We start from the raw sequence: 72,089 nt of genomic DNA on the forward strand, positions 1-72,089 counted from the left end.
GAGCCGCCGCTGGTTATTTCTCATTGTGAATGCAGATGTTGAAGGAACCAATGACAAGAGTACATCCACCAAGGCTGCAGAAAAATGTCCTGGTTATCACATTTTACCCACTAAGTTTGGAAAGTGTCCCACTCCTGTGCAAAGCTTCATGGGAATCCAAAATAAATCTTCAACAAACCAGAACAAACCTGTACAGGAGGTCAAATAAAGATAGAGTACATGAATAAAAAATCCAATTCAACTTTCCGTAGATGTCAGACCTGGGCTTGAAAGAGGACTCAGATGCAGAGAATCCAATCAGGCAGATTTTATTAGATAATTCCAACCAATACGACATGATGAAATAATCGGCTATGAAAATTAAATTCTATAAAACTTAATAAATGAAAGAGGAGAAAACAACCAAAACTCACTCTGCTAAGAGGAGGGAAATTAACTAAGAACTATAAACCAAAAATCACTCCCTAAGGAGGAAAGACAAATTCGTACTAGAAACAAAAACAACTAAATCCACTCTTAAAAACCGGAGGCTCTACAAAATCTTTGAAATGTTATGAAATATCACTCCTAACGGAGGCTATCAAAAATGGCTATGAAAACTTAAGACTAGAGTACAAAATTTACAAACAAAAAAAAAAAATCACTCACAAGGAGGCAACGAATTGTGGCAAAGCTTCATGGGAAAATAAATCTTCAACAAACCAGAACAAACCTGTAGAGGAGGTCAAGTAAAGATCGTATAAAGATCGAGTCCATGAATAAAAAAAATCCAATGAGTTAACTTTCCGTAGAAAAACAAAGCAGACTGCCAACAAACATTTAAAAAAAAAAAATCAGCCAAAACATTAAAACTACTGACAGTTTAAACTTTACTGATGTACAGAATTACAGAAATGTTTGGAGATGAGATCAAACATCAACCGAACAGTTATAAATGGGTTTTCATATATGATTGAGGGTTATTCCTGACCAGCCGCGGCTATTCAGAGACAACACAGGAAGCCGGACAGCCTCTCCCATTCTCTGGCAAAATTGCTACATCTTCAATGTTAAATTGACGATAAAACAGTTATTCACATAACACAAGATATGCCCAATACTGCATTTACTTTCATAACTACAACATGTTGTCCTGTAGCTTAATGAAGTGATTTGTTCTGAAATGGCCGCCGTTCACTGAGGAAATCATGTTATGAAGCCGCCACTATCAGCCGGGCTTCCGAGTCGAGGGCTGCCCGGCTTCAGGAGTGGGCGGGAGAGTCAAGTTTTTTCTACAATTCTAGGTCATCACTGGCTAAATCGACAAAAACTCCTCACTTCCGGAAGCCCGGCGTCTCTGGGGGTAGATTAGACGTGGGCTCAAAGTGCTTTACATCTGGGACATTTAATACAATAATAGATGAAAATAACAATAGTAGACGAATATAAAACTACTAATAATAATAACAATATATATAGATATATTTGGAGGATAACACAGCAAGTTAGCCTAAGTAATAGCATGTTTAGTCTAGGCTACTAGTCTGTTAGCCTACTGCTAATTCTTTAAAATAGTCAAATATACAAAAAGGTATCCTTACTCCAGTGTTTCCCAACCCTGGTCGTCAAGGCACACTGCCCTGCATGTTTTCCATGTTTCCCTGCTCCAGCACACCCGATTCAAATGAATGGGTCATCCTCAGCCTTCTGGAGAGCTTTAAGACCTGGGGTTGGGAAACACTGCCTTACTCAACTTCAACTTACTCATAAAGGACTCAATAAACTCAATCAACATGGACCTATTAAAAATATTTTGCATTGTTGCTATCAATAGATTCAAATGTGTAAGATAGAGGGAAACAAAGACAAGGAAAACAGATTATATTATTGGCTAAGTTAGCCAACCATAAGCTAAGCTAACACATATTAGCATAAAAGGTTTTCTTTTCATGTTCATTGAGGACACAGTATCTCAGTCTAAATTCTGCTTAGTTTGTAGTACAATAATAAAAAAAAAAAATCATAGATAATAATTAGGGCTGGGACTTTAGCGCTTTAATTTTGATTAATTAACTACACACATATTAGCGCGTTAAAAAAAATAACGCATTTTAATCGCACACTATAATATAGATAAGTAGTTCTGCATTAGAGCATTGGAGAGTGGCATTACGCCTGACGGTGTACACAGCCTGCTGGAAACTCAGATTTCACCTGTGGGGGCAGCACTAATCCCTGAATGAATACAGCCGGACAGAAACAGAAGAAGAAGGACGTCTGAAAGACAAACATGGTGGAAGAAGCTAATGAGAATGCTTTAGTTGGCCCTGTGCAGGGGAAATTTAGTTTTAAAATACAGACGGATGGAAGCGTCGACAAGAGCGTGGTTGTGTGCAGATTATGCAACAAGGAATTCGCGTATCACCGCAGCGTATCAAGCCTCAAATATCACCTCAACGCTAAACATGTAGCAGCTAGCACGGAAGCTAATGGGGGCCCAACGCTGAGTTAAAAGACCCGCAGCCAACCCACACTCTACCAACTGACTGGTTTCAAGGGCAGGGTAAGCAAGACAACGGCTGAGAAAATGACCAACGCTCTGGCTTACTGGGCTGCTCTCGACTACAGACCCATTGCAGTGGTACAAGGGGCTGGAAAGGGTACTTCAGATAGCGTTGTCTGGCACTTTGCTGAAAACGTGGCAGAAGATTTTGAGTCTGTGGCAGAGGCCTGGGGAATCACACAGAAAGTCACCACAATCGGAACAGACAGTGCCCGTACCATGATCGCTGCAATGAGACAGCTCACATTCCAGCACATGCCGTGTGTTGCTCACCTGTTACAGAGAACGAACAAACACAACTAGGACTAGACAAAGAGCCACTGATACAGGACGTTTCCACAAGGTGGAATTCCACCCTGTTCAAAGAACCAAGAGGCTGTGAAGGCTACGCTCGCCAAACAGAAGCACAAGCTCACCATGTTGACTGCAGCAGAGTGGGAAAGACTGCAGAGGCTCGAGACCCTTCTTACACCATGCAGGTAAACACTCACCAACTGTTTCATTAATGGGATTCAAAACGTTGTGATTTGACTAAGAGTCCAGCATAACTTAAATTGACTTTCCAAAATGTACTGTACTGAATATTAATATTACTATGACTATAGTATTTGTTGAAAATGTTAATTTTCTAAAGGATAAAGTATATGCGATTAAAGTGCGATTAATTTCGATTAATTAATTTCAAAGTCTGTAGTTAACACGATTAAAAATTTTAATCAAGTCACAGCCCTTATAATTTTGCCCTTTTTTACTTCATTCTTAATCTCCCTTTTAAGCAGGTTCACCTCTATAAAAAGGTCACCATCTCGGAATGCCTTCCTCTTTTTGTTTCACAGGTTTTTCAAAGATTTTGACCTTTATTTTGACCGTCTCCGCAGGCGTTGGAGTGACCCGCCATGTCTGCCCCGCTTCCTAGTTTTTCGTAGCGGAGCATTAAAGTCTTTCTGATCGCCTTCCCTATGATCAGTAAAGGAATCCAGGCTTGGAAAGATTAGATCCAGAGGAGGAACTGACAGGGGGTCGCTCCACTGCAGAAGTAACTCCCTGCTACATTGAGTCCAAGCCGGCTGATTTTGTGACCAGAGGCCAGAGGAAAGGCAGAAGGCCAGCCACAGTAGGAGAAAACGCGCTTTAGACTCCATTGCTCATTAAGATATACACCTTCCAGTCAGATTTTTTAGTCCAGGATCATATCCACCTTTAGGCTAAATTTTTTTCCTCAAATATCACAGCCAAATGGTTTTTCCCCAGTGTGGACCCTCATGTGTTGCTGAAAAATTGCTTTTTGATTAAATGTTTTACTACACACCTCACAGCTAAATGGCGTCTCTCCTGTGTGATCAGTCATGTGTCTTGAAAGATTTCTTCGCTGACTAAATCTTTTCCCACAAACATCACAGCTAAATGGCTTCTCTCCTGAGTGAACAGTCATGTGTCTTGAAAGAGTTCCTTGCAGACTAAATCTTTTCCCACAAACATCACAGCTAAATGGCTTCTCTCCTGTGTGGACTTTCATGTGACTTGAAAGAGTTCCTCGCTGACTAAATCTTTTCCCACAAACATCACAGCTAAATGGCTTCTCTCCAGTGTGAACAGTCATGTGTTGTGATAGATTTCCTTGCAGACTAAATCTTTTCCCACAAACATCACAGCTAAATGGCTTCTCTCCAGTGTGGACTTTCATGTGAGTTGAAAGAGTTCCTTTGTCACGAAATCTTTTCCCACAAACATCACAGCTAAATGGCTTCTCTCCTGTGTGGACCTTCATGTGAATTGAAAGACTTCCTCTGTCACGAAATTTTTTCCCACAAACATCACAGCTAAATGGCATCTCTCCAGTGTGGAGTTTAATGTGATTTGCAAGAGTTCTTCTGTCACGAATTTTTTTACCACAAACATCACAGCTAAATGGCTTCTCTCGTGTGTGAACTCTCAAGTGTTTTGAAAGATATCTTCGGTCACGAAATCTTTTATCACAAACATCACAGCTGAATGGCTTCTCTCCAGTGTGGATTCTAATGTGACTTGAAAGAGTTTCTCTGTCACGAAATCTTTTATCACAAACATCACAGCTAAATCGCTTCTCTCCTGTGTGAACAGTCATGTGTCTTGAAAGATTTCCTTGCTGACTAAATCTTATTCCACAAACATCACAGCTAAATATTTTCTCTCCTGTGTGAACATTCATGTGTTTTGTAAGAATTCCTCGCTCACAAAATCTTTTCCCACAAACATCACAGCTAAATGGCTTCTCTCCTGTGTGAGCAGTCATGTGTTTTGTAAGAATTCCTCGCTCACAAAATCTTTTCCCACAAACATCACAGCCAAATGGCTTCTCTCCTGTGTGAACAGTCATGTGTCTTGAAAGTTTTCCTCGCTGACGAAATCTTTTCCCACAAACATCACAGCTAAATGGCTTCTCTCCAGTGTGGACTTTCATGTGACTTGAAAAACTTCCTCGCTCACAAAATCTTTTCCCACAAACATCACAGCTAAATGATTTCTCTCCTGTGTGAACAGCCATGTGTGCTAAAAGAGTTCCTTTCCTACTATATCTTTTATCACAAACAGTGCAACAAAACGCTCCTGTGTGCACTCTTGTGTGTGTCTTGGAGGAGCTGAAGCATATTTTGGCAGCGTCAGAAACGACATCATGTTTTATACTTGACTCAAGTACCATCATCTGTCCCGAATGTTTGTAACTGTCCTCTGTTTCAGGTCCAGATTTCTGCCAATAATCATCATCACTGACTTCAGTCTCAGAAGAGTCTGACGCCTTGTCATCAATATTTGGTTGTAAATGACCGTGTGGATCTGGGTTTCTGGCTGGTTCTGGTCCTTCATATTCCTCTTCATCAGTTTCTGTTTTCACCTGTTCAGCTGAGCTGGTCGGAGTCTCGATTTTATGAAACTGTGAGGGCTGAGGTTTCTCTTCATCTTCACTCTTTACAGTAACATCAGTGAGCGAGAGCCTGGTGATATCAGTCTCTTCCTGCCCATGAAGCTGCTCTTCCTCCTGATTGGTCCAGGGGTCCTCCTCTTCCTCCTTAATTTGGACGAGTGCTGGGTCCTGCTGGTCCACACCGGAGCTCCAGGGGTCCTCCTCTTCCTCCTTAATTTGGACGAGTGCTGGGTCCTGCTGGTCCACACCGGAGCTCCAGGGAGCCTCCTCTTTAATCACCAACAGCTGCTGAACATCTGCAGGAAACACAAATATACATTATATTACAACACACAACTTAGCTTAAATGCATGCATCCTGCTCCTCAACAGCTTGAGTATTATTCAAAATGTTGCTGGTCCGTTTCAACAAAAAAAGCAAAAAATTAGAAATTAAATATACAAATTTTATAAGGATGCACCGATACTGGTATCGGGTAGATACTATTCTAACATACTCGTACTCGTTAAAGTTAGCCGATACCATGAAGACCGCGATCAGAGGGTGTCCAAGTCCTGGTGTGCAATATACAACTACACAAAAAAATATATATTTTATTTACTATATCAGTACTTTGTATGTACTCGTTTCATAATACAGAGGAAAACTCTATTCCTAAAAAGAATTAAAAAAAAAAAATCCTCAGAGAACCCCATATTTCGCTGTTAACGCAGTTGCGCAGGTGGGAATTATGAGACTGTGAAACATCAAAGGCTGAAGGACAACATGAAAACAGAGAAAGAGGGAAAATGGAGCGCTTTGTGGTGCGGCGCAAACTACCAACCACCAGAGCAGAGACTGCCGACAACCCACCACCGATAGAAAAGAGTAAAAAAAAAAAAAACTGTCGACAGTATCATGAAAGTTACCGTCTTATGGCTTCAGTTGGACCGGGGGTGTCAGCAATCCTCAGCCCGAGTGCTTCCTGTCGGGAGAAGTTAGCCAATGCTAACTTAACTGCTAGTTAAATAATGCTTCTGCATCGTAGTACCTAAGCATCTCCCACCATGCGATTGAGCAGCTTCTTCCTTTCCCCGCTACCTGCCTGTGTGAGTTGACGCTCTCTGCTCTGGTTAAACATGAAGAAGAACAGGAGGGCACGGCTCTCTGTTGAACAGGACTTTTGAGTGGCTCTCTGCTCAGTGCCACCATGATTAAAGAAATCTGGCACATGTACTCACTAATTTGTAAGTAGGCAAAATATTTACAATAGCACGTTTCACTGATAGCTGAAATGTTGCAATGATAAATTGTAGTTTAGGACCATGGGCAATGCAGCTTCCTTGCAGTTCTCTGTGCTGAGTTTCCTTTGCCTCATTTTTAATTTTGTGACCCGTCTGGTTTAAATGAATGTTGCCGTTTCAAATTAATTTTTGAAATATTTCGTTAATAAATATTTCATGAGTAATAGTTGTCTTGTCACATTGTATTTGGCATCAGTAAATAATGATGTCCTGACGTCCTGGCCGTGGAACAGTGGACCAGCTCTATACCCTCCGCAGGATCCTGGAGGGTGCATGGGAGTTCGCCCAACCGGTCTACATGTGTTTTGTGGACTTGGAGAAGGCGTTCGACCGTGTCCCTCGGGGACTCTTGTGGGGGGTGCTCCGGGAGTATGGAGTGCCAGACTCCTTGATATGGGCTGTTCGGTCTCTGTATGACCGGTGTCAGAGTTTGGTCCGCATTGCCGGCAGTAAGTCGGACATGTTTCCTGTGAGGGTTGGACTCCGTCAGGGCTGCCCTTTGTCACCGATTCTGTTCATAATTTTTATGGACAGAATTTCTAGGGCGTTGAGGGGGTCCGTTTTGGTGACCTCTGAATCGGGTCTCTGCTTTTTGCGGACGATTTGGTTCTGTTAGCGTCGACGGGCCGTGACCTTCAGCTCTCACTGGAGCGGTTTGCAGCCGAGTGTGAAGCGGCTAGGATGAGAATCAGCACCTCCAAATCCGAGACCATGGTCCTCAGCCGGAAAAGGGTGGAATGCTCTTTCCGGGTCGGGAATGAGATCCTTCCCCAAGTGGAGGAGTTCAAGTATCTCGGGGTCTTGTTCACGAGTGAGGGACGAATGGAGCAGGAGGTTGACAGACGGATCGGTGCGGCGTCTGCAGTGATGCGGGCTCTGCACCGGCCCGTCGTGGTGAAGGAGCTGAGCCAGAAGGCCAAGCTCTCGATTTACCGGTCAATCTATGTTCCTACCCTCACCTATGGTCACGAGCTGTGGGTAGTGACCGAAAGAACGAGATCCTACCCTCACCTATGGTCACGAGCTGTGGGTAGTGACAGAAAGAATGAGATCCTACCCTCACCTATGGTCACGAGCTGTGGGTAGGGACCGAAAGAACGAGATCCTACCCTCACCTATGGTCACGAGCTGTGGGTAGTGACCGAAAGAACGAGATCCTACCCTCACCTGTGGTCACGAGCTGTGGGCAGTGACCGAAAGAACGAGATCCTACCCTCACCTATGCTCACGAGCTGTGGGTAGTGACCGAAAGAACAAGATCCTACCCTCACCTATGGTCACGAGCTGTGGGTAGTGACCGAAAGAACGAGATCCTACCCTCACCTGTGGTCACGAGCTGTGGGTAGTGACCGAAAGAACGAGATCCTACCCTCACCTATGGGCACGAGCTGTGGGTAGTGACCTAAAGAACGAGATCGCGAATACAAGCGGCCGAAATGAGTTTCCTCCGCAGGGTGTCTGGGCTCTCCCTTAGAGATAGGGTGAGAAGCTCGGTCATCCGGGAGGGGCTCGGAGTAGAACCGCTGCTCCTCCGCATCCAGAGGAGTCAGATGAGGTGGCTCGGGCATCTGGTTAGGATGCCTCCTGGGGCATCTGGTTAGGATGCCTCCTGGACGCCTCCCCGGTGAGGTGTTCCGGGCCCGTCCCACTGGGAGGAGGCCCCGGGGAAGACCCAGGACACGTTGGAGAGACTATGTTTCTCGGCTGGCCTAGGAACGCCTCGGGGTCCCCCCAGAAGAGCTGGAGGAAGTGGCCGGGGACAGGGACGTCTGGGTCTCTTTGCTCAAGCTGCGACCCGCGACCCGATCCCCGGACCAGCGGAAGATGATGGATGGATGGATGGATGAATAATGATGCACATTTACAGATATTTTACATGATATGAATGATAACACGTGTTATAAGGACTATTTTGCACAATAGGTGTGCCTTGGGCACAACAAGTTTGGGAACCACTGGGCTAGTGAGACCAAAACCTGTCTTCCAATTCATTAAATTTTTTTGTGGTAGAAGTATCGGCACTCGGTATCGGCAAGTACTCAGATCCAAGTATCCGTATCGTTTTGAAAAAAAGTGGTATCGGGGCATCCCGAAAATTTTACAACATGAGTGATTTATGCTGCATGTGTGTGAGCAGCTGTGGTTCAGCAGGTAGAAAGTCTGTCCTCCAACTTGGAGACTGGCAGGGAGCTTTGCATTCATAAAGCTTCCCTTGGGATGGCAAATGTGTTTGGCATGAACGGTATTCAGATTACAATTCTGCTGCCATAATGCTGGACAGGACAAGGAAAAAAAAAAAAAAAAAGAAGAGTCTCTATTAGTCTGGAAAGATAGTTTAATAACGTATAAGAAAGCCCTTCGTAAAGCTAGAACTGCTTATTATTCATCATTGATAGAAGAGAATAAGAATAATCCCAGGTTTCTCTTCAGCACTGTAGCCAGTCTGACAAAGAGTCCGAGCTCTGCTGAGCCAGGTATTCCTTTAACTCTGAGCAGTGATGATTTCATGAGATTCTTTATTAATAAAATTGTTTCAATCAGAGAGAAGATTGATGGAGTCCTTCCCACTATTATCACTGATGTATCATCAAGTACAGCAGCTTTAGAAGTATCTTTAGAACCTGATTTATATTTAGATGGCTTCTGCCCAGTTGATCTCTCTGAGCTAACAACAGCAATAGTCTCTTCTAAACCATCAACTTGTGTTTTAGACCCAATCCCAACCAGACTGTTCAAGGAGGTTTTCCCATTGTGATGGCCAAACCCATGGCCACACTCTAGTCAGCAACTCTCTTATGTAGTATTCTTTTACACATCACTTTCATCACTTTAGTTCCAATAAAATGTTTATTGTTTGGGTTAAATACATTTGTTCTATTTGTAAGCGCGCACATTTAGTTACTTATGTATTCTTTCTCAACCTGTGGTTTCTGTTTGTTTAATTCTGTTTCTTTTACTGGTATTTACCTGTTCTGTGGGAGTTGCCTGACGAGCTGAGCAAACACTGATTGGACTGAACCACCAGTTCCTGCTGGAGGGTGGAGGAGATTTTGAGTTCTTCAGTTAAATAAGTTTCCTATTTAAGTGATTTTTGTATTTAAATTGCAAGACTTTGTTCTTATTTTTGGGTGCTTAGTTTATTTATTAATGTGGCTGTAATGTGGTATTTGTTGCAGTTAGCGATTGTATTTTGTTTAGTTACCCCTAATGTGTGTGTTACTGGTCTGATCAGCCAGCATTTACCCTTGTGTGTCATTTCTTTGTTCAGGTCAGTTATGTTTTGTTTGTACAGCTACTTTGTTCACATTTTTGCCTGAGTTCAGTTTTGTTTCTTTGACCTCTTTTATGGGCTCAGTATTTTTGGGTTAAATAAAGAAACCCTATTTTCTAATAATTTTCCTGTCTCCTCTCTTGGTTTGATGTGGTCCCTCACATATGGTGTCAGAAGTGGGATTCTTGAGTTGAGGAGACAGGATTTTTTTTTTCTTTTTGTTACTCCCCCAACAAATCTTTTGAGCCATGCAGAATGGTGTGCGACCCAGGAAAGGAAATAGAGTGGAGACCAAAGAGGCCTTGCAGCAGCCAGAGACGGAGGGAGGAGCTTCAGTCATGCCAGAAGAAACTGAGGGTGAAGATATCAGGGAGCCAACTTTGCTTGATATTGCAGGAATCCTTCAGACCTTCATGGGACAGCAGGAAGTTCAGGATAAAAAGCAGAGAGAGGAATCTGCACAACAAGAACAGCGCTTCAAGAGTTTACAACACCAGTTTCGGCTTTTGCAGACGGAAGTACATGCCAGGACAGCTCCTGTCCATGAAGCTACATCAAATGATTCAGGGCTGGTTGGAAATTCAACTGATTACCAGACTCAAGTAACTTCTCAACCTGGGGTTGACTCAGCTTCCAGTCTAACAGGTCAGTCTGGGCATATTCATCATCCTAGATTGGAAAAATTAACTGTTGAAGATGATATTGAACATTTCCTGACCACCTTTGAGAGAATTGCAGCTGCTTGTCACTGGTCCAAGTCAGACTGGATTTTTCATCTAATACCTCTTCTGACTGGTAAGGCCCGAAGTGCTTATGTGAATATGGATGTGGATGATTCCCTGGATTATGTGAAGGTAAAAGCTGCCATTTTGCAAAAATATGATGTAAACCCAGAAACTTATAGGCAAAGATTCCGCTCTCTTGATGCTACTGATGAGAGTCCAAAGGAATTATATGTAAGGCTGAAAGAACTTTATGAGAAATGGATTCAACCTAAAAATAAAACTGTGAGGGAAGTTGGTGAGCTGATCATTTTGGAACAATTTTTGAGACTGCTGTGTCCTGAGCTTCAGGTCTGGATCAAGGAGCACAATCCAAAGACTGCTGCAGAAGCTGCCACACTGGCAGATGTATTTGTCGCTGCCCGAAATAGGAGTCAGCCATGGAGCAACAGTGCATGGAAGGCTGCTAGAGACTCACGTCGACCACAGGCCTCTCCACATCATCAGAGGTCAGCAATAAGTGTGGGCAAGCTCTTTTCAAGGGAAAACCAGTCTGCAAACACCTTCAAGTCAGGTAAAAGACCACCTGTGTGTTACCTCTGTGGACAGGAAGGCCACACTAAGCCTGTGTGTCCCAGGAATCAAAGCAAGTACTCTCAGATGTGTTCAGTGCCTCATCAGAATGTGGATATTAAATCTGAGATGAAGCAGTCAAATAAAGTCACCCAGGTGAAGATTTATGAACAAGAATTGGATGCTTTAATAGACACTGGTAGTACACAAACTCTGGTGCACAGGAAATATGTACCAACTGGCTATGTATGTCCCTCTGAAACAATATCTGTTTGCTGTGTACATGGGGATGAAAGATTGTACCCCACTGCTGATCTGTTTATTGAGGTGCAGGGGTCTTCCTATTTGTTAAAGGTTGGGTTAGCTGATAACCTACCCTATCCGGTTGTTCTTGGGGATGATCTGCCAGTTCTCTATGATTTATTAACGGAAGTGCAGAGCTGCAATGTGGCTGTAACAAGGGCTCAAGCTAAAAATCAGGATGAACATTATGCAACACTTAGTGCTTTACCCTTCTTTGAGGCTGAGCTAGAGACAGAACCTGGAAAGTCTCGGAAGCCACGCAGTCAAAGAAGGCGTGAAAAATTTCAACATGCAACTAGCAAGCCCTCAAGTGAGGGTGCTCCAGATTTGCCTTTGGGTTTTCAAATACCCATGAACATTAGACAACAGCAGCAGGATGATCCAACTTTGTCTGCCATACTTTTGAGGGCTAAGGAGAAACCTTTTGTAGAATCTGACACAAATAAAGAGCAGTATATTCTGCAGGATGGCATTTTATACCACCAACATGGCCAGGTTAAGCAGTTAATGGTCCCTAAAGTGGCTCGTGAAGCAGTGCTTACTTTGGGACACTCTATTCCCTGGGCTGGCCACCTTGGGAAGTATAAGACCACTGCTCGCATTAAGCGATATTTTTTCTGGCCTGGTCTATGTTCAGATGTTGCTCTGTTTTGCAGAAGCTGCCCTCAGTGTCAGAAAACTTCAATTAGAGTGCCAATTAAAGCACCACTTCACCCTCTCCCAATCATTGGCACACCATTCCAACATCTTGGCATGGACATAGTTGGCCCTGTGGAAAAGAGTAAAGCTGGAAATCGCTTTATGTTGGTCATTACAGACTATGCCACAAGGTATCCTGAAGTCTTTCCATTAAAAACTGTTAAGGCAAAACCTGTGGCTTCTTCACTGATTCAATTTTTTTCAAGGATTGGATTTCCACAAGAAATTTTGACTGACCAGGGTACTAACTTTATGTCAAAGTTGTTGAAACAGGTTTACAAGCTGTTGGGCATCAGGAGCATGCGGACAACTCCCTATCATCCCCAGACAGATGGACTGACGGAGCGTTTTAATCAAACTCTGAAACAAATGCTCCGTAAGTTTGTTAATGATACAGGATCTGATTGGGATCAGTGGCTGCCATACCTACTTTTTGCCTATAGAGAAGTTCCTCAGGCTTCGACTGGGTTCTCGCCATTCGAGCTCCTTTACGGCCATGAGGTGAGGGGTCCTCTGACCTTGTTGAGGAACTCATGGGAAGGAGAGCCACGTGAGGAGGGAGATGTTAATGTTGTCTCATATGTTGTGCAAATGAGGGATAAATTACAGCAGATGAGTGAACTGGCTCAGAGTCATATGGCAGCTGCACAGCAAAATCAAAAGGCTTGGTTTGACAAAAAAGCTCGCCATAGAAGTTTTGTCCCTGGCCAGAAGGTTTTGGTTATGTTGCCAACTTCTGACAGCAAGTTGCTTGCAAAGTGGCAGGGGCCTTTTGAAGTTTTAAAGAAACTTGGACCTACTACGTACCAAGTTTCTACACCAGGTCTCCAGCGTGGGAGCCGAGTGCTCCATGTTAACCTCCTTAAGGAGTGGGTTCCACGTACTGGAAATGACTCGGAGGTGTTGCTTATTCACAGGGTGGATGAGGAGGAGGAAGTTAATGATTATATTCCTTCAGTAACAGCCTCTGTCCTGGATTTAAGTCATCTTACCAGTGAACAACAGTCTCAGATAAGGCCTCTGATTAATACAAATTTATTTCAAGAGTGTCCAGGTCGTACCACTCTGGTAGAGCACAACATTGTTTTAAAGCCTGATGCTGTTGCAAAGCGTATGAGTTACAGGATACCAGAACGATTCCGGGAGAAGCTAAAGAAAGAGGTTGACCTCATGCTGTCCTTAGGAATTGTTCAACCTTCAACAAGTGAGTGGTGTAATCCTGTTGTGTTGGTTCCAAAAAAGAATGGCACAATACGATTTTGCATTGATTTCAGGTACCTCAATGCTATTTCAAAGTTTGACTCTTACCCGATGCCACGTATAGAGGATCTCATTGAGAACCTGGGGAAAGCAAAATATTTGACAACTATTGATTTGTCTAAGGGCTACTGGCAGGTGCCCCTCACTAAACAGGCCCAGGACCTGACGGCATTCCGTACTCCTTGGGGATTATTTGAGTTCACTGTCCTGCCATTTGGTCTGCATGGGGCCCCAGCAACATTTCAAAGACTAATGGATCAGGTTCTCCGTGGGCTCTCGGCATTCACCTGTGCATACCTTGATGATATTGTTATTTTCAGTGAAACTTGGGAGGAGCATGTAGATCATCTAAGGGAGGTCCTGGATCGGTTGCATTCCGTGGGCCTTACTATCAATCCAGCAAAATGTGCTCTTGCCAGGACAGAAATACAGTATCTTGGGTTTACCATTGGAGGGGGCACAATTAAACCACAAGTTGGTAAAATTGATGCAATAGTGTCATGTCCTCTTCCACAAACCAGGAAACAGCTGCGATCCTTTCTCGGCATGGCTGCATTCTATCATAGATTTATCCCCAACTTTTCAGCTAGAGCAGCACCCCTAAGAGATATGACAGGCTCAAGATGTCCCAACAAACTCCAGTGGACAGCAAATGCCATTGCAGCTGTCAAGGATATTAGACAATCCCTGAGTAAGAATCCAGTGTTGCACTCACCAGATTTTACAAAGGATTTTCTGTTGCAAACTGATGCTTCAGATAGGGGTCTGGGTGCAGTGCTTCTGCAGGGACCACCAGAGAACCGACATCCAGTCGCCTATATCAGCCGAAAGCTGTTACCAAGGGAGAGGCGTTATGCAACTGTAGAGAAGGAAGCCTTGGCCATTAAGTGGGCCCTTGACTCATTCAAGTATTATTTGCTTGGGAGAGAGTTTATTCTTCAAACTGATCATAGAGCCCTGCAGTGGCTAGAAAGAATGAGGGACACTAACGGTAGGATTACTAGATGGTATCTCGCACTGCAGCCATATCGGTTCAAGGTTCAGTACATCCCTGGTAAAGACAACGCCACTGCTGATTACCTTTCTCGATACTAGAGTGAAGACAAAGAAGTGGGGGGGTGTGTGATGGCCAAACCCATGGCCACACTCTAGTCAGCAACTCTCTTATGTAGTATTCTTTTACACATCACTTTCATCACTTTAGTTCCAATAAAATGTTTATTGTTTGGGTTAAATACATTTGTTCTATTTGTAAGCGCGCACATTTAGTTACTTATGTATTCTTTCTCAACCTGTGGTTTCTGTTTGTTTAATTCTGTTTCTTTTACTGGTATTTACCTGTTCTGTGGGAGTTGCCTGACGAGCTGAGCAAACACTGATTGGACTGAACCACCAGTTCCTGCTGGAGGGTGGAGGAGATTTTGAGTTCTTTAGTTAAATAAGTTTCCTATTTAAGTGATTTTTGTATTTAAATTGCAAGACTTTGTTCTTATTTTTGGGTGCTTAGTTTATTTATTAATGTGGCTGTAATGTGGTATTTGTTGCAGTTAGCGATTGTATTTTGTTTAGTTACCCCTAATGTGTGTGTTACTGGTCTGATCAGCCAGCATTTACCCTTGTGTGTCATTTCTTTGTTCAGGTCAGTTATGTTTTGTTTGTACAGCTACTTTGTTCACATTTTTGCCTGAGTTCAGTTTTGTTTCTTTGACCTCTTTTATGGGCTCAGTATTTTTGGGTTAAATAAAGACACCCTATTTTCTAATAATTTTCCTGTCTCCTCTCTTGGTTTGATGTGGTCCCTCACACCATTAATTGACACTTCCATATTGGATTTGATCAATCTGTCTTTGTTGACAGGATATGTACCTCAGACTTTTAAGGTTGCTGTAATTAAACCTTTACTTAAAAAACCTACTCTTGATTCAGAAGTGTTGGCTCATTATAGACCTATATCCAATCTCCCTTTTATGTCTAAAGTTCTTGAAAAAATAGTTGCAGCTCAGCTTTGTGATCATGTCCACAGAAATAATCTGTTTGAAGAGTTTCAGTCAGGATTCAGAGTGCATCATAGCACAGAAACAGCACTGCTGAAAGTTACCAATGATCTCCTCTTAGCCTCTGATAGCGGACTTGTGTCTGTGCTTGTCCTGTTGGATCTCAGAGCTGCATTTGATACGGTCGATCACAGTATCTTATTACAGAGACTTGAACATGTTCCAAGTCCCTAAGTCGACAAAGCGACACCCATCCATTGTTATCTGCGCAATTCTGCTTTTGTGTGGAGATGTCCATTTAAATCCTGGACCTATACCTCTGGATATCTGCCAATCAGCTGATCCCGAACTTTCCAAGCCAGCTGTTGCTTCTACCGGCGCGGGTTCTCGAGGTAATGCTCCAAAAAACACCAAGTCTATCTGTGAAATGCTGAAAACTTCAGCCCCGGGCAGATCCATGTTAACTAATCCTACACAAGTCACCTGCCTCAAACGGCAGCAGATGAAATTGTTTCAGACTGTTAACCATGCAAGCGTGTTGTGGGACGTCAAAACGAAACCGAAAGGCATTTTTGGCGGGCATTTAAATATACGAGCATCATTTGTCTACTTTTTTGTAGACAAAATAAAAAATATCAGGGATAGCATTATACCCTCCTCCGATCCCCTCTCCAGCCATCAATTTGGGCCATCGATTTTGGATGCCTTCACCCCGATAGGAATTTCTCTGTATCTGTTGGGCCATTCACGTCAGAAAATACTCCTCTTTCCTGTGGCGTACCCCAAGGGTCTGTCTTGGGTCCATTGTTATTTGCTCTATACATGCTTCCATTAGGGCACATTATAAATAAATTCAGTGGTGTATCTTATCATTGCTATGCTGATGACATTCAGTTATACATCTCCTGCAAACCAGAAAACCAATCCAACTTTGCTGTTTTACAAGACTGTTTGGGTGCCATTAGTGAGTGGTTGGCAAATAACTTCCTCCAGCTGAACACTGAAAAAACAGAGGTTCTAATTATTGCACCTGAGAATTCAGCCCCCAAAACTGCCCAGAGTATTGGGTTTGTTTCATCAGCTGCTCAGTCAAAGCTAAAAAACCTTGGGGTTACCTTCGACCGAAGCATGCGCTTTGAGGAGCACATAAAATCATTAGCACGAAATTGTTCCTTCCAGCTCAGAAACATAGCAAAACTCAGGTCCATTGTGTCCCGGCCTGAGCTGGAGATGATTTGTGCATTTGTGTCTTCCCGGTTAGATTATTGTAATTCACTTTTCACATGTCTCAACATATCATCTCTGAACCGTCTACAAATTATTCAAAACACTGCAGCCAGGTTACTGACGAGATCCAACAGGATGACTCACATCACACCCATTCTACTTTCCTTACACTGGCTGCCTATAAGGTTCAGGATCCAGTTCAAAATTCTTCTCATCACATACCAAGCCCTTAATCATCAGGCACCCGGTTACATCTGTGACCTGATCCACCCCTACTACACAACCAGGTCTCTTAGGTCCTCTGACCAGAGCTTATTGACTGTCCCATGTTCAAGTGAATTATACAACATTACACACACACAAAAATAAATAGTAAAAGGAACGAATGTATACAAAACAAAAATTAACAAATAAAAAAATATATGTATAAATATAATCATACACATCAGTATTAGTATATTAGTAAAAATAAAATAAAGAATACTAATAATAAAATAGATAAATACAAAATAAATACAAACAAAAGTGATGCCAAATGAAATCTGGACATGAAGTTTCAAGAGTTCAGCTGTATAAGCCTATTCAGATGCCTAAGTACTTGAGCTGGAGAGGGTCGCTAATTGAATATAAGCCAGGTAGGGGCCCCATTTTCGATCATAATAGAATGACTTCTTTGATTGTTTAAGTGTCGTCCTCAAACAACATGAAAAATCAGAAGTTATTCTTATGGGTGATTTCAATTTAAATTTGCAAGACACAAAACGTAGAAAAAAGCTTAAAGATATTGTCAAAACGTTTCAGATGACCCAGATGATTTGTAAACCTACAAGAATAACAAATTCTTCTCAAACACTTAGACTTAATTTTTACAAACAAACCAGATAGGATTAAAAAGACTTATGACCTCATTACGGGGCTATCAGATCATAACCTTATCCTGGCCTCTAGAAAGCTGAAAAAAGAACGTTATAGAAATCAAAGTTCAATGAAGGAGAAATCAAGCATACCTGTTATCTCACTAAAAGACGTGGCCCTCATTGAAAATGAAATAAAGCAATTCAATTTGAGTGGCACCATTGGTAGCATGCCCTGTGAACCAGCTTGTATTGATCTCATGTCAACTGTTAAAGATATTTTTCTGAAATACACAAAAATAAGGGGCAAAAAAACTAATGCAAAACGAAATTTACCTTGGTTTAACAGTAATCTCTGGGAGTCAATGAAAAAAAGAGATGCCTCACTTAAAAAGTTCCTGATATCAAAATTAAGTACCGATCACCTGATTTTTAAAGATCTTAGAAATAAAGTCACAACAAATCAGAAAGGCAAGAGCAATTTTTTTCTCAATATTATTAGTGATGCTAAAGGAAATTGTAAGAAATTGTGGAAAAGCATTGACAAGTTACTCAGGAAAAATCTACAAATAAAAGTATTAAGCTAATGATGAATGGCTCTATCCTGAATGATGACCATATTGTTGGTAAATGTTTTAATGATTATTTTATAAACTCAGTACAAGAACTGAGTTTGACCTTTCCAAAGTCCTTAGCCTGTGACGACTCTGCTTTTAACTTATCCCCTACAAATGCGGCGAAGGTTGAAAAAATCATCTCAACCCCGACAAATAGTAAAGCCAAAGACATACATGGTCTTCATACAGTATTTTTAAAACAACACAAGGCATCCATTACGCTCTACTTCCTAAACTCCTCCCATCGATGCTTTCCACTTCCGTTCTGGCGGGCTCCGGTTTGTTTTGCTAGCTAGCTCCGATATCGACGCAGTGAGAAAAAGGATAGAAAACCTTAAGAGGAAAAGTGGTTTGGGAACGACATGTGCAGTAGTTGGCTGTACAAACTCAAGAAAGCACTTGAACGAGTGGTTAGATAGAGAGTGCTTTGACAAATGTCCGCATACATGTGGAAAGAGCAATCCAGAGACTGAAGATCTATAAGATTTGATCCCAGACCGTTCCCATCATGGCACGTAAACTGGACAAGATCAGAATGCCTCATGAGGTTTAGAATCTTGCCTTGTGTCCCTGTGTGCATAGTATATGTTTAACAGTTAATATTGTAAATTATTATTATAGTGATGTAATTGTGTGGGGTCATTTTGTATTTCACTTTTTAATCCCTGTTAGGATTAAATACATGATCTTTCTAGTTGAAGCCATTTGTTTCATTTCCTCAAAACAATGAATGAATCCAGTGTTAATGTAAAGTATGAGTTTACTATGAATGAACTGTGTTAAAAGAAATTGTAACACTCTAAGGAAGATAGGGCCCTCATGATCGTAGTTCAGTGCAATAATGAAATGAAATTACATCAACCTTTATTTTCAATTTTGTACAACAATATATTCGACATTATATTACATTCTGTAAACAACAGACAGCTGTTGGCACGCTTGGGCACCTACATAGGGCAGTTTATTTTGGTTTTAAAATGCATCAACGATTTTCGGGAGCATGTGGGAAAAGTAAAATGTACGCAGCCTTGTGATATGCTCCTGAACAAAGCCTTGGTCGTAGGGTACTTCCACTTGGTGCTCAGTTTTGTATGTTATGTTGGGCCACGTCGTCACGTTATCCTCCCAGTCCTGCACCGAATTCGGGTGGGGGATAGTAACTCCATCTCCAGTTAACGTATTTAAACTATGTTCCCATTGTAAGGACATTATTAGCTATACGATCTGCGAGTGGGCTGTCAAAGCTAGCATCATCTGTTTACATTGGCAAACGCTGCGTAAACTACTTCCGGCAGAAATTAAGCGCATTTGTGGAGGGTAATGGCGCCGCCCAGGGTTTGTCGCTTTAAATTGCCTATAAAGTTAACTAGTCGCAAGTTTGCTAGTTTTTTTTAAACTCTTACACTGAATGTTTGCTGCTTCAATCCAGATGAGTATTGAAAAATATTTTCCGCGGCTGAAAAAGAGACGTGTTGAGGATGAGGACCAGCCCGAACCGCATTTTGCTTTAATCTTCAGGTGAAAACAGACCTCAGGAACAGACTTCCAGGAGAACACCTGGCAGCTTGCCTGAGGATCTCCATCAATGGACCCCGACCTGATGATAAGGCATTAGAATCTTTTTTTTTTAGCAAGCCCCGCAAAATCAGGTGCTCTGACAAAACATGCAGACTTTGCAGCAAGTAGTCTGTTGATACAAAATGTACTATAGTATTTGGTAGAGGTAAAGACATTTGAAGATGTGAATATTAATACAATAAAGTTCTGTGTGACCAATTATTAACGAAGGAATTATTTTGAAGAATTTTTATTTTTTAACCCCCCCCACCGGTGGCCCACCACCACACATTGCCTTCAGATCTTTGGGAAACACTAGCCCCTTTCACACTGAGCTAGAACCAGTGTTTAATTCGCGAATTTAGTGTGTCCGCTGTTCCATTCACACTGACGATCCGGGCTCGGGTGTCAACTCAATTCGCCATTCGACCCGTGTCGGACCATAGTCTTTTTGCCGAGCCGAATTTGATGTGAAAGCAATTGACGCGGGATGGACGTGGGCGTGGCGTGACGAGGTTTGCTGCGACATCCGAAAATGCTTTCTCCACTCGTCGTCATCAAAACTGTTCAGAGCATTGGACCAAAACACCAACCCTTGTGGTCTTGCCATCGTCCACACTCCTTGCAGACACATGTGTGTTCAGAGCCACGACAGCTAAACGTCTTCGTCGATTGCGTCGACGCTGTTCGCGTTCTTCTACTTCAAATTGTGAATGGATTTCCTCAGCCGCGGCCGCTGTATTTGGGCAGGATGGGCAGAGCCCCGCCCGCCACACCCCCAACCTTTCCGAAAAAAAAAAAAAAAAAAAAATTTATTTCAACTTCAATCACAGTGGGAATCGTATTACACCATATTGTGGAATCTGTTTTTATTTTCGCTGAAATATAGCCTACCTCCAGTGTGGCTGCTTAACGTTAGATCTGTGGCCACTGGCCAGGGCAGATGCCCCTACGTAGCATAATATCATGAAACATTTAGCGCGCCTGTATAGATGCTATTGGGGCAGGTGTATGATCTGCCCTGGACATGAAAAGGACTCAAAGGGTTTAAGAAATATATTACTCCGCCCATCTAGCCAGTGGAACTTCAGTGCCGCCAAACTCCCCTACAAACTTGTTGGATAAAACAGATAACTATGTCGGATTTGATGAAGGATATTGGCTGTTTAATCCGGATTCACGTTTGTGGTAGGTAAAGATTTTACTTTATAGTTCCTATCTTACAAAGTTTAAGTGATTGTGAACGAAGTCTTTGCAAAATGGGAAACTGGGAGTGATTTAATGACATATCTTAGCCTGATGAGCAAAGCAATGTTGAGACAGTAAACAATGTGTTGACAGCTTCGTACATGTACAGTAGGTTACTTGTCTGCTAGCTTAGGTTTCCCCAAGACTAGCTAAAAACGTTGTAAGGATCTCCTCCGAGAATCTTTGCTACACACTGTCCCGCCTACTGCTGTATTACTCTGCACAACCTCAGGAGCGAGTCAGTCTGATAGTAGGCTACAGTGAGTGGAAGCAGTAATCCGCCGGTGAAGTTTTAACCATGGCTGCTAGCATCGAACCTGTACTCAATAGCGTTGAGTTTCTCTTGGAGAACCCATTTGAAAGACTAGATTTGGGAACCAAATTGGCTATTAAAAACCTCGGCCCCCATAAACCTGATACTAATATAGTTCAGCAAACAGTGGATAAGGGTAGGTCTTTCAATCGGACGTTTTCCCGTGCGTGGTATGACAAAAAGCCCTGGCTCTCTGGTTGTTCCAATAGGAATAAAATGTTCTGCTTCCCATGCTTGCTCTTCCAATCGCCTGGCACGGGGGGGCAAGGGGATATGTGGAGCACTGTCGGTGTGTGTGACATGAAGCATTTTTCGGAAAAGGCAAAAAAAACACGAGTCCAGCAAGGCGCATCTCTTCGCTCATTTTCATGGTTCTTTTGTGTTTGTTGTATGGCAGACTTTTATGCGAGTGCGCACATCCCCCCCCGCGTATGGTTGCATAGACTATTGGCCTATTGCGTATGCTCCATAAAAGCTTGCATTTTGATAACGCAGATCATCTGCCCCGCCTATTTTCCAGACCACGAGCCGCTACTGGATTTCCTCAACTTGGACATTATAGTGCTCTGGTATTCTCCGCATATGTTCTTCGGAGGCATCCCACGTTGTGACCATCCACACCCCGTAAAATAACATCTCCATGAACTGCATATACAATTGCAAAAACAAGTCCTCATCGTTGGTTTGAAACATTTGATGCAGACAGGTGTATTTAACCCTACCTCCGACGCATGGCTTGTGCCTACGTCATTGTACACGCCCAGCATTTTATGTGTTTCGTGTGACGCTCTGCCACCAGGCCACGCCCCCTGAACTCGGCTTCAGGCGGCACGGGTCACCAACACGCCAAGCGGTCACATTGCTCGATGAAGTGGCAATTTGGACCCGCTAAGGTAGCGGGTCGCAGTGTGAAAACAGCTATTGTCTCATGTATGAATCCCCACACATTCTCATGCTTATCAAAGCGCTGGTTATTAAGTAAGCATGCTTGCACACATTGAGTGATATGTGAGTGTGTGTGTAAATATGTCTGGTTGCTGGTGTGTGTAATGAGTGTGGTTGTTGGGGGAGGACGAGGAAAGTTGGACTGTTATCTGTGTGTGTGCTTGTGTCTGAATGTGTGATGAGAGTAAGAGAGAGTATGTGCTGTTGATCCCTATTGTGCACTTGATGATTTTGGCGCCCTTGTTTCCTGTTTTCCTTTCTCTTTTTTGTCAGTGTATATTGTCTATTTTAAAATATTATGGTCTGCATATTACTTTTATCTGTCATATTTTACAATCTTAATCTGTTCTTACCTTACGTGCCTACAGGGACTACAGGTGGAAATGAGCAAATGTTGCTACAACCTGGCACAAGGCATCTCTTCTCTCACCATTAATGCTTTTGTGCATCGTCCCTGTTTTAAATAAATAAATAAATGAAATGAAGAGATTGTGCTGCTGAAAATTAAATCATAGTGAGACCGAGCTGGACCCTTATTCATCTCTTTCCCAGATTCTTCTTTAGATTGTTGCCGTGGTATGGGTTCAGTATCGAGGTATTTATGGCAGGTATCGTATCGAACTCAAAATGTTGGTGTGGGAACAACACTACTCTGCAGTGAAAACCTTGCACATGCACCGTGGTGTTTAGTTGCAGGTTCATTTCCCCACTTACTGAGATCTCTGCTGTCTTGTGTCTGCTCCAGTTCTGATGTGGATGCTGCAGGTACGGGGGGCACCAAACTGAGTCCTCTGGGGTCCTCTGGGTGGAGGCTCCTCCTTCCAGGCATCCCTGCTGCACCTGAGATTCTCCTCTTCACCATCACTGATTACAACTGATGTTCTTTCAGATTTTAGGACGTACACGTTGGATCTTCTGCTGCTTCTGGCACAGCCGTCTGAAACGGTAAATACACAAAAGTCCACCATTCAGCCAATTATCCATTAAAACAACTTTCTAAATTCATTTCTGTGTCTTCTGCTGTGATATTCAGATGTTAATCTGTGTAAAGAATAACCACAGTTATACATATGATGCATCACACACATGGAGACACAACAGTGAACATTAGGGCCGGCACGGTATATGTATTCGTACCGAACCGTCACAGTACGGGGGTCACGGTTCGGTACGCGCATTTCCACGCAGAATACACACGGTACGGAAGTTTTCTGAACGGAACTGTTATTTTGCAAGAGTTTCCTTCAGGACCCATTTAAACACTGCCACATGCAAGCTCTGATTGGTCCGTAGAGATATACGCTTTCGGACAGAGTAGTTATAAGAACGCAGTTATCAGAACTGTCCTACTCGAATTTCGTTCTGATAGCTATCCTTCCCCAGCGGAGCTGTTTCAGTCTGCCTTGCACATGAGTCGGGACTGATGCGCCGTGCGCAGCCATCTGCGTCAGTGACGTGTTAGCCGTTAGCCGTTAAGCGCCACATTCAACACCAAAACGGAACAAAACAAAACCCGAGAGAAGAAAAAACACCACAAAGAAGCTAACATGGAGAGCGGGGAGGCCACCGTGTTCATGGTCTGCATGATGGTGATATTAATCATGGACGATCACATCAGGCGTCTAATATCGAGGCTGGAAGAGCTCACAGAGAGAGTCAGGAGATACTTTTTCATTTCATGAAGGAAGAAAGGAGAGCAGAGCGCCGCAGACAAAGGAGACAACGTGTAAGTTTAACTTATTAAACACGCGCCGGTTCTGTCTGTGTGGTATGATGAAACATTTCAGCCGTGATAGCATGACATGGGCGTAGCTACCGACCACCACACACCTCCGTTAGATTCGTTCTATAGAAACCATGAAAAGACCCGACCAATTACGTCTCCCAAATGTATTACAACAACCCCTGGATACGAATACATGCAGAGCAAAAACAATTACCGAAGCAATTGGAATTTACATCGCATCTGCTATGCGCCCATATTCCACTGTAGAAGAGGCAGGATTCAGACATCTATTACATGTGCTCCAACCTCGCTACACGCCTCCTTCGGCACTGTACCGAAAATGTACCGAACCGTGAGTTTTTTGTACCGTTCCACCCCTCGTGAACATCAACTCTGAAAGAAAAATACATCAATCAGCATCTTTATGTTTGTTAAACACTATGTGAACATAAACTAAGCCTAGCTTTTCTATCAATGGATTTTTCAAAAATATCTTTTCTGTCTTGATGAGTCTGGAAAATTGACAGGCGACAATGTCGGATTCTTCAGGCTCAGGAACACATTTCTTCATACAGGTTATGTTCGTGGGTAAGACATAAATACATGTGAAATAAATAAAAAATAAATAAATAAATAAATCACCACTCTGCTCATACTACACAATGCATGTCCCTGAATGGTCCAAGACTTTCAGACAGCATCACTGGTTAGAACTGGACTGAATAACAGGGACAGAGGAAGCTTCTCTGCTTGTCAGATGTTACATTACATACACGTCTAAAAACAACACACACACAGGCCTGTCACCATATCCAATAAGTCAATAAATCGTCCGATAGCTTTTTCCAAGCACGATCACTTTTCTGGCCACGATATTTAAACGATGCGCATTTCTTTGTTTCCTGGCCACTCCCCTTTCCCTACCTAACCGAATGATGGGCGCTTTCACTCAGCGCAATGATTGTTGAACGTTAGAGCATTTTCAATTTTCAGTGCAGGCCTCCCTGAAAAAAAAAAAAAAAGGTCGTTGCCCCGGTAACATATTCGCCCCGTTTGAGCCCATGTGTTCCACTGCTGACCTCTGATAGTTAGCAGCAGCATTCGTTCCACTGTTACCTCGCAGAAGCCGCAGCTCGCGTCAAGTCAGATAGCAGCTAACGAAAGAAAAGTTGTGGAACTGGTGCCGAAGAAAACGGCGAGAGCCATTACAAAATAAAAGCCATAAATATGAATGAATCATATACAGTGATTACTTATGCCTTTTTATTTTTTAATTAAAAGGTTTTTATTAAAATCGTTGACGAGACGAGAATGGATGAAAATGTTAGTGGGTGATCTGTCAGACGTTTAAAATGCATGACATTTCTGCTTATTGTGTGTGTCAATTAAAACCTAAAAAGTATCTGCTGCGGCACCTTAAGGCTCGCCACAGGGATATTTTTTCGAAGGTAAGTTACAAATGCTGTTAACATAATCGATAAATTTCATAGTAAGCTAATACATTAGTACGTTTTCCACATACTCCTGGCGCAAATGGGCTGCTAACTTCAGGCTAAAGTTAGCTTTTGTTACGCTAACGTCAATTCATTATGTGTGTGTTACTTTAGCAGCATGTTTAGCCATGTTTACATTCAGTGACGGTGTGGTTATCTCTTTGTGTGCACGTTCTGTCAGCACGTAATTCGATATGTTAAACAGGTCGAGTTACTGTTATACGTAGAGTCTGCTAGCTTTAGCCTAAAAGCCACAAGTGACGTTGTGCAGCCCTAACCAGGACCTGTGCGTTTAGTGCGCTTACAGTAAAGTTGGGACACACGCACAGTACAGAATGAAAAATCAGAAAGCTTTAGTACGGGGTCAGTTAATAAGCTATGTATTTTTGTTCTGCTTGTTTGATAGTTAAGACCATACTATTTTCTTAACACGGTAGACTATACTTATTTTTTCTTTTTTTTTTTTTGACTAAAACTAGACTAAAACATTTTGAGTTTTCGTCGACTAAAACTGGACTAAAACTATCACATATAGAAGTGACTAAAACTAATAAGCATTTTAGTCCAAAAGACTAAGACTAAATCTAAGATGGTTGTCGAAAACAACACTGGTGTTGATATCTTTAAAAACAAGAGAGCTATTACAAAATAAAAGCCATAAATATGAATGAATCATATATACTGATTACTTATGCCTTTTAAAAAAAAATTAAAAGGTTTTCCTTGATAATAAGGAAAACCTTGGAATTACACAATGAGTCCACGAACACATCAGAAGTGGTTTGGTGTTCATTGGTTGAATATCCAGTGAGTTGTTAAAAAAAAAAAAAAAAGTCGGCGTTGCACTTTAGCGACGGTCCCTAAGCGCTCCGGCTGCCGTAGTTCACTTAGAAGTATATTCGGAGCCTTTACTCTGATCTTTCGCCAGACTTGCTTACTTTGGTGAGTTGATAAAGCCTGTGGTATGTTAGTTCTAGTTTTCTGTACAAATTAATACCATCCTGAGGCTAATTGGTGCGGTTTTCGTGACGCTAGCAGCGGTAACAAAGCAGCCGTGATGACCCTGGGCTCTCCTTACTTAGCTTTAGTGTCCATGAACTCCGGTTCCCAGTCCGGTTAATGTGCGTCCTGTCCGGCTAATGTGCGTCCTGTCCGGTTAATGTACGTCCTGTCCGGTTAATGTGCGTCCTGTCCAAAGAGGGAGAAGGGTGAAGAGATCTACAAATGAGTTCTGTTTGAGTTGGATTAAACGCTGAGGAATGAGCACAAACAGCACGCTGTACTCCGAGCTGAGAGGCGGGCACACCGAGCCGGAAGCGGAAGCGCCGAAGAGGCCGGAAGCGAGAGATCTTTTTTTTTTTTATCCTTATGCTCCCCTTGGCTGGCTTTTTTGACGTTATGTACACATTTATATGTCGCTATTCTGCTTTGTTGCAAATAAAGTTCTTAAAAAAAAAATAATAATAGAAATAAAAGATCTCTCGCTTCCGGCCTCTTCGGCGCTTCCGCTTCCGGCTCGGTGTGCCCGCCTCTCACCTCGGAGTACAGCGTGCTGTTTGTGCTCATTCCTCAGCGTTTAATCCAACTCAAACAGAACTCATTTGTAGATCCGGCGCTTTCGTATTGGTCCCGGCGATATATTGGCGTGTTCCAGAGCACAGGTGAGTCATGGTGAACCTTCGTTGCTAACTGTTTGTAGCCAGGTGCTAAGCCCCTTTCCGCTCCTCCCCCTCAGTCTGCTGGTGTGTGGTGGCTGTCTTCACCCTTCTCCCTCTTTGGACAGGACGCACATTAACCGGACAGGGAACCGGAGTTCATGGACACTAAAGCTAAGTAAGGAGAGCCCAGAGGAATCAGTATCAAGCTCATTCACTGTATCATTTTGGAGAAATTCAGACTCAAAGTTCATTATTTTGAAGTGAAAAGGGCATTATTTGCAATATTTACTCTACTGTAAAATCCCTTTGATCCATAATTTCTGACAAAGGCGTGTACACTTGAACTCAGGACCATCCTGACTGTTTAGTAACTCAGCCTCAAAGTTCACATTTTTAGTTTGTAAAGGGAGATTATTTATTTTAATATCGGTTTTGTTTACTTGTTCAAAATAAGAATGAAGCTGAACAAATCAAGAGGATTACACTCCAAACAGAGGGAAAACTAAACAACTCAGCTGAAAACATCATGACAAACCCTCAGCTCCACATTTGGGAAACAAATAACATCATTCACTAGTAAAATGTGGACGTGTGACTATAAACTGTAGATATAGTCTGAAATCATTGTTGAAGTTGTTTATTCATTGTTCACAAATCACACAATTCCATTCACTACTCTCTGCCTGGTGAAATGTTTCCATGTCGATGCACTCAACATGGAGCCACCTGCAACAGGTGTCACACTGAATCTGTAACAGGTGTCACACTGAATCTGTAACAGGTGTCACACTGAATCTGCAACAGGTGTCGCACTGAATCTGTAAGAGGTGTCACACTGAATCTGTATCATGTGTCACACTGAATCTGTAACAGGTGTCACACTGAATCTGCAACAGGTGTCCCACTGAATCTGTAACAGGTGTCACACTGAATCTGTAACAGGTGTCACACTGAATCTGCAACAGGTGTCGCACTGAATCTGTAAGAGGTGTCACACTGAATCTGTATCATGTGTCACACTGAATCTGTAACAGGTGTCACACTGAATCTGCAACAGGTGTCCCACTGAATCTGTAACAGGTGTCACACTGAATCTGCAACAGGTGTCACACTGAATCTGTAACAGGTGTCACACTGAATCTGCAACAGGTGTCACACTGAATCTGTAACAGGTGTCACACTGAATCTGTAAGAGGTGTCACACTGAATCTGTATCATGTGTCACACTGAATCTGTAACAGGTGTCACACTGAATCTGCAACAGGTGTCGCACTGAATCTGTAACAGGTGTCGCACTGAATCTGTAACAGGTGTCGCACTGAATCTGTAACAGGTGTCCCACTGAATCTGTAACAGGTGTCACACTGAATCTGTATCATGTGTCACACTGAATCTGTAACAGGTGTCACACTGAATCTGTAACAGGTGTCCCACTGAATCTGTAACAGGTGTCACACTGAATCTGTAACAGGTGTCCCACTGAATCTGTAACAGGTGTCCCACTGAATCTGTAACAGGTGTCGCACTGAATCTGCAACAGGTGTCGCACTGAATCTGCAACAGGTGTCACACTGAATCTGCAACAGGTGTCACACTGAATCTGCAACAGGTGTCGCACTGAATCTGCAACAGGTGTCCCACTGAATCTGTAACAGGTGTCGCACTGAATCTGCAACAGGTGTCGCACTGAATCTGCAACAGGTGTCACACTGAATCTGTATCATGTGTCACACTGAATCTGTAACAGGTGTCACACTGAATCTGTAACAGGTGTCCCACTGAATCTGTAACAGGTGTCACACTGAATCTGCAACAGGTGTCACACTGAATCTGCAACAGGTGTCGCACTGAATCTGTAACAGGTGTCCCACTGAATCTGTAACAGGTGTCGCACTGAATCTGTAACAGGTGTCGCACTGAATCTGTAACAGGTGTCCCACTGAATCTGTAACAGGTGTCACACTGAATCTGTAACAGGTGTCACACTGAATCTGTAACAGGTGTCACACTGAATCTGTAACAGGGCAAAGGCCAGAAATGTTTTGGCTTTCTTCATGGAAATCACTAAGTAATTATGTTCTACAACCTTTTGATGACCATCTTCATTTGATTATTCTCCAGATCAAAATGTTGTGATTGTTGAAATCTCAATCTAATGCACACTTTCTTTTTGGAATTCTTGACAGGAAAACATGCACATCCCTATGGCTGAGGAGTGAACCTCAGACTGTCCCAGCACAGATGACTGGCTGTCATTTCTCATCCTTTTAGGCTCTTGCTTGCTGTCATCCACTTTAAAACAAGGCATGCAAAATGCGCGGAGAAAACCTTTTAAACAACTTACCCAGTTTGTTAAGTCGGGCCCTTTAAGTGGCGGTTTGACTGCTGAGGACATGGCACAGCTGGTCTCTGTGTTAATCACAAACAGAAAGTAGAAAATATTAGATTTACCACGACTGTCACTACGAACAATTGTTCTTATAATAAATAAAATAATGATTTACTTGTTTAAGCGTATAGATAATAGGTTTACAAAGTGTTTTTTTTAATAGAAAAAATTCACTAAGCGAGTCAATCAGTCAAAGTTTCTGTCATGACTTTGAATTTCGCATTCTTCAGAAATAGAACAAAGTTATTTTAGAAGAATCAAAAGAATTAAACTGCAGTGACTGTGTTTGATATGGAATCAGTTTTTGCACACCTGGCTGATGTAATGCGCATAATTCATTTTTCACTTCAAAATCATGAACTTTGAGGCTGAGTTTCTCCAAAATGATCCAGTGAATGTGTTTGATACTGAGTGAGTGAACAGTCAGGATGGTCCTGAGTTCAAGTGTATCAACCTTTGTCAGAAATTATGGATCAAAGGGATTTTACAGTCGAGTAAAATATTTGCACGCTCCGTGTCATGGACGTCCTGCATTTACCATAAATTCTGTAATAGGGGCGCACTTTAAATCAGGGAAAGATGAACGTCTGCTCACTTGACCGCAGTGCTTTTTAGCCACGGCTGCTTTGTTACCTCTGCTTCGGTGTTATGCAGAAAAGTGCATCCCCTGCTGGTCCCCTGCTTTAAAAAGAGAATGCAATTATATAACTACATTATCATTTGTTCACCTGATTGAATTAACAGATGCGGATTTCAATAAATTCAAAAATTGTCTTTAAAATGAAAAATAATCAAATTTCATAGTTTTAGGTTCATTTTTAGATTCTTTCATCTGGGCTTTACTGAGTAAAGATTGATATTCATAGAAAATGTCTCCAGCCGTCTCACTATAAAAGTGTTAGTCACGGCCCTCACTTTGGAATATTTGCACAGTAATATAATAATAGGTGAAAGAGATGCTATAAAATGTGCAATTGTCAGATTATCATAAGTGTACATGTGTTATTAATCCACATGAAAAAAAGATGAAGGAATGAAAAAGCATTGTCAGCAGAATATTCTCACTGTAACTTTCTTGGATAAATGGAATAATCCACACCTGAATTACCCCGCCAGTGAGGATGCTTTTCTGGGTATAACACCGGTCTGTTGCTGCTTTGGGGGCTTGATTCGGGGTCCTGTCGGCCGTCTCTGGTCGACTGGCTTTCTGCTGCTGAGCCCGTTTCCTGTCACTTCTGCGGGTGTGAGATCCCCGTTCAGGATTTTCTTTGTGTGCATATCAGGTTTTTCCTGTGTGAGTGGGGGGCTCATCTTCCTGTTCGGAGACACTTTTCCTTGTCTGCCCCTCCTCCAGCCGGCAAGCCTCATCCTGTTCCCCCTTTTTCAGTCGGGCTCCCTTATCTTTTTATAGTTTTCTGCCAAACCTGGTGCTTATTTTAAACAACAACATTTTGTATGTGATCATTGAACTTTGTCTCCTGCCCTCCCTGAGTGTCCTTTTGGAAGAGCTGATAATCGACTTTTAGTTCGGGTCCTTTGGCCCTAACCCAGGGTGGCGTTGTTGGTGAAAAGAAAAAGATCTTCTGATACATAACCCAGTAATAACCCTCCTGTCGCCACATCCGGAAATGATTCACCTTTATCTTCTTGGGCTGCGCCTTCCCCGTACAGAAGTTGGACTCACCGAGTGTAATGGAAAAGTTACTAGTGACATGAACCGGCCAACCACTGTCCACCTTATGTTCTTGGGATGTGATAAACAACGTGTTTGCGTTGTTTTTAGACGTGTATGTAATGTAACATCTGACAAGCAGAGAAGCTTCATCTGTCCCTGTTATTCAGTCCAGTTCTAACCAGTAATGCTATCTGAAAGGCTTGGACCATTCAGGGACATGCATTGTGTAGTATGAGCAGAGTGGTGATTTATTTATTTATAATTTCTTATTTATTTTACATGTATTTATGTCTTACCCACGAACATAACCTGTATGAAGAAATGTGTTCCTGAGCCTGAAGAATCCGACATTGTCGCCTGTAAATTTTCCAGACTCATCAAGACAGAAAAGATATTTTTGAAAAATCCATTGATAGAAAAACTCGGCTTAGTTTATGTTCAGATAGTGTTTAACAAACATAACGTTTCTGGTTGATGTATTTTTCTTTCAGAGTTGATGTTCACTGTTGTGTCTCCATGTGTGTGATGCATCATATGTATAACTGTGGTTATTCTTTACACAGATTAACATCTGAATATCACCGCAGAAGACACAGAAATGAATTTAGAAAGTTGTTTTAATGGATAATTGGCTGAATGGTGGACTTTTGTGTATTTACTGTTTCAGACAGCTGTGCCAGAAGCAGCAGAAGATCCAACGTGTACGTCCTAAAATCTGAAAGAACATCAGTTGTAATCAGTGATGGTGAAGAGGAGAATCTCAGGTGCAGCAGGGATGCCTGGAAGGAGGAGCCTCCACCCAGAGGACCCCAGAGGACTCAGTGTGGTGCCCCCCGTACCTGCAGCATCCACATCAGAACTGGAGCAGACACAAGACAGCAGAGATCTCAGTAAGTGGGGAAATGAACCTGCAACTAAACACCACGGTGCATGTGCAAGGTTTTCACTGCAGAGTAGTGTTGTTCCCACACCAACATTTTGACTTCGATACGATACCTGCCATAAATACCTCGATACTGAACCCATACCACGGCAACAATCTAAAGAAGAATCTGGGAAAGAGATGAATAATGGGGTTAGATGCGGACATATGAGGAGTCCAGGTTTGGAAGAATTAAAATGGATAGTTTGTTTTCTTCACTAATTCCTTTATAAAATCAGGGGAAAGGGTAGGGGGTCAAAGTTCTCTGGTGGCGTTTCTGTGTGGCTGCTCGCAGGTGTCGCACATCAGCCCTTAATGAGCCTCAGCTGCCTCCGTGGCTCCTCTGTCCATGGTGCTGAAGGTAACAAATTATTAACACTCAAACCGCAACAAACTCCGGGCCGATGGCCGATTCCCACGTTCATCACTCCACTTCCAGATGATAACGCAGCTGAATGGGTCTTCTTAGAATAAGGTTAAAAGGTAAACGAGTAGAACATGATCTTACTTTTCCATCACGGAAACACTTCCTCCACATGTGACGTGGCAACCTTTCATCATGAACAAGAACTAAATCTCCAGCCTTGAATGAAGTTGATTTCAGCCTTTTGGTACAGCGAGCGGAACGCAACTCCATCAGATATTCCGTTTTCCATCTGTTCCAAAACTCACCCACCAGTTTGTCCAATCAGGAAATGAGCTGGGGTGAGTGGTGATGGATCCTGAGAGTCGGTGTGCAAATAGGTAATCAGCCTTGAATTGATCACTGCTTCCACTTCTGTTAACAAAGTTTGTATCTCCTCGTACGTCAGACAGGCCCTCCCAAGGACGTTCCCACATCCCACCCCACCATGCAGCTCTTTCTACCATGTGATTTTTCCTTCCAGAAAAGAAGTTTTTCATGTTTTCTCCTTTCATCACATTCCACAATTCCTTTTAAATCCTGTTCTGCTCGCTTAAAAGTTTCAGCATTGTCAGAATAGATAGTAGTACAGATTCCTCTATATATCTAATAAATCTACGAAAAGACAGCAAAAACGCATCTGTGGATAAGTCGGAGACTAGCTCCAGATGGACTGCTCGTGTAACTCCACATATAAACAGAGCGACATACGTTTCCTGTCTGTCTGGCTTAACCCATTGAGGCCTAAGACGCCTGGAAAAGAATGCCTGTAAAACCTACGGGCGATTTCAGAAAGACCCCCTAAAACCTGAAGTTTTTCTGGAAATTCAGCAATTGTGTCAACGCCTACTAAATGATTGATTTCTCAGCCTCTGTAACAGATAGAAACAAAATTCAAAAAGTATTTGAGAGCTTACACCTGTGGCTTTCTTTGGAAATTTAGTTTATTTACATACACCTTCACGAAAATAGAAAATGTAAAAAGTAAAGTGCAGGAACAGCGCTATTTTCAATTAGAAAACAGTAATAAAATTTAATTTTATATTTAAATTATTTATTTATCTATTTATTTTATCGCCAGTAATCGCTTCGTACTGGCAGCACAAGGAGCCCATACACATTCCAGTAAACATTTCCATCCCCGGCACAGTTACGTGTGACCACCTTGCCATCTTTGCTCGAGCTGGAGTCTGAAGTACCTGCTCACTGTATCTATTCGTCTCGGAAACGAGATGCGCCCAAAGCTCCTCAGTAAAAATGTGATTAAATGTCTGCAACGGTGTGGCATCTGCAGGTAAATCCACTTTCTCCCCTGGTGTGCGGTTGAAATCTCTCCGTCCATTACGGTGGTAATTGTCAGTCTTCCACTCGCATTCAAACCCTTCAAAATCATCCTCGTCGTTATCGTCATCTTCAAACATATGTGCTCGCCATAAATCTCGATCAGTTGGGTCAGCACGTTCATCAGCATCATCAAAGCCAAGAAACTCCTCACAATCGCTACCGTCTGAAATGTCTTCCCACTGAAAGTCCTCCATGCTTGTTCGATGTAACTTAACTTCAAAACAATGACACGAGGAACATGACGACACTCTCACGTGTCTATTATAATGCATTTCATTGGTGCAGAGGTCAATAATTGGTGCAAAACAACCTTATACAGGAAAAAAGACGTGTACGCTTTCCCGGCCTTAAAGGGTTAACAAGTAAGGGAGCAGCAAAATCTACACCCACCACTTCAAATGGCTGAGCTTCTGTAATACGATCACGTGGTAACGGTGCAAAAGCTTGTCGGCCAGCCTTAACCTTACTTTTTACGACATGTCAAACATTTTTCCCCAAATTTTCTTTGTGATCTGTCCGCCTCTTACAAGCCAGTGCCTTTCTCTGGCTTGGGTCAAGGTGTCCTGTCGACCAGAGTGCATGATGTCATTGTGGGACCCTATTATTAATAACTTATTAATCATTTTTTATCCATGGATGTTTTTGGCCATAAGCCCAAGTTGCCCTTTGCAGTCGTCCTCCAACTCGCATCAAAGTTTCCTCCTTTGATGTTCTGTCCAATTCCCTCTTTGTTTGTCTCATTTCCTTGGGGAAACATTTGATTTGTGTCAGCCTGGTGCAGTATTTTTCTGCTGCTTCAGTCTCCTGGGCGCAGAGCTCTCCTCGCTGTTTTTCTGTGTTGTGCAAAGTGTGCACAAATCTCCTTGCCCAGTTACTCTAAGCAACTTATTTAAACTGCTGTAATTTCCCAGCTTTAGAACGGGCTCAGTGACAGAACAAACATCCTCTCCATCTTCTGTTGTCTGATTTTTGAGCGATACGCTCACCAGTCAGTAGAGGCGTGTTTGTTTCCTCCGCAGATGTCACGTCGGCTGTGCGTAACCAACTCAGACCGTTCCACCACAGTGTGTCAACTGCAAGTGTCTCTGATTTAAGTTCCCCGAGTTCCATGATCGGCAGGATTTTCTTTTCCCTCGCAGTGTCTCCAGATCCGCTACTCTGTTAGCCAGGAACGGCTTCCATTGCCTTGCTGTGCTTTTAATCCAATAATCATCGAGTCAGTCCAGAAATGACATTTAACATTGCTCAGATTCAAAATGTTACTCAAATAATTACCAAGTCTGGCGCCGATGAGGGCTCCCAGCAGCTCCAGTCGGGGCAGAGTTACTCGTTTCTATGGAGACACTTTAGTTTTGGCAGAGATTAAACTTACAGTGCACGTTCCATCCGACTTAGTCGTGCGTAAATACGCAACGGCACAGTAGGCTCGTTCACTAGCGTCACAAAACACGTGAATTTCTTGCATTTCTTGGGCGTTTTTGTTCTGATTTAACTGTTTATCATAACGTCTGTTAACTGACACTTTACTCACATCTTGCAGTTCCTCGCACCATTCCTTATTTCTCTGGCCTTTACGAGACAGGCCTCAACTCTGACAATGTTTAAATCCAGGCTGAAAACAGTTCTATTTAGCTGTGCATATGACACCTGAAAGTATTTTATCTGCACTCTTCACTTTTAAATTAATTAATTAATGATTATTTTTAATGGGTTTTTTAATTACTTTTAATTACTTTTAATTTTTATTATTATCTTTTATTTCTTTTTAATGATTTTATTGCCTTCTTGTGATTTTATGTAGCTGTGAAGCACTTTGAATTGCCTTGTGTATGAATTGTGCTCTATAAGTAAAATTGCCTCGCCTATGCACAGCTTTTCCGCTGCGTCACTGTTGTCAGCTCCACTTATAAAATCATCCACATAAAGACATTCTCTTACTGTCTGTACGACTAAGGGATTCTTTTCTTCATGCTGTCTCAGATGGTGTCGTACAGTAGCTGCCAACAGAAAAGGACTCGATGACACTCCAAACGGGTGTTTTTACCTTTATCTCCCTTTGCAACATCGGCTTGTCATCTGTCCGGAGGAATCGCAGTGCGTCTCTGTCCCTTTCGTCGAGAGAGATTTGCAGAAAGGCTGACTTAATATCTGCCGTTACAGCTACTGGATATTGTCTGAATTTAATCAGGATGATCAAAAGGTCAGGATTTAAATTAGGACCTGTAAGCAGACACTCATTTAATGAGCAACTAAATTTCTCATAAGAGGACGCATCGAATACAACTCTTAACTTTGTCGTAGCTCTGTCTTCCTTTATGACTGGATGATGTGTTAAATAATACACTGGGTCGTTTGTCACATTATCATTGACCATTTCCACTACATCTTCTTTTAAATAGTTTTGAATAACCGCATCATATTTATCAAAAAGAGTTGGATTCATTTTAAGACTTCTCATCATTTTTCAAATCTTTTCAGAACTGTTTCATCCGTCAGACATGCAGTAATTCAACGTCATCAGCTTCGGTGACAATATTCAGTGTGGTGACCTCTCCTTGCACAAGCCATCCAAACACACTTTCCAGCGCAACTAGCCCGTCTTCCAGTTCTTCCATTTTGCCAGTGACCATTCTCCAGTACTGGTCTCCTCCAATTAGGACTCCCAGTTCTTCTGACTCCATTCCTCTCACGTGAACATCCGCCAGAGGCATTCCTTTTGACTCCAAATCATTTCTTATGGTTTCACTTGCCATTTTAATAATGGAAGAGCTCACCTTGGGGGTCTCCAGGAGCTGAACTTCGATGTTCTGATTATTTCTGATGTTCCTTAAGTCTTTGGGGTGTTTTGGAGCCAAATACAAAAACATTCAGGATTTCTTCACCTATTACTGGCAGGTTAAGTGCTCTGGATACGTCTTCTCGACCAAAACTACGTGAGCTACCTCCATCTAAAAGACATGTGGCCACCTGACTTTGAGTGGGCGCGTCGATCCAAACGGTAGCTGTTTGGAGTAAAACTGTACCACTCGTAGAACTACTGGGAGCTGCACTTGCTATCACTGCATCTACTGAAAGATTTCGGGCACCTTGCTGTGTGCTTCCTTGTCTCTCTGTGTGTGTTTTTTGGTGATAGGCTAATTGAGGACAGACTACTCTGTGGGGTCTTCGTCCACATTCTTCAGGTGATTCCCTGCGTCTTACGATTACAACAGCAGTTACAATAACAGCTTATTCATATGTGCATTTATGAGATCTTTATGCCCAAATCGGCTGATAAGCATTTTCTTTTGCATTGTCATCATTTTCGTCTGATAAAGAAAGTCCCATAACTATTAGCTGCCGTGCCATATAAGAACGATTTCAAATGTGTAAATTTATCAGACTTGGTTAGACTTGCATTATTGTCAACAGCTGTCTCAAACTGGCTCCAAAAACTTTGCCATTTACTGACATCTCCGGAAAACTTCTCAATGACCAATTTTGGCAACTTGACTGCTTGTCTTCTCACCTCATTGTTTGAGTGTTGGGAAGTCACTGAAGCTGCGTTCTCACTGTCCTCCACATGTCTCAGGATGCGTTTTATCCTGGTCTTTCTTGACGTGATTCAATCCATGAATTCAAGGGCTGAATTAACCTCATTTTCCAAATCATCCACCGCTGTATCCGATTCAACGTCACGGTCATTTTCCAGTAAAGCTGCTTCTCTCGCCACCAGTTGTTTCAAGTATTCTTCCAACACATCTGTGCTGGGATTTTCTTTTCCAACATCTCGATCGATCTTGTCCAAGAGTCGTGTCGTAGCGGCCCGCACCGCTCCCCTTACTGTCTTTAGTCTTTGCAGGTTCGACATTGCTGCTTTGTCCTGTTATCCACGTCTTCGGCACCAAATGTTAGATCCGGACATGAGGAGTCGAGGTTTGGAAGAATGAAACTGGATAGTTTATTTTCTTCACAAATTCCTATATAAAATCAGGGAGAAGGGAGTAAAAGTTCTCTGGTGGCATTTCTGTCCATGGTGCTGAAGGTAACAAATTATTAAGCTTTGTTGCACATTTTGCCCTTTAACGCATGTGTCATGAGAGGACGCTGGCGTGAATGTCGCCGCTTCTCATGCCCAGCTTTTCCACTCTTTACTATCCACTTGACACTTTCCGCGAGTCTAATCTGTCATTTTCGCATACTTCTTGAGTACGACTTTAATTGCTCTGCGCAACCAGTGGTGATCAAGCATTACCAACGTTACCTGGATGAATTCAGTTGGCTACTACGGAACAAACTCGAATCTTACCATTGGACTGGCTACCCTGGCACCACCGGCGGCAGATCCTAGTTTCTCTGACCAACATCGCTGTGGCTTTCTGGGCCTTCCATCGACGTCGCTGTATCCAGGTGGGACTCCCACTCGGTATTGCCCTGCAGTGCAACTAGTGGCTTAGCGCCTAGCCAAGCTAGGTGCGCACCCGGCATGGCTCTCAGATACTCCGCAACAGAACTGATGAATCTCTGCTCCTCCACCCTGCCGAGCTGCCTAGATGTCTTAAAGTCTCTCCACATCCTGCGTCGTCCCAGATATGTCCACAGAGCCTCCCGACATAAGTTTGTGCATATGAATACAACTCCGACTGTCTCTACAGTCCGATGCCATACTTCCTTGTCGCGACGTCATCAAAACAAACGTCACGCAGAGCTTGGCAACCTGCGTCCCCTGGCTTGTGCTCTCATACCTGGTCCCTCTGATTTGTCCACCATAAAGACGACAAACTTTATGCTCCTTAATACTCGCTCATTAAACAACAAGGCAGAATTAATCCATGACATAATCACTGACAGAAATCTCCGATTCATGTGTCATGTTAAGGATTTTTTCTCTCTCAATCTGGCCACTCCCCCAGGCTATGTATACATCCAAAAGCCTCGCTCCGTGGGCCGTGGTGGTGGGCTGGCTGTCATTTACAACTCAGACATTATGGTCAAAGAACTCCCCATAAACTCCAGCACCTTCGAATGCGTGCACTTTGTGATGACAGGGGCTGCACAGCTACAGGTTGTACTTGTGTACCGCCCTCCCAAGGCCAACAGTGGGTTTCTCTCTGAGTTACTCACCACTGTCTGCCCCATGTCCCCATCCACCATCATTTTGGGTGATTTTAATATTCATGTGGACTCACATAGCTGCCCTTTTGCAACAGAGTTCTTATCCATCCTTGAGTGTTTAAACATCACACAGCATGTACATGGTCCCACACATGTTAAAGGCCACACTTTGGACTTAGTGTGCTCTACTGGCATAATTCCCCTCAATCTCCAGTGCCTGGACCTAGCTGTCTCAGATCACCATGCCATCCTCTTTTCTGTACCTGAGCCTCCACCCAGACTGCTTGTGAATCGAACAATCACGTTCAGAAATATCAAGCGCGTATCCACACCTGCACTGTCGAGCATGTTGGCACTACATCTTGCCTCCCACCCCTCCAGCCACACTGTGGATGCCCTAACCGAGCACTACAACACAGCTCTCTCTCGCAGTCTGGATGCTGTAGCCCCCCTGAAGACTCGGTCCGTCACTTTCAGCCAGCCTGCACCTTGGTTCACTCCTGAGCTCCGCCTCCTGAAGGCAGCTGGGCGTCGGCTTGAGAGACTGTACAAAAAATCTGGACTAGTTGTACATCAAGAGGCTTACAAAGACCATGTGGGGAACTACAAAGAGGCTCTCTCCAGGGCAAAAACTCTGTATTACTCCACTCTCATCAGTAAACACCAGAATCAACCAAAGCAGCTTTTCTCCACTGTAAACCGCCTCCTCCGCCCTCCAGATCCACCCCAACCATCGGACGCCGCTGAACTCTGCGGCAAGTTCCAAACTTTCTTTCAGCAGACAGTGGACGACATTCACCTGCAGCTCCGTCAGACAGGCGCTCCATGTCCTCCTGCCTTTCACCTGAAGGACTGCAACTCAACCTCTTCTGCCCAGCCACATCAGTGCTCCCTCTCCTCATTTTCACCACTCAGTAACAACCAGGTCATGGACTTTGTGTCAAAAGCTAAAACCACCTCTAGCAAACTGGACCCCATGCCCACGGCACTGGTAAAGGCCTGCCTACCCACGCTTTGCCCTACCATGACTGACATCATTAATACCTCCCTTACATCTGGGGTGGTGCCCTCCAGTTTTAAAACGGCTGTGGTCATTCCCACCCTCAAAAAACCCAGCCTGGACCCTGACCCTGGAAATTACCGCCCTATCTCCAACCTACCCTTCCTCAGCAAGATTCTGGAAAGAGCAGTGGCTGCCCAACTACAAGACCACATGTCCCACCATTAACTCTATAAACCCCTCCAATCTGGCTTTCGACCTCACCACAGCACAGAGACGGCGCTCATTAAGATCATGAACGACCTCCTCATAGCTGCAGACAACGGCCTCATCAGCCTTCTCATCCTCCTAGACCTGTCTGCAGCTTTTGACACAGTCTCCCACACCATCCTGCTGCACCGTCTCCATGATCACTTAGGCCTCTCTGACTCCGCCCTCTCCTGGTTTCACTCCTACCTCTCCACTAGGACGCAATACATCGCTATCAAGGACTCCAACTCGACCCCAGCTCCAGTCAACCATGGCGTGCCCCAAGGCTCAGTGCTTGGCCCCCTGCTGTTCACCATCTATATGCTGCCTCTCGGCCAGATCATCTGCCAACATGGGCTCAGTTTTCATTGCTATGCTGACGACACCCAGCTCTATATTAGCACTACACCATCTGCCCATCTCCCTCCCCTATCACTAGTTCACTGTTTGAGAGACATTAAGACTTGGATGGCCACCAACCTACTCAAACTGAACAACAAGACAGAGCTCATGGTGGTGGCCTCTCCATCTCAGTCCAAGGAAGTTGGGGATGTCCTACTGAATGTTGATGGCTGTACCATCAGGCCCTCCCAAGAAGTACGCAACTTGGGTGTTATCCTGGACTGTAACCTCTCACTCCAAGCTCATATCAGTAGCACCACCAAATCCACCTTCTTCCATCTCAAAAACATCTGCAGACTCCGGCCCTCACTGTCAGACCCAGTTGCAGAGACTCTGATCCATGCCTTCATCACCTCCCGTCTGGACTACTGTAATGGTGTCCTCTATGGTCTTCCAAACAAAGCACTGGACAGACTACAGCGTGTCCAAAACTCGGCTGCCAGGATCCTCACCACCACAAAGCGGTGGCAACACATTACCCCCACACTCAAACACCTTCACTGGCTCCCAGTGAAGTCACGCATCACCTACAAACTCCTACTCCTCACATACAAATCCCTCCACACTCTTGCTCCCCAGTACCTCTCCGATCTCATCCAGCAACACTCCCAACCAAGGTCCCTGAGGTCCTCTGGCAAGGACCTGCTCGTCACTCCCCGCTGCAGACTACGGACCTTTGGAGACCGAGCCTTCTGTGTTGCTGCCCCCACCCTTTGTAACAGTCTACCTCTCCATATCCGCCAAGCTCCCACACTGGAAACGTTCAAAAAGCACATCAAATCCCACTTATTCACTGAGGCCTATGGTCCTTAATCACCTTGGCCCCATCCCCATTTCTACCCCCTCCCCTCTTCTTTCCTCTATTCCCTAGCCCCATCTCCTTTTTGTAAAGCGACCTTGGGTTACTTGAAAGGCGCTATATAAAACCAAGTCATTATTATTATTATTATTATTATTATTATTATTATTATTATTATTATTAATAATAATAATAATAACACTCAAACCGCAACACATACAGCACATTTTCTTTGCAATCAATAACTGATCGACACATTTGGGGCAGTGTGGGGTTTGAGGTCGTGCGCGAGGACACTGAAAGATCAATCCTGCCAGTCTCCAAGTTGGAGGACAGACTTTCTACCTGCTAGACATATACAATCACTAATTAATAGGGCTGGGACTTTAGCGCGTTAATTTCGATTAATTAACTACACACATATTAGCGCGTTAAAAAAATTAACGCATTTTAATCGCACACTATTTTTTATTTTTTTATTTTTTTATTTTATTTTTTTTTTAAATACAGACGGATGGACGCAAGTCAAGTAAGACTGAATGCACCCACTCAGAAATTTACTGATGATGAGGGCTGACGAGGGGCTCGTTGTGTAGCCAATATTTCATGCGGCATTAAATTTCATCTGGGCGGAATGAAAGAAAGATATGTCTGGAGAGAGCTTTTGTGTGTGCGCGAGTACTTCCGGTGAAAACTTCCGGTGATTTGACAGCTAGCTCGTCAGGTTAGGGCCAGTGGCCGTAAACAAAGGTTATAGCCGAGAAGAAAGATGATAATATAACGTAGCTAAAAAGACTAGGTTTCTTCAGTAGCCTAATGCTTACCAATTTAGCAAGCCTAGCAGCCTCGTTGCTAATGCTAGCCGCCGTAACGTTACCAACCATACCCGACGTCAAGGAGTTGGCTGAGCAGGTTATGGAAGGGCTGGCAGAGTTAACTTCATAATGGGTGAGTGCAGGTTTCATTCACTTGTTTTCATTCTTTCACAGGATTGATTCACTTCATTCGTTTATCCGATTGCTGGCCGCCGAGCCATTATGTGTCTCGGACATGTAGCAGCTAGCGTGGAAGCTAACGGGGGCCCAACGCAGCTTAACATCCAAGATTCTATATACTGTGTTTTCATGCATGCTACATTCAGATTTCAAACAGGGATATGTTCTGTTTGTTGAAATATTGTTGAAAATGTTAATTTTCTAAAGGATAAAGTATATGCGATTAAAATGCGATTAATTTCGATTAATTAATTTCAAAGCCTGTAGTTAACGCAATTAAAAATTTTAATCGAGTCACAGCCCTAAGCCCTATTCGGACGGGACTAGTTCAATGGGGGGACGTATGGTAATGTTGGTTAACCAGACGACGCCAGGGAGAAGAAATGACCAATTCGGACGGGACAAGAAATCCCTGTAATATTCATCTAACATGGGAGGAGTTTTCTTGAATATAAAGCATTCTGCTCCAAAATTATTGTATACAAACGCAGAAGACTTTTTTGTTTGTTTACCTGAATGATAAGTATTACTAAAACATATTGTACAGTATAACAGAACAGAAGATTTATTCATTTTTGACCTTAATGTAAAGTACTGTTCACCAAAAGTTTTGCTCAGGATACTTATTTTACCTGAATGTAAAGTATAGTTTAAAAAAAGGATTGCACAACGAAACTTAAGTGTCATTTTCTATTTTACACCTAATTGTTTCTCTCTTTAAAAGGATGTGACGATATATTCCGTACTTATTACCGAAGGTCGCATTCGCACGGGATTAGTATTACCTATTGTAGATACTCCGGACCGTTTCACAGGAGGTAGAATTCTCGGCAAAGTTTACCGACATACTCCGCTATCTTTACTGACATGGCGCGTTCGGACGGGACTAGATTTCCCGGTTATTATTACTTTACCCCAGGTCCCCCCATTAAACTAGTCCCGTCCGAATAGGGCTTTTCTAATTAACTTAATATGCACATTATTGGAGTGTGAGTGGAAAGAAAAGCCATACAAGTACAGGGAGAACATTTAGACTCCGCAAAGAGAATCCCTGTCTAAGGGTCAAGCAGTTACACCGTCTTGTTCCCTTCAACATAAACATCAGAAACCGTCTTTTCATAAGTCTCAGTTGTATAAATTTTGTATATTTAATTTAAAATTTTTTGCTTGTTTTGTTGAAACAGACCAGCAACATTTTGAATAATACTCAAGCTGTTGAGGAGCAGGATGAATGCATTTAAACTAAGTTGTGTGTTGTAATATAATGTATATTTGTGTTTCCTGCAGATGTTCAGCAGCTGTTGGTGATTAAAGAGGAGGCTCCCTGGAGCTCCGGTGTGGACCAGCAGGACCCAGCACTCGTCCAAATTAAGGAGGAAGAGGAGGCTCCCTGGAGCTCCGGTGTGGACCAGCAGGACCCAGCACTCGTCCAAATTAAGGAGGAAGAGGAGGACCCCTGGACCAATCAGGAGGAAGAGCAGCTTCATGGGCAGGAAGAGACTGATATCACCAGGCTCTCGCTCACTGATGTTACTGTAAAGAGTGAAGATGAAGAGAAACCTCAGCCCTCACAGTTTCATAAAATCGAGACTCCGACCAGCTCAGCTGAACAGGTGAAAACAGAAACTGATGAAGAGGAATATGAAGGACCAGAACCAGCCAGAAACCCAGATCCACACGGTCATTTACAACCAAATATTGATGACAAGGTGTCAGACTCTTCTGAGACTGAAGTCAGTGATGATGATTATTGGCAGAAATCTGGACCTGAAACAGAGGACAGTTACAAACATTCGGGACAGATGATGGTACTTGAGTCGAGTGTAAAACATGATGTCGTTTCTGACGCTGCCAAAATATCCTTCAGCTCCTCCGACAGTGGAGAAAAGTTTGTTAAGAAGACACGCACAAGAGTCCACACAGGAGCGTTTTGTTGCACTGTTTGTGATAAAAGATATAGTAGAAAAGGAACTCTTTTAGCACACATGACTGTTCACACAGGAGAGAAGCCATTTTGCTGTGATGTTTGTGGGAAAAGATTTTGTGAGCGAGGAAGTTTTTCAAGTCACATGAAAGTCCACACTGGAGAGAAGCCATTTAGCTGTGATGTTTGTGGGAAAAGATTTCGTCAACTGGGAAATCTTTCAAGACACATGACTGTTCACACAGGAGAGAAGCCATTTAGCTGTGATGTTTGTGGGAAAAGATTTCGTCAGCTGGGAAATCTTTCAAGACACATGACTGTTCACACAGGAGAGAAGCCATTTAGCTGTGATGTTTGTGGGATAAGATTTCGTGAGCGAGGAAATCTTTCACAACACATGACTGTTCACACAGGAGAGAAGCCATTTAGCTGTGATGTTTGTGGGAAAAGATTTAGTCTGCGAAGAAATCTTTCAAGACACATGACTGTTCACACAGGAGAGAAGCCATTTAGCTGTGATGTTTGTGGGAAAAGATTTTGTGAGCGAGGAAGATTTTCAAGTCACATGAAAGTCCACACTGGAGAGAAGCCATTTAGCTGTGATGTTTGTGGGAAAAGATTTAGTCTGCAAGGAACTCTTTCAAGACACATGACTGTTCACTCAGGAGAGAAGCCATTTAGCTGTGATGTTTGTGGAAAGAGATTTCGTGACCGAGGGAATCTTTCAAGGCACATGACTGTTCACACAGGAGAGAAGCCATTTAGCTGTGAGGTGTGTAGTAAAACATTTAATCAAAAAGCTATTTTTCAGCAACACATGAGGGTCCACACTGGGGAAAAACCATTTGGCTGTGATATTTGAGGAAAAAAATTTAGCCGAAAGGTGGATATGATCCTGGACTAAAGAATCTGACTGGAAGGTGTATATCTTAATGAGCAATGGAGTCTAAAGCGCGTTTTCTCCTACTGTGGCTGGCCTTCTGCCTTTCCTCTGGTCTCTGGTCACAAAATCAGCCGGCTTGGACTCAATGTAGCAGGGAGTTACTTCTGCAGTGGAGCGACCCCCTGTCAGTTCCTCCTCTGGATCTAATCTTTCCAAGCCTGGATTCCTTTACTGATCATAGGGAAGGCGATCAGAAAGACTTTAATGCTCCGCTACGAAAAACTAGGAAGCGGGGCAGACATGGCGGGTCACTCCAACGCCTGCGGAGACCATCGCTCTCTCACATTCCTCTACCGTCCATCATCCTTGCTGACGCACAGTCTCTCCGTAATAAACTTGATGAACTCCAAGCCCAAGTTCGATTTTAACATTAATTCAGAAATGCATGTTTACTGGCGTTTACTGAAACTTGGCTTTCGGATAGAGTCTCAAACGCGGAAATGTTCATTGATGGATTTGGTGAGCCGGTTTGATAAAACTGACTGGGACATGTTCAAGGATTCATGCAGTGATATTGATGAGCTGACTGACGTTATTAGTAGCTATGTGGCTTTTTGTGAAGACTGTGTGATTCCAAAAAAGTCAGTAAAAATATTTCCTAATAGCAAACCCTAGTTGTCAAAATCTTTGAAAAACCTGTTAAACAAAAAGAGGAAGGCATTCCGAGATGGTGACCTTTTTATAGAGGTGAACCTGCTTAAAAGGGAGATTAAGAATGAAATAAAAAGGGCAAAATTATATAACAAGGAGAAGCTGGAAAGAGAACTTGCCAACAACAGATTGGGCCCTGTTTGGAACGGTTTAAAAACAATTGTTGGTTCAGTGATCAAGTGCAACAAAAAGGTGGCTCTTCCTGGTTTTAATTCAGATAACCGATTGGCACATGAGTTCAACAAGTTTTACCTCAGGTTTGACTGCCTTGATCTTAGCAATGAGATTTTAAATCTGAAAAACAAACTTTTCTGTTCTGGTCATACTCCTTTTCATGTTGTCTCTGTGGCCAAATCTATTAAATATTCTAAAGTTTGTAAAAGCCCGGGTCCTGATAATATAAGTGGTCGGCTGCTCTCCTCCTGTGCGGAACAGTTGGCTCACATTTTTTTATGATTTCTTTCAGCTGTTATTTAACCAACAGAAGGTGCTGGAAGCAGTCCATAGTGACACCTGTGGCTAAGACCAGCCTCCCTGAAGCTTTTAATGATTTTAGACCTGTGGCACTGACTTTCCTTGTCATGAAATCTTTTGAAAAATTGATAAAGAAAGATCTTATTAAGACTGAACACCTACTGGACCCTTTACAGTTTGCCTACAGGGCCGGTCGTGGAGTTGAGGATGCTACTGCCACCTTATTAAACTGGGTTTTTAAACATCTTGAAGGTAACAAAAACCATGCTAAGCTGCTGTTTGTGGATTTTTCATCTGCTTTTAACACAATCCAGCCCCACATTCTGATCCATAAGCTTCTTAACATTTTTCATTTAGATTGTAATACCGTGGGCTGGATTCTTGACTTTTTAACATCCAGAACACAGAGAGTGAGGGTGAATGGATGCATGTCGGGAGAGATGACATTATCCACTGGGTCTCCCCAAGGCCGCGTCCTCTCCTCTATATTTTCTACACCGACGATTGCTGCAGTCGGCAAGAGAATAGATTAATTTTTCAAATTTGCTGATGATTCGGTAATAAGTCTTTTACATGATGACGAATATGCCCATGGTCCTGTGGTCAATGAATTTGAAGTCTGGTGCGACAATGCTTTTCTCCAGTTAAATGTACAGAAAACTAAGGACCTGTGCATTGATTTCAGAGAAAAGCCCCATAACACCAATCAAAAAACAGTAATCAAAGGTCAGACAGAAGATATCGTCGAAAATTCCAAATATCTTGGGACTATTCTGGATAATTATTTAAATTTCAACTGCCATTCAAAGGGCCAGCAACGACTGTATCGTCTGAGAAAACTACCACATCCAATTCCACCGGTCAAACCGCTGACGGGCCCTCTCCTGCGAAACAGGTGAAAATAGACCTAAAAGCGACGGGTGTTTTGAAAGAGAGACTTTTTCATTTGATTCAGTTCTATATGATGGAATATGCAGAAAGAATAGTATTGGGCTGAAAGGTCTATTGCTTTATAGCGTACTTAGGTCGTGCATCATGTTTTTGAAAAGTAAGTAAGTAAAGTAATTATTAACGACATCCCATTGCACATCAGACGGGCCCCTTCACTGCACATTTTTAAAACTCGTCTTAAAACCCATTTTTATTCCCTGACTTTTAACCCAGCATGAGACTCTGTTTCTGTTATTGTTTTATTGTTTTAATATTGTTGTTGTTTTTGCATTGTTCTTGTGTTTTATGCCTTGTATTTTGTGTTGTACAGCACTTTGTTTCAGCCACGGCTGTGTTAAAAGGCTGTATAAATAAACTTTTCCAAACTCTGAACGGTGTGGGCGTGGCCAGGTGTTGAAAATCGTGTGATGGCGTTTGTGGTTTGAAAGCCTTATCATCATCCCAAAGTCATGAAACGTGGCACACACGTCCACCCTGACGACCTCGTACGTATGTAAAGGGTATCGTGTGTGGGCGGAGCAACATGGCTCAGTGGTGCCCCCTAGAACTTTTCAAAAACCCCTCCGCATTGGGGTTATTATGTGCTCGTACGTACCTAGAGGGTATCCTGCGTTATTCAACAGCTCAGTTCACTTACTTTTCTGAAACTTGTAGGTTTACAGCTGCCATCAGACCAAGAAAAGCTGCGTTTGGTTTGTGAGGCCGACACGGTTCAGAGAAACATCCAATCACAACAAAGGGGTTAAAGTTTATTGTAAAGGTGATGAAGAGCAGAGCTTCCTGCATCTTTGCTCTTGCAAATGAGAATAAACTTATTTCTTAGTTTATTCTTATTTTACTTGGTTTATTTCTTGGTTTATTTTTAGTTTACTTGGTTTATTTCTCAGTTTATTCTTAGTTTACTTGGTTTATTTCTTGGTTTATTCTTAGTTTACTTGGTTTATTTCTCAGTTTATTCTTAGTTTACTTGGTTTATTTCTCAGTTTATTCTTAGTTTACTTGGTTTATTTCTTAGTTTATTCTTAGTTTACTTGGTTTATTTCTTGGTTTATTCTTAGTTTACTTGTTTTATTTCTCAGTTTATTCTTAGTTTAAACTGAGAAATAAACCAAGTATTCTTAGTTTACTTGGTTTATTTCTCAGTTTATTCTTAGTTTACTTGGTTTATTTCTCAGTTTATTCTTAGTTTACTTGGTTTATTTCTTAGTTTATTCTTAGTTTACTTGGTTTATTTCTCAGTTTATTCTTAGTTTAAACTGAGAAATAAACCAAGTATTCTTAGTTTACTTGTTTTATTTCTCAGTTTATTCTTAGTTTAAACTGAGAAATAAACCAAGTATTCTTAGTTTACTTGTTTTATTTCTTGGTTTATTCTTAGTTTACTTGGTTTATTTCTCAGTTTATTCTTAGTTTACTTGGTTTATTTCTCAGTTTATTCTTAGTTTACTTGGTTTATTTCTTAGTTTATTCTTAGTTTACTTGGTTTATTTCTTGGTTTATTCTTAGTTTACTTGTTTTATTTCTCAGTTTATTCTTAGTTTAAACTGAGAAATAAACCAAGTATTCTTAGTTTACTTGGTTTATTTCTCAGTTTATTCTTAGTTTACTTGGTTTATTTCTCAGTTTATTCTTAGTTTACTTGTTTTATTTCTCAGTTTATTCTTAGTTTACTTGTTTTATTTCTTGGTTTATTCTTAGTTTACTTGTTTTATTTCTCAGTTTATTCTTAGTTTTAACTGAGAAATAAACCAAGTATTCTTAGTTTACTTGTTTTATTTCTTGGTTTATTCTTAGTTTACTTGATTTATTTCTTAGCTTATTGTTACTTTGTTATTTATCTACAAGTTTAATACTTATTTAGTTTATTCTTTTGCAGACTGGGAACTCCCTGCACAAGCTGCAGCTGTAAAAAGTCTAATTTCTTGTCAAAGTAACTTAAAAGTTAATATTTGACCTTTTTTTTTTTTTTTTTTTTTTTTTTGAAAAATGAACTTGAAGGACTGAATGTTGACCCACTGTTTTAAAGTTTTCCAAAATGTGATAAAAAGTTATATTTTGTAGTTTGTTTATTTGTTTGAGTCTCCTATGAACACATTTAAGCATGTTAGTATGTTAAATGATTGGATTAAAGGAGCTGCATTAGGCTGGTTTAAGTCATATTTATCTGATAGATTTCAGTTTGTTCTTGTAAATGAAGAATCTTCCTCACACACCAGAGTAAGTCATGGAGTTCCTCAGGGTTCTGTGCTTGGACCGATTCTTTTCACTTTATACATGCTTCCATTAGGTAACATTATTAGACAGCATGGCATGAATTTCCATTGCTATGCTGATGATACCCAGCTGTACTTATCTATAAAACCAGATGAACCCAATAGGTTGGTCAGACTACAAGCATGTCTTAAAGACATAAAGACCTGGATGACTCAGAACTGTCTGCTTCTAAATTCAGACAAACTGAAGTCGTTATCTTTGGACCTGAGCGTTTCAGGGAGAAACTGTCTGGTTATATAGTTACTCTAGATGGTATTTCCTTGGCTTCTAGTTCTACAGTGAGGAACCTTGGAGTTATTTCTGACCAGAACTTATCATTTGACTCGCATATAAAACAGGTTTCTAGGACTGCCTTCTTTCATCTTCGTAATATTGTTAAAATCAGGAACATCTTGTCTCAGAGTGATGCAGAAAAACTGGTCCATGCATTTGTTACTTCAGGATTGGACTACTGTAATTCTTTATTATTGGGCTGTCCCACATATTCTCTGAAAAGCCTCCAGCTGATCCAAAATGCTGCAGCCAGAGTTTTGATGAGAACTAACAGCAGAGATCATATTTCTCCAGTTTTAGCTTCTCTTCATTGGCTCCCTGTTAAATTCAGAATAGAATTTAAGATTCTTCTCCTCACATATAAAGCTCTTAATGACCGAGCTCCATCACATCTTAAAGATCTCACAGTGCACAGTGCACAGAAAACTTTGCTCACACTCAACATTTGAACGTTTGATTGATGCTTTAATTCCAAAGATTCTGTTGGGTTACATGATAGATGAGAGAACAGACACAGATCAACCTGTGACGATGTTCTGTTAGTTTGTCCCGCAGAGTTACTTCACAGGACGGATCTTCATGCTGATGGCCTTCAGGGAATAGTTAAGCCCCTTCCAGCGTTGCCACTCCACTCCAACAGCATAGAGGGTCTTATCAGCCCCCCAGCGGTAAACTCCGTTGGGGTTTGCCTGGTGACACGCCACATACCACCATCCTCCCAGGTATGACTTGGCACAGTTTCCAGACCAGGTGTCCTGGTCTTTGTCGAAGGTGGAGAATTTCATTCCGTTGTGATGAAGCAGACTATCTCCTGCAGAAACAGCAAATATAAGAAGGGAATGTTTCAGTTTCTCCTGCAGAAACAGCAAATATAAGAAGGGAATGTTTCAGTTTCTCCTACAGAAACACAGCAAATATAAGAAGGGAATGTTTCAGTTTCTCCTGCAGAAACAGCAAATATAAGAAGGGAATGTTTCAGTTTCTCCTGCAGAAACACAGCAAATATAAGAAGGGAATGTTTCAGTTTCTCCTGCAGAAACAGCAAATATAAGAAGGGAATGTTTCAGTTTCTCCTGCAGAAACAGCAAATATAAGAAGGGAATGTTTCAGTTTCTCCTGCAGAAACAGCAAATATAAGAAGGGAATGTTTCAGTTTCTCCTGCAGAAACAGCAAATATAAGAAGGGAATGTTTCAGTTTCTCCTGCAGAAACAGCAAATATAAGAAGGGAATGTTTCAGTTTCTCCTGCAGAAACACAGCAAATATAAGAAGGGAATGTTTCAGTTTCTCCTGCAGAAACAGCAAATATAAGAAGGGAATGTTTCAGTTTCTCCTGCAGAAACACAGCAAATATAAGAAGGGAATGTTTCAGTTTCTCCTGCAGAAACACAGCAAATATAAGAAGGGAATGTTTCAGTTTCTCCTGCAGAAACAGCAAATATAAGAAGGGAATGTTTCAGTTTCTCCTGCAGAAACAGCAAATATAAGAAGGGAATGTTTCAGTTTCTCCTGCAGAAACAGCAAATATAAGAAGGGAATGTTTCAGTATCTCCTGCAGAAACAGCAAATATAAGAAGGGATTGTTTCAGTTTCTCCTGCAGAAACACAAGTGAAGTGAATTGATACCAAAGTATTCTTATTGTTTTTATTTGATGGAAATTAGTAAAAAGTAAAAAGTGATCGGCTCCTTTCAGAGTGAAACCATGACAAAGTCGCCAGAAAAGACAGCTGACATTAAACTCCACAGCAGGAGTAACCATGGTAACTCACCAGCCCCTCCCTCTTTGGAGAATCCAGCCACATGCAGACGGTAACCGTCACATTCAGCATCCACCTTAAAGGAGGAGTAACGAGCAAACGTCTTATTCCCTTCAAAGTCCTCCATGTCCACCAGCAGCTCGTAGTTTCGTTGGCGAGTCATCTGATGGATGTCCTCAAGACCTACACACACACACACACACACACACACACACACACACACACAGAGAAACACAGAAACACACACACACAAACACACACACACATCCTTGTTAACCAACCACTGCAGGACCGACCTGATTTTTGTGAGGTTGTGGGGTCCACCCTTTCCAGTGGTCCTAGAACTATGAAAAAAATCAGGCAAGTCCCAAAAAAAATCTTGATATTAAAAATCACTTTCAATAAACACAATTCAAAACTTTTTTTTACATGTGAGTTTTTCAGTCACATGTGGGGCCCGTTTCTAACCTTTATGCTTTGCAGGGTCCACCTTTACACACATGAGATTTTTAGTTAGTTACGGGGCTCGCTTTTAATATTCTAACCTTACGAGGTCCACCTTTACACACATGATTTTTTTTAGCCAGTTATGGGACTTGCTTTTAACATTTTACACTTGTTAGGTCTGCCTTTATAAAGATTTCCTTTAAATTAGGATCTATCAAGTTCAACCCCAACCCTAATCTAACCCAAACATGCATTTGTCTGGACTTGATCATTTAATTTGAGAAAACCTAAACATTTTGTTAAGTGTTATTGATGCTGTGATCTGGCTAAATAAACTAGATATACTTTGGAATGTGCATTCTAATGTACATCTGTCTTTATCCAGATTCTGGTCCATTTTCCCAGGTCACAGTCTTAATATTCTTCAATTTGTTCAGTCATATTGGTACATTTTAATATGATATTTAAATTATTCAAGTTAGCTAACTATAAAGTACACAAGAAATCATTAACGTCTTGAGCCAAAATTTACAATGGACACATTACAAATGTAGCAGATGAATAAAATAATTTTTATTTGGGCTTCACATATTTTATTTCAACATTTTTTAAACATTTGCCCATGCTTCTTTCTCAGAACATTTATCAGTGCTTGTGATTCTGCAGCAATGCATCTCTCACAGTCAAGCTTACCAGGAAACTGATTTGGTACTATGTACTTCCTTTATTGTTAATTTACTGTAGCATATTCCTCTGGGGTCCAGCTTCTTTTCACAACTTTTTCTTTACCTAAGGGCATAAGAAAAGCATTTTTAGTTTACAACTTTATTACAACAAAACTGCATAAATGATACATACACTTTATGTACAATAATCCAACTATCATTTAAATGACATATTTTAAAAACTCAACTATCTTTGTCAACGGTGATGAGCCTATAATAAAAAAGTAAATCAGGTCATGTCTGGGATATTAATCCGGTCATTTAAGTTGGTAGGTGGTCTTCAGTGTCAGCTGTTTTGATATTAACAAAATTAAAAATAGATGCACAAAAGGGCAACATTAGAAAGGACACTAAAAAAATGTGATCAGATGATTGGCTGAATGCTGTTTAAGGTACCTTCTGACCACAGACCAGCTTCCCAACTAAATAAATGACAGACTCAAGACCTGTACAGTTCAATCTTGTGAAGTTAGTCCCCAAAACCAAAGGAGCCTTTCTACATAAAGTGTTTCAGTCAGTTCTGGATGTCTCATCAGGTCCTATAACAGCATCTTTATGGATGTAGTGGAGCATCCTTCAGCATGACACTTTAGCTGTTTAACTGTTGAAGATGTGTGGAACTGTAGCTGTAAAATATGAGCTTCTATAATGTCCATAACTAGAAATATAATCTAAAAAATAACACATCCTTAGATCCATACGGAGGGCCCCACAAGGTACCATGTTTCAGAAATCCATCATTATGTGTGTGTGTGAGTTATGGGCTTAGCTGGGCCCCACAAGGTACCATGTTTCAGAAATCCATCTATAGGTGTGTGTGTGTCACTGGCTTCTTTTGGCTCCAGAGGACCACTAAAAACGTGTGATCAGACGATTGGCTGAATGCTGTTTAAGGTACCTTCTGACCACAGACCAGCTTCCCAACTAACTGTAAACTGCATGTTCCAGCATGTAAACCAAGGGAACAAGAACAGGTCTCCAAAGTGTATTTCATACAACAAAGTCTGAATGTTACCTGTAGGCTGATATCCTCTCTGATGCTGTCATCAGGGTAAGAGTCACCCAAAGTTCTGGCTCAACTACAGCAGCAGCAGGAGCCTGAGAGCCTTTCACCTGCAATTAAAACCACAAATAACTTACCAACATCACACAGATGGCATAAATGACAGACTCAAGACCTGTACAGTTCAATCTTGTGAAGTTAGTCCCCAAAACCAACGGAGTTATAAATGATATCAAACACACTTTAGAATTTGGGAAACCTTTCTTTGTACCAAAATTCACAGAAGTCCTCGCCTCTCTATATTCATTTTAATTTCCATGAGGATCTCCTGTCTTTCACTACATAGGAAAAAGAAAAAGTTCATGCATTTTACATCACTAACTACTTACAAGAGTCTTCTTCACTTGTTGACTTTATTCTCATGTTCTTTTATCTAGAAACAATGACTTCTCTCACCTTTCTTCCATCTGCCCGTGGTCAACCTCTGCCACCGATTCAATCACTTCCAGAGCCTTTATTGTTGCCTGCATCAGACATCCCATAGTCCAACCATCAATATGCCCTATTCTGTATTGGATGCTTTGATGAAATCTGCATCACAAATTTATTGCTGTCATCTCATTAATCTTTCCACTAACATGTGCTATCATTTCAGACCCTGCTTGTCTTCTCCTGCTCCCATCATAGTCATCTTACCTCCCATCTGAGTGCAGACAGGACCTTCTTTATCCCTTTATTAACACTATCTTAGATGTCTGTAAAACAACTGTTCAACATTGTCTTTGCCTTGCAGTCCTTTAGCCTGTTTGTGAATGTGATAACCTGCCATTGTAATAATGAGATTAAAAACTGTCTATTTGGCTAAAGTTTGTTTCCAGTTGCCACTTTACAAGACACGTCAAGAAAATAAAAATGTATTTTATTTGACGTATTTAATGCAAAATAATGGGTGGTTAAGACCAAAAGTAATCATTAGGTTGTGCTTACATGATTTAGAATACTGTACATGGACATATGTATCTGTTAGGATGGCCATGTAGCAGCTGGATACGCAAGGTAGGAGGCTTGAGGCAGAGGTAGTGACGAACCAACCGGGTGTTTTATTCACCAACATTTCCATCAATCATACACTTTAACATGGACACATACTGTGGTCCTAGCAGCATTAGTAGCAACAGGACCAACTCTCTCACTGGTACAACTGGCAGCCTTATATCCTACTCTGGCTCCACCAACCAAACCCCTGGAGGATTCCTGCTCCTCCCATTACACATCCCCATAACAACAACACACAAAAACCTTAAAATACATTTACCCTCTATTATAAAATCAATCAATTCCTAGCATGTCTAAACAAAAGTACCAAATCTACCAAAGACTTCCCCTAACTGATTCTGGTGCACTCCCCCCTACACCATCAGCACATGGTACGACCCGGAACCTTCAAATGCTGCAGACTGAAGACTCTTTTGACCGAGCACCCTGGAGAAGAGACATAGGTGAATGACTTTACACACAAATTTCAGAATTCACAATTCCAAACAGCATAGTCACCTCACAGTTTATCACATCCTTTAGCTACATGTATCCTTATCACAGAGCATTTCAGGCTACTAACTGACTGGATGTTTCCCTTTACAGGCCTGGTCCCCCCTCACTCCCCGCTGAGGGCAACACAGGACCTGCACACCCACATGTTGTTAATATACACATTCAATAAAACATTTGACAATTTATTTGTGCCACATTATTAAAAATACTACTCATGTGACCTCAAAGACCAAAAGTCAGAATGAAGATTACCTTCATTACAGTAGCCCATTTTCCCGTTGTAATTTTTTTTTACTCTACTCTGGAGCCACAACAACACTACACATTTTTAACTGACCAAACTACACACTGTACTATCTATATTACAACAACTTAACAAGACGTTTATTTCTCACTGGCAACCACTTGAAGATATGAAGAAATAGTTTAACCCAAAAGACATCTTCAACATTCCACAAAGACAATCTTGATTAAGTAAGTGTATTTCAACCTTACATTCACAAATTGTCTTGTCTGGTATAGGGTTAACTCTAACAGCTAAATGTAATGTTTAATATCCAATTAATCAGTGCACATAACACATAATGGCAAAATACTACGGGTTTGATAGACGATATAATTAGGAAGTTGTGGTACAGACATCTAAGATAGTGTTGATAAAGGGATGAAGAAGGTCCTGTCTGCACTCAGATGGGAGGTAAGATGACTATGATGGGAGCAGGAGAAGACAAGCAGGGTCTGAAATGATAGCACATGTTAGTGGAAAGATTAATGAGATGACAGCAATAAATTTGTGATGCAGATTTCATCAAAGCATCCAATACAGAATAGGGCATATTAATGGTTGGACTATGGGATGTCTGATGCAGGCAACAATAAAGGCTCTGGAAGTAGTCAGAAAAATGAGACGGATTGAATCGGTGGCAGAGGTTGACCACGGGCAGATGGAAGAAAGGTGAGAGAAGTCATTGTTTCTAGATAAAAGAACATGCGAATAAAGTCAACAAGTGAAGAAGACTCTTGTAAGTAGTTAGTGATGTAAAATGCATGAACTTTTTCTTTTTCCTATGTAGTGAAAGACAGGAGATCCTCATGGAAATTAAAATGAACATGGAGAGGCGAGGACTTCTGTGACTTTTGGTACAAAGAAAGGTTTCCCAAATTCTAAAGTGTGTTTGATATCATTTATATCATGTGATCAATGATTAAACCCATATTTAATTATTTTTCATACAGGTTCTGGTTTTGGATGGTCCAAATGAAAAGAAGAAAGAAAGCTCAGAGGAACTTTTTGAATTTTCAATGACCAAATAAAGTTTTCACAAATAATAAAATGTGTTTTAAAGACTCTGTACCCTCTTTAGAATAATTCTATCCAGATTTGAGCAGTCTAAGTAATGTAGTTTCCATACAGAACCCAGTTCAGGGTGATCAGAATACCAAAAATGCAGTCAAATGGCCCTGTTCTGTATTTTCACAAATCCCAAACAAGGTTTTAATGAATCTACAGCCTCTTTAGAATAATTCCATCCAGATTTGAGCAGTGTAACTATTATAGTTTCCATACATGACCTTGTTTTGGGCGATCAAAATGCAAAAAATGCAGTGAAATGGCCCTTTATGCCCACCCCGCGAATCGGAGGCTGGTGAATCGGATGCCAACTTCAGCGTCGTAGTCTTCACTGTGATGACTAGCTAGCTAAACGATGGGGTTAGCTAACAATTAGACTCACTGAAATATTATACAATTTTCACGGTCAAATCTGTGGTTTATTGCACAACTTTAATGACCACAGATCCTTCTATTTTTACTCACTGTAGACGAATTTCCATTAGAAGATGACGCCGGTTGACCCACCATGCCGCTCTCCTGGAGGGATGCCTGGTTGTTGCTGGCAGCAGGGCTGTTATCTGGAAGCTAGGAGCACCGCCATCCACAACCACAGTGAAACTTAGCAACAGCGGCCCCTAGCGGCAGCTCGTTCGCTTGCTTGGCACATTTGTGAATGGTGCTGCATTTGTGTGTGGATCAGGTGCAGAAAGGCGAAAGGAAAGTCTCAAAATCCAAAAAAAACCGAGAGAAAATGAACAAAAATACGGCACAGAAAACAGGCTTGTGACTTAATCCACAAATGCAGATGCACCAATTTATAAATACATTCTAATTTTGTAACTTTGATTTTACAAATATATGCAACAAAATTTGAAACAAATGCGTTCACTTTCACATCCAAATCATGATGTATATATAAAAACCAAAATGAGTATTAATGAATTTAACAGTATTTTTATAAAACGCAGACTGTGAGACACAAAATGAAATATATTTATTTGTAAATAATGAAACGTATTTGTGATGTATGTGGAACTGGTGGATTGTCATTTACACAATTGTCAGCGGTTTTGAGACTAATCTCTCTCCATATAGTAGGAGTAGTAGGCGGTTTTGAACACAGCCTATGACTGATGCAGCCCTCGACCTCTGACCCTCATGGAACCAGAGCCTGTCTGAATGGGCTATCAATGTTTTTAAAGTGGATCCAATAAAAGCACAAAGTGAGACAGTTCAGGACATTTTTTTCCTCTCTTGTGTCCAACAGGTTCTGGAGTGTCGCTATAACACATCGGTCAGAAAGTTCTGTGTCAAGGTTTGTCAGCTGCTTCTTCTATCCTCCATAATAACGTTACGATGTGACGGAAAGCACGCCGAATCCACTCTAAGAGTCCCACACTTCTATAATCTGTGCCCATCAAACTGAGGGTAAACAAGAAGTCATCCTCTCACGCTCTTCCACAGAAACTGAAGAATATAGCAGAACGCCGACTCAACAGGAATCCCAGAGACGCCGCGGCCTACGGCCTTCTGGAAGCTGTGGCCAGAGAGGAAGGGAGCATAAGGAGGGCGGTGGCGTACTACGAGAAAGCTCTGGAGGAAGACGGGGACAACGACGAGTATCTGTCGGCCATCTTTGAGCTGCGTCTGGAGCTAAAGTGATGCCTCAGGAGGACAACCGCGGGTTCTGAGCTAAAGCTCAAACCACTGGACCCACTGGGTTTTACCTTCCTGATACCACTGGACCCACTTTGGGTTTTACCTTCCTGATACCCCTGGACCCACTTTGGGTTTTACCTTCCTGATACCCCTGGACCCACTGGGTTTTACCTTCCTGATACCCCTGGACCCACTTTGGGTTTTACCTTCCTGATACCGCTGGACCCACTTTGGGTTTTACCTTCCTGATACCGCTGGACCCACTTTGGGTTTTACCTTCCTGATACCACTGGACCCACTTTGGGTTTTACCTTCCTGATACCCCTGGACCCACTTTGGGTTTTACCTTCCTGATACCCCTGGACCCACTGGGTTTTACCTTCCTGATACCCCTGGACCCACTTTGGGTTTTACCTTCCTGATACCGCTGGACCCACTTTGGGTTTCACCTTCCTGATACCGCTGGACCCACTTTGGGTTTCACCTTCCTGATACCGCTGGACCCACTTTGGGTTTTACCTTCCTGATACCGCTGGACCCGCTTTGGGTTTCACCTTCCTGATACCGCTGGACCCACTTTGGGTTTCACCTTCCTGATACCGCTGGACCCACTTTGGGTTTTACCTTCCTGATACCGCTGGACCCGCTTTGGGTTTCACCTTCCTGATACCGCTGGACCCACTTTGGGTTTTACCTTCCTGATACCGCTGGACCCACTTTGGGTTTCACCTTCCTGATACCGCTGGACCCACTTTGGGTTTCACCTTCCTGATACCCCTGGACCCACTTTGGGTTTTACCTTCCTGATACCGCTGGACCCACTGGGTTTTACCCTCCTGATACCCCTGGACCCACTGGGTTTTACGTTCCTGATATCGCTGGACCCACTTTGGGTTTTACCCTCCTGATACCCCTGGACCCACTTTGGGTTTTACCTTTCTGATACCGCTGGACCCACTTTGGGTTTTACCTTCCTGATACCCCTGTACCCACTGGGTTTTACCTTCCTGATACCCCTGGACCCACTTTGGGTTTTACCCTCCTGATACCGCTGGACCCACTTTGGGTTTTACCTTCCTGATACCCCTGGACCCACTTTGGGTTTTACCCTCCTGATACCCCTGGACCCTCTTTGGGTTTTACCTTCCTGATACCGCTGGATCCACTTTGGGTTTTACCTTCCTGATACCCCTGGACCCACTTTGGGTTTTACCTTCCTGATACAACTGGACCCACTTTGGGTTTTACCCTCCTGATACCCCTGGACCCACTTTGGGTTTTACCTTCCTGATACCGCTGTACCCACTTTGGGTTTTACCTTCCTGATACCACTGGACCCACTTTGGGTTTTACCCTCCTGATACCCCTGGACCCACTTTGGGTTTTACCCTCCTGATACCACTGGACCCACTTTGGGTTTTACCCTCCTGATACCACTGGACCCACTTTGGGTTTTACCCTCCTGATACCCCTGGACCCACTTTGGGTTTTACCCTCCTGATACCCCTGGACCCACTTTGGGTTTTACCCTCCTGATACCACTGGACCCACTTTGGGTTTTACCTTCCTGATACCCCTGGACCCACTTTGGGTTTTACCCTCCTGATACCCCTGGACCCACTTTGGGTTTTACCCTCCTGATACCGCTGGACCCACTTTGGGTTTCACCCTCCTGATACCGCTGGACCCACTTTGGGTTTTACCCTCCTGATACCGCTGGACCCACTTTGGGTTTTACCCTCCTGATACCCCTGGACCCACTTTGGGTTTTACCCTCCTGATACCACTGGACCCACTTTGGGTTTTACCTTCCTGATACCCCTGGACCCACTTTGGGTTTTACCTTTCTGATACCCCTGGACCCACTTTGGGTTTTACCTTCCTGATACCGCTGGACCCACTTTGGGTTTTACCTTCCTGATACCCCTGGACCCACTTTGGGTTTTACCTTCCTGATACCCCTGGACCCACTTTGGGTTTTACCTTCCTGATACCACTGGACCCACTTTGGGTTTTACCTTCCTGATACCCCTGGACCCACTTTGGGTTTTACCTTCCTGATACCCCTGGACCCACTTTGGGTTTTACCCTCCTGATACCACTGGACCCACTTTGGGTTTTCCCTTCCTGATACCGCTGGACCCACTTTGGGTTTTACGTTCCTGATACCCCTGGACCCACTTTGGGTTTTACCCTCCTGATACCGCTGGACCCACTTTGGGTTTTACCCTCCTGATACCGCTGGACCCACTTTGGGTTTTACCCTCCTGATACCACTGGACCCACTTTGGGTTTTACCTTCCTGATACCCCTGGACCCACTTTAGGTTTTACCCTCCTGATACCACTGGACCCACTTTGGGTTTTACCTTCCTGATAACCCTGGACCCACTTTGGGTTTTACCCTCCTGATACCGCTGGACCCACTGGGTTTTACCTTCCTGATACCCCTGGACCCACTTTGGGTTTTACCCTCCTGATACCCCTGGACCCACTTTGGGTTTGACCTTCCTGATACCGCTGGACCCACTTTGGGTTTTACCTTCCTGATACCACTGGACCCACTTTAGGTTTTACCTTCCTGATACCCCTGGACCCACTTTGGGTTTTACCTTCCTGATACCCCTGGACCCACTTTAGGTTTTACCTTCCTGATACCCCTGGACCCACTTTGGGTTTTACCCTCCTGATACCCCTGGACCCACTTTGGGTTTGACCTTCCTGATACCGCTGGACCCACTTTGGGTTTTACCCTCCTGATACCCCTGGACCCACTTTGGGTTTTACCCTCCTGATACCGCTGGACCCACTTTGGGTTGTTCCCAACCTGAGGATCAGGACGCCCCAAAGGGTCCGGTGAAACTTCAGAGCCGTACCTTTAGAAGTTAGAAGAAAACATAATCGGTTTGTTGGGAGACGTTTCTCCGGGTTTCCTGGGTGTAGCTGTCCTACAGTTTGAAATGTTCAGGCCCGTAAAGGTTTGTGGAAATAATGATTCTGAGTGATTCCAATAAACTTTACTTTTCCTTTGACAAGAGAAAAGAAACGCGTTGTTTACTCACGAGTCCTGAATCTGTCACCTTAGATACATCCAGTGTGGTACATTTCAGGGAAATCCCCCCCACGGCCGGAGTAGGACTCCTTCAGCCCTGGAGTTTCATGCCTCAGACCCACTTTAGATCTAAACTTATTATTAAAATCATGTCATTATAACCTTACGTTTGATATGGAAAAAACACATTTTAACTTAAACAATTTAGATATTTTCAATGGCAAAAAATGCAGGTTTAATTCATATAAATTATTGTGTATAATATTGTGTATTTACCATCTTACTTTTAATGATAAAAATATAAGGGTCACTACTGTAGTTTGGGCAGAAAGTGGTTATATTGGAGCTAATTCCTGTTCGGCTCTGACACTAAATCATATAAAGAATGGTCATAATTCTCAGCACAAATCTCCTTTTTTACAAAGCCTTCTGGCCAATTCAGGCTGGAGCCCGATTGGGGGACACGCAGCTCATTTCCACAGAAACGCTCTCAGAATAAAAAGCAAACACATTTTATTAAAGCTTTCTCTTTACATTTGGCACCCGTTCGGTTCTACAAACACGAGACGAAATATTTCACCCAAAGGATCAGCAGAAAATCAGAGTCAATAAATTAAATTTAAAGCTTGGCTCAGAGCGGGTTTAAAGGTTCAGTTCGCCAAAAAGAACCTCCCTGTTCGCACTCAGCTCCATGGAGTCACATGACTGGTGTGGGCAGCTACAAAAACACGTTTCCACCTTAGAAATTTACCTTAAAAAATTCAGGAAGTAAAAAAAATCAAAGTTTTCTTTTAAAAATCATTTTCAAAGGTTTACTAAAATTTTGATATTTTCCGCCATTTTGTTTCTGAGGGATCTTCCCAAGGTTTTATTGACTTTTTCAGAACTTTTTCAAACAGTTTGAAGGTTTGATTCATGATTTCTGAGATTAAGGTTGCAGCAAAGATCCACAAATCTGACCAGAACCCGATCAGAACCCGCCTGCCGCGCCTGTTACGGTGTTTGCTGCTCGGTCTGCACAGCAGGCAGTGATACGAAGGGAGAGAAAATAGGGCCAAGAGATTGTGAGGTCTGACTTTTTCCTGGAGAACCATTTTGTGATGCAAATGTATTACTCTGTTGAACGCATATTGTTCTGAGAAGCAAAACGCTTTATTTTTTAAACCCCAGCCAACTAGCCGGACTACCTTCATCAGCACCAAAACGAGGCTGGAACTCTGCTCACAGGACGCAGCAGGGGGTAAGAAGATGTTCAGAAATGATGTTGCTGTGGGAGAAGGATGTCATGACATGCTCATGACTTCTGGCCTAGTTACATCCTGGGCCTTGTTGACTGGTTCAGAATATTGTTGATAGTTAGAATGAGCGTGTTTATGATAAACTGCGAAAGCTAGGCGCCTCCAGAGAGGGCCACGTACACTTGTTATGATAAAACGGTATAAAATGGTGTCACCAAATGAGCTCGTCGGACATTTTGTACATTCTGTATGCACATTTGCTGTGACGGTTTGTTCAATAAACTCCCCAATGGACGGCTGACCAACGCGGGATTCGACTCTAATTTCTCCACAACATAATGGTGACCCCGAATTCGTGAGAGTTTGCATCTGGATCCCGGCGGAGCGTGTCCTCTGTGCCCCGACAACCGACATCAGCTGTACCAAGCCGGCAGGTGGGATTTTGTTCCTACCATTACAGTTGATCTCTGTTAGTGGAGCACAGCTGACGGCTTCTTCCGGCTTCCCCAAATTTAAAAGAACACAGGAGAGAGACGGATCCTGCACACGGTAAGCTCTTCCATTGTTACTTCTGCGCAGGGGGGCTGCTGAAATTGTTTGGGAAATTTTGGGCCAAGAGGTGCCATATGTGTGAATTGGGATAAAAATTGGGTAAACAGCAGCTGATGTGAGTTGTAAAGCAGACAGCTGTGAGCAGTTGGTCGGGCTATTGTGTTGTTGTATTTTTGTGATAATTTAGAAGGACTATAGTCGCTCATGCTCGGGCAGGGAAATAAATCGATGAGTTTAAACTGGAATAGTGGATACGCTTTCGGAGCAGGCAGAGTGTTTATCACTCGTTCATAGTGATGTCATAGAGCCAACGGCCGACCTTTTATGCATGGGGGGTTCGGGCTACCGTGGGACTATGGTTCGCATTAGTCATTAATATATGTGAAAATTATTTTCACTAGTCAAGGAGTAGACGAATGCTGGTAATTGATTGACTTGCGAACATAAAAGTTTGGAGGTGGAATCAAAACGGCAGTTCAAGAAAACTCTGAAAAAGTCAATTCCAGTTCTATACGGGCACATTTTAAATATATATGTTTATATCATTTTATATATCTGCTTAGAACTCTTTGGAGTTATCCGAGACCTCAGTATAAAGACATTTGGAGAAGAAAAGTCAAATTCGTTTATGAAATTGGCCACAGGAGATTATTATTGAGAGGTCACAGCGAAGCTGGTAAATACACGTCAGCATCTGTTGCTTTGGTCAAGAAACCATATCACAAGGCTTGTAGGGAAAACACATTTTGTATTCCATATATTGCCGACACCAACATCTCCTGAAAAATTAAAAGTCTAAATGAAAGAAATTGATAATTTAAAAATGTGAAGATTTGAACGGTGACTGACAAAACTTTGATCGACTGACTTGTTGTGAGTGCGTGGGACCGGTCTCTGTTTGTCTGTCAATGTGTGTGGAGTCCTGCTGGTTTGTGTGAATCAAGAAAGAGAAGAAAAGAAAAAAGGTTCTGACTCATATCATCCCTTGACTTTTGAGTATTCGTAGTATTTTAAGTTAAACTCAGATTTGCTTCATTGTTATAATTTGCTTCATTGTTATAATTTGCTTCATTGTTATAATTTGCTTAATTGTTATAGTTGCCACATTAATAACTTGGGGAGATAAGGAGTTGTTGCAGTAATGTGCTGTGACTTTTAAACGCTGAGTGTTTATTTCTTTAAGATTCTGTATTTTCGTTGAGTGCATCTTGTTATTATTGAATACTGCTGTGATTGGTGTTAAGTTTCTAAAGTTCTATTTTCAACAGGCGAGTGAAGGTGTTTTGGCTTTCAGGGGGACAGAGGGTGCTGCGCGCTCCCGCGGCTGGTGTGAAGGAGCGGTCTGTCCTTGAGAGTTTTCTGCTGCTTCAAATGTTCGTGTGTGATCACATTTTCTTTCCTTGTGTCTTCCAGGGGCACTTTATGGTTGAACTGTAATAATTATTAGGTTTATTTAGGTAATGTGCTAATTGCGGAGTTGGTATCAGTCGAGTAATGAGGGTTTCGCAATTCCTAAGGGAGAGTTTCTGTCCTTAGGCCATTGAGTCATCACGTCGTTCGACGTGAATGTGACATTCCTGATGAAGAAAGTTTTTCGCTTATGCATTGTTTCTGTATCTTTTGGTCTGTATTTTCTCTGTCCACAGCGTGTTAAAGTGTATTTCTTTCTCTTTCTTAACAAATGCCATTTGGAGGTGAAGAATAGTGCAACTGTTATTTCTGTGTCGTTTGGGTTGTATTTCTTCTCTGTCCAGCTGGAAAGTTTGTATTTCTTCCTCTTTCTTAACTTGTAACAAAAAGTGTGACAAACGCCATTTTGAGTTGGGGTGTGGTTCAATTGTTATGTCTGGTTCAATTGTTATGATTGGGAGGAGTTAATAACAGTCTAGGAAGTAGATGTAATGATGTGTTCATATTTGGTTGGTTAGAAATTCACGTGGTGCATTGGAGGCAGGCTTAGAGGTGTGTTCATATTTTATTGGTTAGAAGTTACGTGTCTTAGACGTGTTTCATTGGAGATAGATTTAGAGGTGTGTTCAGATTTCATTGGTCAAAAAAAAAATATTTTTATTTCATTGGTCAGAATTGAGTGGCTGTGACGTACATTGGATCATCTGGATTGGTGGAGGACATTGTGTGTGGATTGGATCGGCAACATCCGGATGTGAGCAAAAGTTGGGGCAACGCCTTTAGCCTGAGTCACTTCAAACAGAGTAAGCATTAACTGAGCTTTTGATTAGCAATAAATTAACATTGGGTAGCATTAGCAATACAGCAAGTATTGATTAGCAATAATTAGTATTGATTAGCAATAACTAGCATTGTTTAGCATTGATTAGCGTTGATTAGCAATTAATAGTATTGATTAGCAATAACTAGCATTGTTTAGCATTGATTAGCGTTGATTAGCAATTAATAGTATTGATTAGCAATAACTAGCATTGATTAGCAATCACTAGCGTTGAATAGCATAATTAGCATTCAATTAGCATTGGTCAACAAGGAAGCTAGTATTGATTAGCAATAAGTAGCATTGATTAGCAATAGTTAGCATTGGTTAGCATTAGTAGCATTTGTTAGCATTTCGTTAGCCATAATTAGCATTGATCAGAAAGACAATTAGCATTGATTAGCAATAGCAATAAGGCAAATATTGGTTTAAATCTTAATTAGCAAGAGGTTAGCATTTATTAGCAACAGCTAGGAAGCTAACATCAATTGGCATTGGTTCGCAAACATTAATATTAGCAATAATAATAACTGAACTCCAAACCAGAAGTCGAAAAGCTAAATTAGCCTAACATTGAATTAACATTGGTTTAATTTAAAAAAAACAACCTAGAGCATAAGCTTTCAAAGCTAACGTAGGCTAACCTTAACATTAGCATTGACAACATCCAATCCAATAATTAGCTGCATCTAAGCTAAATTTAGCCGAGCATTAAATTAGCATTGATTAGAGTTAAATAATTAGTTAATTTAAATTGACTTTCAAAAAAAAAAAAAAAAAAGGGGAATAAGAATGATAATAGGAAAATTTAGAAAATAGATAAGTAAATAAAAAGAAAAAGTCAAAAGTCAATAGAAGGGAACTAACTAGTTGAAACAATGGATGTAACACCAACAATAACCATCAGCGCCAAACATCCTGAACATTCCAAAGATATTAAAAAGATATCTCTAAAATGGGAAAAACGAACAAAAAATAATTTCTCCCCCTGGCCAAAAGGTGGCACTTTCAATGTAACTACCTGTAAGATTATGGAACAAAGGATTAAAGCTTACAAACCAAAGGACAAAAGCGAAAAGAGACAGGGAAAAAGAGAGCTTGAATTAAAAGTTTTACATTTCTTTAAAAATGCAGAGCTATTTCCAACACTGCCAGGAGCAGCAAACATAAAAGGAGATTCTGAAATAAAAGATCACAAAATATCTCATGAACGTCCAGAACCACAAATAGCTACATCAAGCAGTCATGGAGCTCCTGAGCCAGACGCCGTCTGTAATTCAGATCAGGCAAGGGGACAGCTCCCACAATACCAAAAATCACCAGAACTGGCACCTCCAGTTCAAAAGGCATCTTCTGAAGAACATAAGAGTCCAACAGCGTCAGCACCGAGTTTGATAGAAATGACGCAGGGACAGTATGTGCCGTGGCAGACGCTCGTCCTAGGGGGGCTGGTTGCTCGATTGCCGGACATTCACACAGGTGCAAGTAGATGGATAAGAGCTTTTGAACAAGAGACTGTGCATAAACTGTTGTCTGTTGGACACATTAAGGCAGTGTGGGCACTGTGTTTTGGAACTTCTACCATGGAGGGCATTTTGAGACACAGTGAGAATGACTGGATGTTGAGCCACCGAGCTGATGGAACTGACTTTAATGCATATCGAGCTGCACTCTGGAGAGCGTTACGAGCTGAGTTTCCTGTAGGAGTGGACCTCGAAGCATTAAAGGGGGAGCCACTGTCAGGAACAGAGAGTCCGGCTGTGTACATTGCACAACAATTGAAGAAATGGAGACAAGAGTCTGAGGGAGAAATCGAGAAGAGCCCAGCTTGGGTGACATTGTTCAGAGTTTCCATCAAAGAGGCTCTGCCTGCCCCAGTTCAGGGGAGGCTGGAGGATGTGGTGGGGTTGAATTCAATGTCACATGGACAATTCCGAGACCATGTGGTGCATGCAGTAAACAAATACAGAGAAGAACTGAAACGGAAGGAGCAGGAGGAGGATATGCAAAGGGAACTTGCACGGTTGCAGTTAGAAGAACTGCAAGCGAAGCGAGAAGTACGAAATGAGGCCATGACAGCGGGGGCCGCTGAACAGCCATTACAGGGGCAAGTCCATCGTCGACCCTGTCAAAGGTCAAGAAGAGGTGCACCTGGAGGACGAAGGTCCTCGGGGGCATGTTGGGCCTGTGGCGAGAGGGGACACTTTGCTGACAGCTGTCCGGGAGCACCGAGAAACCCGAGTGTTCGGCAGGACCGTGGCCAGTCCCTGCGGGGCGGAGCAAGTGGCCCGGCAGGTCCAAGGCGTTCCTCTGGCAGAGGAATCCCAGTATTGGTTTACATTGACATATAGAGGTAAGAAGTACACTTACACCGGACGTACTCAAAAGGGTTTAAAAACCGCCCTCAGGTGTGTCATTATTACAAAACAAAACAAAGTTTTTAAGTTAAATGTGTCACGACTACTAAGTTTCTAAAACTTGAATTTAAATAGGTCACTGTTACTAGGACAGAACAAAACAAAGTTTCTGAATTTAAAATTTAAATGTGCCACTATTACGAAGTTCTAAAATTTGAACGGAACAAAGTTTCTAATTTAAATTTTAGCATTGATAGCCTAAATTAGAGTATCTATTTAGCCCATAGGGAATTACTGATATCTCTCCATCCCACTTGGAGGGAGTAAGAAAAGCGCCATGTCCGAAATAAATGAATAAATAACTAATGAATAAATAAATAAAATTAAAATACAACAAGTATGATCTTCTTTTGGGAGGATTATGCAATAAAATGCGCTTCCTCTGGAAGGAATCATGAAAAATCCAAAGATCAAAGGTTGAAAGCCCAACTGGAGAGGACAACCGAGGCTAAGTTAGCCTTTGGAAATTTGAAACAGAATTAGCAAGAGTCATCCAAAACGGCCAACACTAGTCTATGAGAAGCCATTTTTCTTATATGTCTCCAATAAAAACCATAAGATTTCAGAACTAATAAATCAGAGTAGGTATGTTGTGACTCGGACAGGATGTTTGCAGGTTGTGCATCTTTTGACACGTCCAGATGTGAGAATACAGAAGTGTACTACATCGGATCCTGCGGATGTCATTCCACGTGAGTTTGAAGGAGAACCACATGAGCGTGTGTCAGAAGCTGTGAGATACATTAAACTGAGACCTGACTTAGAAGCAACTTCACTTGTGCAGGCTGACGTCACTTATGTTGTGCATGGTTCATGTTGTGAGATCATTTGGGTGATCATGAGGTTTTGCAGTTGTGAAACAGGAAGGTGGAAAACTTTGTGACGGTGAAGGCTGAGAAGTGTGAACGGCCATGTTCGGCACCGTTGGCTGAACTGAAGGCACTAACGGAAGAATGTTGACTGGTGAAAGCAGTTTGGAAGCAGAGAGGGTTCAGGAGGTCAGACGGAAGTCCAGTGCGACATGAGGTCCAAATGAAGGAGCGGATTGCAGTCAGGAAAATGGAAAATTGGCAGTGATAAAGTGTCAAATAATCGTAAAGGTAACAAAATGGTTGGTAAAGGTAATATCGCGGCTGATGAAGCAGCGAAAGTAGCATCAAAGTGCCAGCTTGCTGTTTTGGCACCAATGGTGTTACTGGAGCCAGAGGTCGCGCCATCACAAGGATATTGGTCATACATATTGGATAAATAGTCGTAAATTTTTTTTTTTTTTTGGTAAGAGAATTGATTCATCTGTTTGTCATTCCATCAGAGATTAGCTCAAATAATGGTTAAGTGTTTGTTTAGAAAAGTGCAAGAGGCATTCTGCAGCAGCTGCGAATCAAGCAGCGCTGTGGGGCCGTTTATCATCCACAGAGTCAAGGGATGGTTGAGAGGATCAAAGGAACCTGGAAAGTGAAATTGAATTGAATCTGTGCTTCAACTAAACTAATTAGATGCTTTGCCGCTTGCACTAATGAGCTTTCGTATGCAGACTCATAGAGTCACGCACTAACACCGCATAAAATGCTAACGGGTCGACCCAGGCCGCCACCTCAGTTCTCACTTGAGCAGGTGCAAACAGAGTGGACAGCTTACATGAAGCAATTAACTGCAATCCACAGAACAATCTATCTACAGGAGGAGTTCAGAGACTTGAGTTTCGAACAGCTGGTTGAGAGGCCAGTGGTGCCAGGCGATCAGGTGCACATTGAAGTGTTCCGAAGAGAGTGGCTGAGCCAAGACGGAAAGGACCGTACACAGTGGTGCGAGCAACGTCAACAGCAGTTCGAATAGGAGGCAGCAACACATGGTACCATTTGAATCACTGCACTAAGGTTCGGACTAAAGTCACAGACGGAGTTAAGTCCGAGGGAAAGGATGAACAAAAGGAAGAGGTTAAGATTTCTGACAGTGTGAGCATCCAGGTGTGGGTGTTGGCCGACAGCATGGGCTCAGGAGAACGAAGCCTGGAGATGTGGGACGGGATCCCGCAGACAGGAGAGGCTGGAAGGGTCCCGTGATGAAGCCACCCCGCAGGGGAAGTAGCCAGCCTGGGTCAGATGAGTATGATGCAACAATACACACCCACTCAGACCATGCCACGCCACAAACTTTGCCAGCAATACACACTAGAGCTAGTCGTGAAGAGGTATCTGCTAAGCTTGAATTTAAGTTCATGGAATAAATGATTTGAGGAGGGGTGGATCATGGGTCCGGCGGAGGAGACGACCAAATCACCGCCTCTGGACGCCACAACAAAGGGGCAATCTGGTAAGATCATGTCAGATTGGGTCAGAAGAAGTTGTTCACAATGGTTGTAAGGAAAGAAAGATTTTTCGGGGAAGACTAGGGGGATTGGATACCATTAGCACTACAGGACAGAATAATCATGTTAATCCAAGAACAGACGGAGTGTACATGCACAGGTGGAGTCAGGAAAACAGTGTAACTGTGGAAGATGGGTTAAGGCAGCACAGGATACGTGGTATAGTTGGGCATGGTACACTACGAGAGAACTGACAGCGACGGAGTGTCTCATATGCGCAGACGCTCCAGGAGCATTGCCTGTTGTTGTTCCAGAGCCACACACCTTCAGGGACTGTGCAGTGGTCCAGCAACGGGAATGCAGAGAAGGTAGGTTCACATCGGCAGAGGATAAATGGTTATTGTTTCCTATGTGTGGTATTAAGTGCAGATTGATGTTTGGGCCAAATAAATTACATAGTTATTTTCAAAATAAGGGAGGGCCACAAATTTGAGTCTTCTTGTGCGGAATTTAATCATAGTACATCACAGGATGGGCCTCCCACTGATGATAGAGTAGATTACGATGGTGAGTTTGAATGCTTTTGGAACTCGCGTAGGTAATACTACTGTTAAATGAAAACAAGATTTATTGGGATTTATTTATTTGGATCAATAATGTGAAAATATAGAAATGATCATTTTAACTCTATATCTTTTTGGGGATCAGACACACCCAGTGGCTGAGAGTTACTGGATGTGTGGAGATCATGTTTTGTTAAATGTGCTACCCAACAGGTGGATAGGTCTTTGTGCACGGGTGAGGAGGAACACATCAGTTGTGTTAGTGTATGACAAGGTAAACGAGATGCGAGGTTTGGATGTGGAAAAAGGGAGAGTTAAAACATATAGTGATGATTACATCATGGATAAGCACGTTTACTTGGATGCAATATGACAGCCGAGAGGGGTTCCTTTGAGCTCAAAGCACGCAGGGCGATTGCAGCTGGATTTGAGGCTGGTTTGCAGGGAATCATATTTAACAAAATGGGGAATGGACTAATTACATATAATACAACCAACAGGGAATTCTTAGCTACACGAGTGAAGGGTTTGCAGGCTTTGGAGAACAACTACATGAGACGAGTATGATGGCTTGGTAGAACAGACAAGTTTTAGAATGGATATTAGAAGGGGAAATTGGTGTTTGCCAGATGGTTGGGGAAAATGTTGTACATTTATACCCGGGAACACTGCAGCTGATAGAACGTTTACAACGGCCGTGAAGGAGTTCAGAGAACGGAGAGAGGAGCTGACGTGTGATGCTGGTGGAGGTGAACGGTGGTGGACTGGTCTGTTTGGGATTTTGGGAGAAGGGGGAGCGATGACAGTTAAGGCGGGAATAGCAATATTGTTGATAGTGAGGATGGTTTCCCTATTGGTGTGTTGCATTATACCCATTCTGAGAAGGTGTTTGCTGCAAGTGATGTTCAAACGAACAGTGGAAGGAATCAGGAGGCAGATGACCATGCGAGACCAGGTCTGAGGACCAACGCATGGGAAGAGCGGGTCAACGAATGAAGGTTATCAACGGACGGCTCACAAGTTTCTTTCCTCGAGGGTGGAACCAAGGTTAGTCTAATAGGGAGAAGAGATGCTGAAGATCTCTTTGTTTGGGAGTGAAGTACTGGCGACCTCTCCTCCCAGAGTTAGCTTAGCATTTCCAGACCCAGCTGGACGGATGTTCGGCCAGAAGCAGACGACACCAGAGTAGAGGAGATGGGACGGGACTGGAGGAGCTGCATCACATTGCATTTTATTACTATTGTTGTGTGATAATCCATAATTTTATGTATTGTACTTGATACAAAACGGTGATTAACTGATTTG

The 72,089-nt window shown here is 42.4% G+C and overlaps 3 protein-coding genes across 4 annotated transcripts; 2 read left to right on the plus strand and 1 right to left on the minus strand.

The window, feature by feature from the left end:
* Nucleotides 1-306: 306 nt before the first annotated feature.
* On the minus strand, nt 307-26,823 carry LOC142374605 (uncharacterized). Its single transcript, XM_075458366.1, has 3 exons — nt 26,608-26,823; nt 23,025-23,247; nt 307-5,740 (listed from the first exon to the last, which is right to left on the minus strand). The coding sequence occupies exons 2-3, from the start codon at nt 23,170-23,172 to the stop codon at nt 3,762-3,764; spliced, it is 2,127 nt and encodes a 708-aa protein (XP_075314481.1). The 5' UTR covers nt 23,173-23,247; nt 26,608-26,823; the 3' UTR covers nt 307-3,761.
* Nucleotides 26,824-27,061: 238 nt separating this feature from the next.
* Nucleotides 27,062-47,774, plus strand: LOC142374606 (uncharacterized). 2 transcript variants are annotated; one of them, XM_075458367.1, is made up of 4 exons: nt 27,062-27,190; nt 27,265-27,362; nt 31,919-32,141; nt 43,747-47,774. In XM_075458367.1, exons 3-4 carry the CDS (start codon nt 31,994-31,996, stop codon nt 45,243-45,245), a joined length of 1,647 nt encoding a protein of 548 aa, XP_075314482.1. In that variant the 5' UTR covers nt 27,062-27,190; nt 27,265-27,362; nt 31,919-31,993; the 3' UTR covers nt 45,246-47,774. The 2 variants fall into 2 exon arrangements, with proteins under 2 accessions (XP_075314482.1, XP_075314483.1); XM_075458368.1 differs by lacking the exon at nt 27,265-27,362.
* A 10,015-nt stretch (nt 47,775-57,789) lies between these two features.
* LOC142374477 (interferon-induced protein with tetratricopeptide repeats 5-like) lies at nt 57,790-58,587 on the plus strand. The gene is made up of 3 exons (XM_075458203.1): nt 57,790-57,804; nt 57,935-58,081; nt 58,231-58,587. Exons 1-3 carry the CDS (start codon nt 57,790-57,792, stop codon nt 58,426-58,428), a joined length of 360 nt encoding a protein of 119 aa, XP_075314318.1. The 3' UTR covers nt 58,429-58,587.
* The last annotated feature ends 13,502 nt before the right edge of the window (nt 58,588-72,089 follow it).

The sequence above is a fragment of the Odontesthes bonariensis genome, chromosome 23 (genome assembly GCF_027942865.1).
Source record: "Odontesthes bonariensis isolate fOdoBon6 chromosome 23, fOdoBon6.hap1, whole genome shotgun sequence".
In the NCBI taxonomy this organism is placed as follows: Eukaryota; Metazoa; Chordata; class Actinopteri; order Atheriniformes; family Atherinopsidae; genus Odontesthes; species Odontesthes bonariensis.

Coding starts and splice junctions, on each gene's coding strand:
- LOC142374605 (XM_075458366.1), bottom strand. CDS start 23,172: ATGGTGAAGAGGAGAATCTCAGGTGCAGCAGGGATGCCTGGAAGGAGG. Junction 5,741..23,024: donor ACAAGACAGCAGAGATCTCA/GTAAGTGGGGAA, acceptor TGTTTCCTGCAG/ATGTTCAGCAGCTGTTGGTG.
- LOC142374606 (XM_075458367.1), top strand. CDS start 31,994: ATGGTGAAGAGGAGAATCTCAGGTGCAGCAGGGATGCCTGGAAGGAGG. Junction 32,142..43,746: donor ACAAGACAGCAGAGATCTCA/GTAAGTGGGGAA, acceptor TGTTTCCTGCAG/ATGTTCAGCAGCTGTTGGTG.
- LOC142374477 (XM_075458203.1), top strand. Junction 58,082..58,230: donor TCAGAAAGTTCTGTGTCAAG/GTTTGTCAGCTG, acceptor GCTCTTCCACAG/AAACTGAAGAATATAGCAGA.